General features: G+C 44.8%; 2 protein-coding genes and 1 long non-coding RNA gene across 4 annotated transcripts in view; 2 read left to right on the top strand and 1 right to left on the bottom strand.

Moving 5' to 3' along the window:
* Positions 1 to 3,876, top strand: part of LOC109308915 — an 11,373-nt gene extending 7,497 nt beyond the window's left edge. The window contains exons 2-3 of the long non-coding RNA XR_002100736.1: positions 490 to 492; positions 3,849 to 3,876. This is a non-coding gene — a long non-coding RNA (uncharacterized LOC109308915). The remainder of the gene's footprint in view (positions 1 to 489; positions 493 to 3,848) is intronic.
* Positions 3,877 to 20,239: 16,363 nt separating this feature from the next.
* Positions 20,240 to 26,619, top strand: DNAJA4 (DnaJ heat shock protein family (Hsp40) member A4). 2 transcript variants are annotated; one of them, XM_019533378.1, is made up of 7 exons: positions 20,240 to 20,371; positions 22,337 to 22,517; positions 23,766 to 23,870; positions 24,628 to 24,855; positions 25,024 to 25,254; positions 25,825 to 25,925; positions 26,011 to 26,619. In XM_019533378.1, exons 1-7 carry the CDS (start codon positions 20,240 to 20,242, stop codon positions 26,224 to 26,226), a joined length of 1,194 nt encoding a protein of 397 aa, XP_019388923.1. In that variant the 3' UTR covers positions 26,227 to 26,619. The 2 variants fall into 2 exon arrangements, with proteins under 2 accessions (XP_019388923.1, XP_019388924.1); XM_019533379.1 differs by lacking the exon at positions 22,337 to 22,517 and having other exon boundaries at positions 20,289 to 20,371.
* Positions 26,620 to 35,146: 8,527 nt separating this feature from the next.
* Positions 35,147 to 46,316, bottom strand: WDR61 (WD repeat domain 61). Its single transcript, XM_019533377.1, has 11 exons — positions 46,282 to 46,316; positions 45,914 to 45,959; positions 45,793 to 45,820; positions 44,810 to 44,915; positions 43,955 to 44,127; positions 42,543 to 42,691; positions 41,706 to 41,799; positions 41,284 to 41,377; positions 38,285 to 38,377; positions 37,194 to 37,272; positions 35,147 to 35,644 (listed from the first exon to the last, which is right to left on the bottom strand). The coding sequence occupies exons 2-11, from the start codon at positions 45,923 to 45,925 to the stop codon at positions 35,555 to 35,557; spliced, it is 918 nt and encodes a 305-aa protein (XP_019388922.1). The 5' UTR covers positions 45,926 to 45,959; positions 46,282 to 46,316; the 3' UTR covers positions 35,147 to 35,554.
* Positions 46,317 to 52,662: the final 6,346 nt, after the last annotated feature.

The raw sequence follows: 52,662 nt of genomic DNA, 5'->3' as shown, positions 1-52,662 counted from the left end.
TAGAATTGCAATTTACTCTTATCTGCATGAGAAAAGCTGAGGAGTATATGCTTTACTGTAACAAAGAGATAGTAACTTTGCAAAACAAAGAGAGAGTGATACCTTAATACAAAGAGCTCTCAGTAGTTCTCCCAGTTCTCTCACCAGGGAGGGCTGACAGCTGTGCTGTTTTAACAAGACTTATTGATAATGCATTTTTAATAATATTTCTAACAGTGTCATGCCCAGGGTTACTACAGTTTTCCAGAAACATAACAAAGAAAACCATATCACCTAGGCTGAGATATTTTGTGGCTGGTTTCAGCTCAGAGACAAAACTATCACTGTAAAATATAACAAAATAGGAAGCCATCGCAAAACACATGGGTCCTTCTCCTCTTGTCTTTGGATAGTTAGCTTATTAAGAGACCTAACTGTGAGGAATATACTTCACACTACTTTTTACAGATTCACAGACGTTTAGGGCTAGAAGGAAACTGGTGAGATCAGCAGGTTCAGGCCCCCTGCTCCTGGCAGGGAAGACTGCTGGGGTCAAATAACCCCAGAAAGGCGCGTGTCCAGTCTCCTTTTGAAGATCTCCAGGGTAGGTGCCTGCACCACCCCCACTGGGAATCTATTCCGGAGTCTGGTAACACAAACCATGAAGAAGTTTTTCCTTATATCCAGTCTGAAACCTTCTTCTAGGAGTCTATGACTGTTGCTCCTGGTTTTCCCCTGGGGTGCTCTGGTGAATAATGGTTCACCTAACCCCTGATGCTCACCCCAATATATTTGTAAGCTGCCACTAAATCCTGAAGTCTTTTCTTTTCTAGGCTGAACAGTCCCTCATATCTGTCATCCTTTCCTCGTACAGTTTGCTCTTCAGGCCTGTAATTATATGAGTGTCTGTTCTCTGGACTCTCTCAAGCTTCTCCACATCCTTCTTGAAGTGTGGCGCCAAGAACTGGATACAGTACTCCAGCTGCGGCCTCACCAATGCCGAGTAGAGCAAGAGAATAACTTCCTTAGTTTTGCTTGAGCTGCACTGGCTGATGCATGTCAGCATATTGTTTGCTCGGCTAACTGTAGCATCACACTGGTGGCTCATTCATTTTATGGTCAATTATGAGTCCCCCCAGGATCCTTTTGGTTGTGGTCCTAACATTGACTGTTGGTATGTGATCATCCCTGCTGTGACTATTCTGTGTCATATTTGCATTCAGCAGGCTATCACTCTTAGATTGGTGGAATACAGATGTGAAGTATTTGTTCAGGAGTTCAGTTTTCTCTCTGGTGTCAGTGATCAGATGTCCAGATGCACTGAGCAGTGCTCTCACACTTCCACTGATTTTCCTCCTGTTACCTATATACTAGGCCTGTGCAAAGCAGTAAGTATTTGATTCGGGTTCGGCCCATTCAGTGGGACAGTGATTCGATTCGGTGATTCAAGTCACTGTCCTGATTCAATTCAGCTGAATCAGATTTGGAGATCCAGCCACAGAATATAATGGGGAATCACTAAAATAACTTTGTCCTTTTTTTGCCAATTTGGATAAAAACAGCAGGGATAGTAGCCCCTTCTGAGGCATGAAGCCTGCCAAGGTTCGAGGAGAGGGGTGCAGGGGTTTCTGTGGAAGTGGCCCTCAAATGGTTGAAAGCAAAACTTGTATCACTTGTGTGTGTTAAGGGGTGTAATAGGGCTGTGCGAAGCTTTGGTCACTGATTCAATTTGGCGGAGATTCAGCCCAATTCGGTGGCTGAATCTCTGAATCCAAATCGAATCAGGAGACTCCTTAATCTCTCCAAATTGAATCGGAACCCTCCAAATTGATTCAGAGAGATTCAGTGATTCAGAACACAGACACAGCTGTGACCGTCAGGTCTCGAACACCCGGTCATATGCAGCCTTGGTTTGAGCAATGGGTGGTGTAAATTGCCGAGTAGATGTTCACTCCTCAAGTAGTCTTCCCTTATCTCTCCTGCCACAACATTGAATGTTTCCCAGTGGGAGGCTGACGACTTGGGGTCCTTCTACAGCATGCGGTCTGCCCAACGGTCACTTGTGGGGCTCCGCCACCCCTACATCCCGACCTTACGCCACCTCAAGGGGCTGCTCAGTCTTCTTGGCCATGCCCCCCTTATCACATAGCTGCAGAGCGTCTCGAGTTCCTTCCTGTCTTGGATAGCCGCTCCTGCAGATGATTCACTGACTCTGTCCTGGGTTATCTACGTTTGGAGGTCCCAATTGTGGAGCCTGTATTTGCCTAGGGTGGACTCCTGGCCTAAAGTCTGAATCCAATGCGAAGCCCTGCACCAATTATTCTATTTATGTAGGCCCCTCCTATCTCTCAACCCCTTCACATGGGGAAACACAAAAGAAACCACAAAACAACATGGTTACCCCATCGCTAGGAATCTGGGTAGTCTGCTTCCTTGATCCCTTATGTTAGGGTACCGGGTACCTAGTTCCCTATGGTCTAGCCAGGGGATGACCCCTGTTTGGGGCCATGTACCCGTGGCTTCCTGCTCGGGTCATCCTTTCCCTTTTTTCCACTCTTTCTGTGAGCCCAGTGCTACCCTGCTTCTCTCCCTTCCAAAGCGTCCCACTCTGGGTGCCTCATAGTTCCTCAGCGTATGGCTGGCTACTTTCTGCGTTCAGGGTAAGCACCCTGCTTCTCCGTAGCCCTTCCTGCTGCTCCTGCTGGGACTCTCCCAGTGGTGAGAATTCCTCCTCCTCCCAGCTGTTCCCAGTACTCCCACCTGTTATGGTGTGGGTCTCTGTGTACCCTTCTCGGCTTCCTCTGTTGCCGCTGCCTTCGCGGATTGCAGGAGCTGCTCCTGGCTTGTCTCCAGCACTGACAATCTGCTCCCTGCTGCCGCTGCCAAGACCAGCATCAGGAGCCTCCTCTGGCTCCTCCTCCGGTGCTCCTTCCTCCCTGAGGGATACCCAGAGTGGGTCCTGCGGCCATGCATTCCTTGGGTCTGTTCCCGCTCCTTCCCTTCCTCTGCCATTGGCCATTTGTATCCCTGCTGGATGGCAATTGCTGGTGACATCATCGGCCGGCCTCAGCTGGAAAAAGACGCAGCTAACTAGCTGCGCAGGCTTCTCTCCCTGTTCCTGCTGCGCCGCAGGTCCTGCTGTGGGTGAATAGCTTTTTTTCATTTTAACTTTTATGTTTGTTTCCTCCCCATCCTGTCCATTCTGTTCCCCATAACTTTCCTTTCTTATTCGGGGTCCTTCCCCCCGTTCTCTCCCGGGACAACAGCTTTATATGTTTTTTCTAAATACTTCAAGGTACCAAGTGTGGTTTGTGAATGGTGAGATGGTGGCGCAGATGGAGCATCCCACAGATGCATGGGTGGGTCCCCAGCACACTCAGCGACAGACCCAGAAGTGGACCAGAAGCAGTTCTGGTCCGCTTCTGGGTCTGCTGTGGAGCGCGGGGGACCCCCCCCCCCGGCTCAGTAACTGGTTCCTCCTGGGTCTGGGGGGGGGGGCGCACCTGGGGTCTCCCCATGGCCAATCGCTGAGCTGGGAGGGCACAGGGGTAGTCTGCCGCCTAACGCATGGAGGGGGCCCCCATGATCCTGTGGGATGCTCCATCTGCCCCATCATCTCAGCGTTCACAAACCTGGTACCTTGAGGTATGTAGAAAAAACATTTAAAGCTGTATCTATTGCCAAATCGCTGATTCTCTGAATCAGCCTCGAATCTTCAGATTTGGATTTGGCTGAATCCAAATTGGGACAGTGATCTGAATCCACAAACAGAATCACTGTCCCCTGAAGCAGGCTGAATCCAAATCTGAATCGAATACGGCTCGCTTTGTGCACCCCTAGGTTGTAGCTATGTTGGTCTAAGGACATAGGCAGACAAGTTCTTTGGATCAACCTGATATCTTTTATTAGATCAACTGAACAGTTGAATAAATATATTTTAGCAAGTTTTGGGGTTTAAAAAACCGTTGTCAGGCTGAGGGAGCATCTGCCGTTGGTGTGTGCTCTTTCTGGATGGAATGAATAGTAAAGAAGTCAGAGGCTGGGCTGCAGGTAAGAAAGCCAGTCAGTGGAAATGTCAATTGAGGCATCAGGGGATGAGAGACAAGCGGGGGGAGAAGGGGGATGAAGCAGCCAGGTAAAAGTGGAGTGGTGCCTGGGGAGTCAGATTTCAGGCAGGTTACAGTGTGTCATAAATCCAATGTCTATATAAAGTCCATGAGTTTTTATATCCAGTAGATTTATGAAGTGAAGTTTGTAGGCTTGTCTGCAAAAGGTGTTTTGTAAATTCAGACAAGCACTGAACCTCACTAACCTCATCACCAGAAGCAAACTTCCTACAGCCCAAAACATCCCAAATGGATCCAGACCATGCCATGACAGGAAACGCGAAATCTGCCAACATATCTTCAGTAGCCCCACAATTACTACACCCCTCAAGAACCATCACCATTCCTGGATCTTACAGATGCACCTCCAGAAACGTTATAGATCTCATCCAGTGCACCAAATGCCCTAATGGAAAATACGTATAAGAGACCAAACAACTGTGCACCAAAATGAATGCCCACTGGACATTTATTAAAGACAAGAACACCCAGTTACCAGTGGGGGCACATTTCTCACAAGAAAACCACTCTCTCCAATTTCTCAGTCCTGATCCTCCAAGGGAATTTACAAACACCTTTTGTACACAAGCCTACAAACTTCACTTCATAAATCTATTGGATATAAAAACTCATGGACTCAATATAGACATTAGATTTATGACACACTATAACCTGCCTGACATCTGACTCCCCAGGTACCTCTCCACTTTTACCTAGCTGCTACATCCCCATTCCCCTCACCCCCTGATGCCTTAATTTACATTTTCACTGACTGGCTTTTTCTTACCTGAAGCCTAGCCTCTGGCTTCTTTACTATTCATTCTATCCAGAAAGCGCGCACATATCAACTGCAGATGTTTCCTCAGCCTGATAAAGGGTTTTTAAACCTGAAAGCTTGCTAACATATATTTCTCCAACTGTTCAGTTGACCCAAAGAACCTTGTCTGCCTTGCGTGTGTTAAGGCAGAGTGGGATGAATGCCGCAGGGACAGTAGCTTGTAACAGGGGACCTTCCCGGTGCCAGTTAGATCTCAGCCTGCCAACTTGTTTCTTGGCCAACCGCCTGCTCCTCTTTCTCCTGCCACACCTTGATGGAAAACTGATTCAGATGTTAGCCAGGTGGGAGGCTGCCAATTTAGGCCCTTGATATCTAGGGGTGACATCCATTCTGCAGCTCCATACCTCCCCTACACTGAGGCCCATGCCTCATAGATGGCTTTCCCCACCCAGGACTGTGCATGCGTGTGGTGGCTGGAGGTATCAGGCACCCCCTACCTGCCTTTCACCAGGAAGGTTAGTGGTCCTGGCATTTCCTGGGGCTGCTGCACCGCCAGCAGTCCCACCAGGCCTCCCCACCCTGGCAGGGTGCAGTTTAGGTCATCCCCAGGACCTGGGGCCTCCTACTTCCCCATAGACCCAGGTAATACCTCCAAATTTGTCCTGGCATGGGAGCTCATCAGGGAGATCTTCTTCCTCTGCTGGCTGGTGAAAAGCTAAACTGCCCCCTCCAGCTCTGAGAGTGGGGCATTAAATGGTTGTGAAAGCAACTAAAGAAAGGAAATCAGTCCGGAGTGAGGAGGGTGGCACTCACTTTGTCTGTATGTGGAGCTTGGGGAACCCCAGCAGCAGGAGGTTCACCTTCAGGAACACCAGCTGTTCCACCAAACCAGGATCCAAGGAGGTGTGGTAGGGTGTCACAACATCCCCAGCAATGCTGAATACCATCTCACTTGGAACACTGGACAATGCACAGGACAGGTGTTTCTAGGCAACCATGGCCAGATCCTGCTACAGCTGGCTATGGGTTGCCCAGTAGGCCAAGGAATCACACTGCAGTGACTCCATGTCCTCAGCAAGATAGGTAGCCACCAAGGCCTCTGTGCTACCTGCTGGATGGTGCCAGATGGGGTCTGGTGGCTCTGGACCGCAACACTGAAGCCATGCCCTTGGCCCACACTGGCAGCAGCTGTGGTGGAAGAGACTGGCTGGTGCTTGGAGTGCTGGCACAGGACAGTGGATCCCCCTCTTCCATGTCCCCCACCTCTGCCCTTCTGCCCTCCTGACTGTTCACCAGCACCTCCGTCCAGTGATTGAGGGTTTTGGTGTTGCACATGCTCCTCTTCACCTTGGGTTGCACATGCCCGCCAGCACATGGATCATATTGGACCGCAACAAATCGAGCCATTTTTTGATGCCCTCCTTCAGCCAGTTCACCAGTGCCTGCAGCTCTGATGAAAGCGGCTTGCCCCAGCCAGGAACACTGATCCCCTGGAACTTCTCCATTTGGTTCTCAAGCTCTTTCACTATGGGGAACACCTGGCTAAGGAGGGCATCACCAGCACTGAGGCTCTTGGTGGCCTCAAGGAACGGCTAGAGGACCACCAAGATCTGGGAGATGGTATCCCACTCTGTTTTGTTAAGGGAGCTGCTAATCCCAATCTCCCCAACCAAGGCCATCTCACAGATGGCCTTCTGCTGTTCCACCAGCCTTTCCAGCATCAGGAATGTGGAGTTCTACCGAGTCTCCACATCCTACATTATTTTGTGCTGTAGCATGCTCAGCTTTGCCTGTTTGTTCCACAGCATCTTGCCCTAGTTGATGCTCCTGTGGAAGTAGCCCACCACCTTCCTGCATCTTGAAATGAGATGGCCGGTAATGGTAGTGACAACACAGTCACCATCAGCTCTGTCCCTCTCCAAAGCATCCCTGACTATGAGGTGGAACTTGTGTGCCACACAGCGGATGTCAACAAAGTTTGGTTATGGTCCAGAAGGATGCTGTCCTTTGCTAGAAAAGTGGTGATGGTTACGGCTGTGCTACTGCTTATTATTCTATATACGGGAACTGTATTCCCACTGACATAGTGACAGATAGTAGAAGTACATAGGGAAATGTATGTGTTCTTCTAGAATGCCAAAAGAGGAAGGTTGGCTAGAGCTGAACTGTACAAAGCAAGAGAGATGGGGGGGGAGCCGCCAGATTTGGAATTGTTCATCTATGTGAAATGTATAAATGTGGTATGCAAGGCGGCAATGGAGGGAGAGGGGATGTAGGTTGTACATAGGCTTGTGCAACATGAGCCATGGGTATGTTGCTGCCAAGTTTGGCCATTTTTAAAAGGTCTATGGCTAAGGGACAACGGTAGGCCTAAAGCCTGTCCTTAAGTGACATACCATAATGTGAGTGTTTACAGCTGTTTTAGCTGGCTTGGGCAGCAGAACGAAGAAAACTGTCCATCTGTCTAATTTAGGGATGGGCAAAGTCCAGTGTGTGGGCTGGACTGGGTTCACGGTGGACTCCATTTCCCAGCAGCCCTTACATGCATTTCTGCCACCAGTTTCTGTGGAGACCCCAGAAGTGGTGGAGCCATGACAGCATGGGGCCAGGGTTTCCATGGAGACCAGCTCCAGCAGAGCTGACAGGGCGCCTGGTAGGGTGAGGGGCTGCTCCAGGGCTGGAATCTTGCAGCAGTGACAGCATGGTTCAGAGCCAGGGCAGAGCTGTGATCCACTGCCTGCACACCCCTGCCCAGGGGTGGCCTGGGGGCAGAGACAAACTGAGCAGGGTTCGGAGCCCAGGGCAAAACAACCTGTGCGGGGCCCTGCCCCTGGACACGAGGAAGCTGGCGGCAGATTCGGCGGTAGGGGCCAAGATCTATATATAGAGAGAGATGTAGATAGCTATATATATATTATCAGTTGAACACATATATATCTATATCTACCTATATGTATAGCTAAATATATAGATGGACAGATATAGTAGAGGTATACCGATACATCGGTCTGATATCGGATCAGTACCATTTGCCTGTCTCCTTGCGATGGTTCGCTCTTGTGCCGTCTTTGCCCGAGCTGCTGACCTTGCTCACCAGGGACTTCATGTAGACCCTAGAGGGTTCCTTGGCTATCCTCAGGGTGACCCCCAAACTCGCCTGCCACAACTTTGAATGATCCTTCAGTGGAGGGGTTCCCCTGTGAGGATGTCTGCAGAGCTGTCATGAGTCACGGTGGATGTTCATGGGGTTCCAACCTCCCCTACACCCCGGCCATACGCCAACCTCTGAGACAGGCCTCCAGATCTTTTGCGGCAATCTCCTGCTGATATCCTCCCCGATCCCTATGTCTCCTCTTGTAGACAAATGCTCTGGACCTTCTACGTCTGATACTGTTGGCCTTCGCTGCATTTTCCCGTGGTTCCTTCTCCCCCTTGGGCGATGTACCGGTTACCCTAGCTTGGCGCTAAGAGCACTGCCACTCTACCCTTGCCAAGGAACTAAAATAGATAAACCCTAAAGGCCTATATGTCACTTAAGAGAAAAGAGAGAAACCCCGAACAGGAAGAATTTTTTAAGTAGTGGGGAATATAAAGAAAATTCTGGTTGTTTCAGGGCCTGAGTGAGAGGGCGTGTCATGACTTTGTTAACCATAAAAGATACAGTACATTGGAACCTGAAAACAGAGTCCCTGAAAATAAACTTAGTAGCTACTAGTTATTTCCTATTCCCGGTTCTCTTTATTTGTATTGTGGAAGTAGTAGTTTAAGAGTGATGTAACTGTGATGGTCCAGAAATTAAGTGAGACGCAAGGATGTTAGGATGATATGATGTATTACATAGTTTCTCAACCTGTGGTACACATACCCCCGGGGGTACATGAGATACAGGCAGGGGGTACACAGTTACCCCAACACTCTCTCTTTCCCTTGCTTTCTTGCCCCTTCCTCCTCTCAAAACTATGGCATAAAATTTGGTGTGCAGCGCATTGCACGGCACTGGGTTCAGCCCTCCTAGCTTTGGCCAACATCACCTCAAGGCCAGGTACATACTTGAGTCGTGTACTCCTAGTGTAAAAGGTGGCAACCCTACCCACACTAGATCAGGCATCTGTCATATCACAGCCTTACATACACAGCCCTTCTTCCAACATATGACACACATTAGTCTGTAAATATAAAATCCCCTGGAAAATTGAGTGTTGGGGTACTAATTAAAATTTCATAAGTTAGGGGGTACTTGCTACTTAAAAGATGGAGAAACACTGGTGTATTGAACCAACTGCTTAGTTTGAATAGAGTTAGACAAGTTTTCAAATGCAAGATATTCTTCATCAGACTGAGGGTCTAATAATATTGCAGGAAGCAAGAAGGGAAAGAAGTATGATAGGTGGATAGTTGCAATGAAGATAAGCAGTCACTAAGATATTAGAAGACTTGTGGAGTAAAGGTGCTTTAAGAGAGAAACATTTAATCAGTAGTTAGATCTAAAATGGTAGTTAGAAACCTAGTAGTTATAATAGTATTGTACCATCAGGTTAGTCTGTGGAACAAAAGAAAATGTTACTAGAAGTTTAGAGAAAGCTACGGCTGTTGAGATTTACATCGGAGGGTTTCCTCTCTGCTGTTGCCTGATCAGAGGAAGTTAAAAATTAAAAGCTGCTATGATTAAAGTATTGTGTTTGTCTTGGTAGGCAAGAAATTACAGATTCTAAGCAGATGGATACATGAGATGCAGCTAATTAAAAAGGAGCTATATGGAACTTGGAACTGTTGCAGCAGCGTAGATTCAGGAAACTGGCCCTACATAGTCTTCCTCAAAATTTGGAAGATGGGTTCTGCGCTGCGTGTAAAACTAAGACATAAGCACCTGAGTCTGAAAACAAGCTAGTTTACATATATAACTTGATAGCCACAAGCAAAAAATGACTTTTCCATTATTTAAGTAGAAGTACAGGAGAAAACAAAACAAAACAAAACTTCTCTGCCTCAAGCTAAATACTGATGGCGTTTTCTGCCAGACCATCCTGCTGACAGATAACTGTGATTGGTGAATATTGCTTAAATTATTATCGTTGAGTTCATGTTTATCCAAAATCTAAAGTGAAATGATGGTTGTCTCCACTTACCACATTGTATCTTTCCTATTCCTTTATAGGAAAGAAAGACAGAAACCATATTGTGCTTTGAAATGAAATTCTTACCAATCTTCACAATGTGATTTGAAACCTGGCTATTTGCCAGAACAGCCAGCAAGTATATAGTCAGTAATAAACTTATAAGAAAAGAAAAAAAAGAAATCATCATCATCTCAATCCTAGTATAATATCTACCTTTCTTTAAAAAGTAAAATGTTCCCACTTTCATCAAGATACATTTTTCATAACACCACCGCTGCACCCACCCAACCTGGCCACAGGCTGCTGCAGGAGTGGGGAGCGGCAGGCACACTGAGATACCTGTGCACTCCCAGTCAGGATCACCGGCTTGAAGGTGCCTGATCTTTCTCAGGGTGGGGAGGATGGTTATGCATTTCTGGCAGTCCCAGCAGGGAGCTGTGACCCCTCTTGACAGGGTTTGGCTTGGGGACTGCTGTCATCTCGCACGCAGATTCAGACCGGAAGGAGTCTGGCACAGCCCCACAGCCTTCCCGAGGGCTGCAGGCCCTCAGATCTGCATGTGAGATGACAGCAAGCTGCCACTGCTGGCTGGGGCCAGCACCAACACTGGGTTCTAGTTTTTATGAATTACCCTCACCTTTTCAATTGTGATTTTTGTATGCTTTGTCAGTGAAAAGGTTTCTTAGCTACACTCTACATTTATATGGTAAATTATTCACAGCTGTCTGGTTGTCTGAGCAAAGGTGAAAATCAATCCCGGTGTAACCTGGGTGGTACTCCAAGAGGTACCCCCTCTCCAATTGAAGGGATCAAAGCAGGTGCACAAGCGCTGTGGGAGGTGTAGAGACTCTCCTCCCCATTAGAGCAGAGCCAGACCACCAATGGGGACTTAAACATATACCTTTTAATACTGGGAACATAACAGGCATAAATCAGAGGGTATAGGACACAACAATGCCCCAAGGGGGCAGGATTCAACAAAGGTTAGACACTTACAATCATTGACAAAAACAGGTTAACAAAATATAAAACACAAACAGCAGAACAAACAGTATGGGTTGGTGAAATATACAAAGGGCACGAGAAGCAAAATGTCAAATGACGAGGAAACATAGGGCCTTGGTACCTGGAGGGGGAGAAAACATAATGGCCCCTTTCCACTGCAAGAAGATTTGCTTCTTGTTATCTCACTCACCCCAAGTCACCTCAGCTGGGACTTAAACTCAGATCTGCCACATGGTAGGCAGGAACGCTGCCATACAACCATCACTAGTGGCACTGCTCTAGCCTGCTGGGGGTCTTGACCTTCCCAGAGCCCAACCTCACGTCAAGCTGCTTACCCTCTGATTGGAGGAGCTGGAAGCAGAGCTGGAAAGCTCTCAGTTGCTGCTCAGAGCCTTCCTGGAGCTGGGGAGCCTCTCCTGCTGGCTGCAGCCTCTCCTGGGGATCCTAGAGCCCAGTGAGGGCGTCTCCTGCCAGCCGCACGCTGCGCTGCTGAGGGTCCCACTGCTGCCTGCAGGTTCTGCTCTTTCAGGGCACTGCTCCTGCCCCTCTGGCTCAGCTCTGTGAAACCCCTTCCTTGTTGCCCCTTGCTGGTCTCTCCCCTGAGTCAGCCCACGCTGCCCCTTTTATCCTCCTCCAGATGACCCAAGGGGCCAATCTGGACACAGGGGGGTGAGTCCCTGGGGCCTGATTGGTGCAGAAAGGGAATCCCAAGTCCTCCAATCATCGTTTACCCCTTCAAAGCCCCTGGGCCAAATTATTACCAGATTGGTACAGAAAGGGACTCCCAAGTCCTCCAATCATCTTTTCCCCTTTCAAAACCCCTGGGCCAGGTCACTGCCAGCCAGCCTGTCACTCAGGCATCTCAGCTATTGTAGGCAGAATGAAAAAACACACCAATGAAAAACATGCATCTAGTATAGGCACCATTGGAAGTCTGGTTATAGGAAAGTGTCTAGATTATAATTTTTATACTAATGCACTAGATTTGTGTTAATTTCCATTACCACATGGCATAACTGTTGCTTCCTAATAAATAAGGGAAAGTTTGAATATATTAGCAAACAGTCAAACACAAGCTCCCAAAATAATTTTTCAGAGGTGCTAGTAATTCTTCAATAGCAATATCAAGAGGCCTTATGTTAGACTTGAATGACACTGACATACATACACCCCTCGTAGCTGACAGAGGAGAACAGATCTCATAGAATATTTTCACTCAAAAGGGAAAACGAAGTTTCTTTTGTGTTCACTAAGTCAGTTAACTTCCCACATTAGCTTTTAAATGGACTTGAGGCCCTCTACAGGTACAAAGAAGGTACTTTTTAGTCTAGTTAAAACATTTGCAGTCTCAAATTCAAAGAAGTTGAAATCTTAACTGCTACTACAGGAAAAAAAGGCAACTGCCTGCAGGCAGTGGTGGTGGCCAGCAGCAATTGCAGACCGCCTGCAGACGCTGCTGGCAGTGTCATCAGTGGGGGGGCGGGGACAGGGGGTGATAAGTGGCCATCATTCACAGGTGACACTTTTTATAGCGGGTGCACCACCAATCTCAGAGGGGGCATGTGTACCCCTTACACATCGCCAATGCTGAGGATCTATAACAAACTTCAGTGTCTTGCCCAGTAATACCCCTTCCTACCTTCCTTTTCCCCATTGTGATATTGGTGCACATAGGTCCTATTTTCTCTATGCAGTATTTTCTTATTTCTGTAGTCTATCAGGTTATAACAATAAAATGACATTCTCAAACCTTTAGCTTTTATCTCTGTCTTTCCTGACCAGTTCATATCTTTCAATATCTATGTTCAGCTCAGGACTGCTGTTTTTTTTCATGCTTCTATAATAATCCAATAGTATTTGTTTTGTTACCTAGACTGTATTGCATTGCATGTACCAGTATGACAATATTTAAGGCACAGTAATTTTAGGCTGCTCCTGGAGCTGTTAACCCCTGGAGTGTCCAAGCATTAACACCTAAAACTAGGTTTAAGCACTTGTTTATGTGCCTCAAAATTATACCACTCCAGGATTGGATTTTCTCGGATCAGTGCTATGCAGCTCATGTTACAGGTATAGCAACTGTAGGCCGCACCTTAGTGTAAACTTCCCACGCACCACCCCCAGCTCTGTTGACCCCAATCAGGCCTCCGCTTGCCCTCCCAGTAACCAAGATCCCATCCCTCCTCCCCCACTTAATGTAGCTGCTTGTGCTGTTTCTGTCCCAGGGGAGCAGGTAGCTGGGCAGGCAGTTTAACCCTTCTGTGCCTGCTCCCCTGGAACAAACAGCCTAGCCAGGCCCTCACAAGTAAGTAATGCCCTGGAGCACGTGGACGCAAGAGGGAACCCCAAGGTGCAGGAGCGGAGCATGGAACTTGGGGAACCCAGGGCAAGGGGGCGCGGTGGGGAGAAGTGATGTTACTTTTCAGTCCTCCAGACCTCTGCTGGCCTGAAGTGCAACTGCTCCAAACTTGAGCTACCGCTAACACGGATGAACATGTGTGCAGCTCACAGCACAAGGTGTAACAAGGCTTTGAAATAGCTCACTAGTGGGCTCTGCTTCCAAAACAGCTGCACTCCCTTGGGGCCACACTATGCCCATTCCCCAACCTGGCCTCACTCTCATCTGACACACCTTGATGTCAAAGTTAAAATATTTGGGAAGCTGCCTTCAGAGAATCAAGAGTCCAGCTTTCAGTGCCTTGACCAGTTGGCTCATTATTAGGCTGCCTAATCTGAGGGAAAATCCCACACTCTTGCCCTTCCATCCTCATGTCCCAGCCAGAGGGGGCCCTTCTTCACTCTCACATGTCCAGCCACCTTTGGGGCCCCAACCCTCCCAGGCCCTTCCTCTCATCCATCTAGCTGCTCTTTGGAGTTTCAACTCCTCCAGGCTCTTTTCTGGGTATTAGTCCCCATTTCAAAGCTCCAGGCCACAGTCTGGGATGGCTCTACCCCTCTGCTCTATAGCCAGAGCAGTGAGGGCTGGCTGACAAGGGGGTAGGGGTGGGAAACCCAGCTGGGGACCACAGCTGGCTTTGCCGGGAGGTCAGGAGGGGAGCCCCTGCCAGACTTGTCCCCACTGGACTGGAGAGGGTAGGGGTGTGGGCTGGTAGGCTCAGATGGAGGGGAGGGAGTAGGGTTTAAACCCCTCTCCCACAGGCATGGGATCTCAACTAGGGTCTGCTTGGCAGGGACATGGCAGCCCTCTGCCAGGCTATTTCTTGCTTGCTGCTGTGGGGGGTGCAAAAAGACTGAGATGGACTCCCGCACCCAGGCAAACCCTGGCTGGGGTCTTGGGGGTAGGGAGGGAGTTTAAAACCCTTTCCCTGGCTCAGTGTGCTGGCCCCAGGCTGAGGCGTGTCCCTGGCCCATGCTCTCCTCTCCCGTGTGGGGGGGGTGGAAGGCGGCAGTAGCTTGAAAGGGACTGCCAAGCAAGGTAAATAGATAATATTATTCACAATTTTACAAGTCAAAAACTGAGGTATGGAGAGCAGAAGTCACTGGCTCAAAGTAAATTCTGTGACAAAATCGGAAACAGAACCCAGGGGTCACGTCTACATGAGTGGAGGACCGCACAGTTGTTACTGTGCAGTCATTTAGTACTTGCTTGGCCAAGTACTAAGTGACTTCACCATAACCAGCATTACTGCACAGTACTGTCCCCACACAGGTGTTTTTTAAGCTATTGCCCAGTAGCTCATTACTACTGCGCAGTACTATCGCTGTCACAACTCGTTCCCGCCAGTGCTACGGTGCAGAAGCTCATAGCATCTCATGCAGACACGCCTAGTTTTCCTGATTCTCAGTCTTGTGCTTTAACCATAATCTTCCTCAAATAGGCTTGCTAACTAACAACTGCTTCAAGCAAACAGCCATCACCTACAAGGAAGTGTCCAAGGACTGGAAAGAACATCATTACAACACTGTCCAGATCAAACTAGAGAATCATTAGGAAATAAAGTAAAACACAGAAGACCATTGGTGTGACCAAGTTTTAACATCTTATGTAGCAGCCTACAAACATGAGAGGGCATAAAAAATAGGGATACAAGAGTTACCATGGAAACCATAAGCGGTCCTCAATCGGACTTGAACGCCCAACAAGGAAGTACCACAGACAAGGCAGTGCACACCACTGCCATTATCAAAGCACAGTATCAGATTTTTCTTCCACTGCTATTGATAGTCTCTGCTTTTATTTAATGTGTGTTACTGTGGACTTCCTGTAACCTTCACTAGCCTGTGGTGAGTGGACTGCTTTTCTATCAGGCTTTTATTTGCTAGTTGCACAGTGCCCTGATTTACACATTTGCCCCTTCAGGATCTCTCCAGCATGCATATTCCAAGGAAGTCTGTTTTTCACAATATATCTTTAGCTCTTACAACTTTTACAGGCAACTTTCAAAATGCTCACCATATTCTTAGGCCATAAACTGCGGTCACTTATGATCCTACTGTATTCAGTGATATTGCATGCCTGCCTTTAGATTCAGGGTTGTACCTTACACTTGAGAAACAATGGTTTACAAGATGTATTATATATCTATTATACAATTAGTGCTGTGGCCTATTTGTAGTGAATAATTTTATAAAGGTTGGTTTTTCCTCTTTACGAATTGTTTGTGAGTAGGTTTTGGTTTTCTACAGATCTTACCTAGAATTATCTACTGCTGAAGTCTATGAATAATTAGCCTGTACCAAATTGGTGGCTTGTTGCCAGGTCTTTATTAAAAATTCAAGCTCCACTGGTTAATTTTTCCTGGGCATGTAAATTACCCGTATATGCTTTAATATGCCTGGACTGGTTAAGTATACGTCCCAGAAGTAGTTTTCTAGTTTGAGTACGTTAACAATTTTTCGCGGATTTTTTTTTTATCTATGGTGTTTCCACTCATATCCCTGCTAAAAAATCTACAATCCTGTATTAATGAGTATTAATCGATGGAATAACTGTGATTTTTTTTATATGCTTTATACACACAAGGGCAAAACTCTTCTCTGTTCCACTGACTTCAATGGAATCTTTTTGGATGTATAGTGGTCTAATTTGAGAGCAGAATGGGTTGTTCGGGACTTGATTTGCTGTTGTTGTCCAACTGCATAGCCTCACTAGGGAACAAACTGGCACAAGATAATCCAGGGGTGGGCAAAATATGGCCCACAGGCCAGCTCCAGCCCACCAACAGATTTGATCCAGCTTGAGGGTGAACAGCCACCAACTCACTGAACCTGGCCCAAGGGTGGCTGGTGGCTCTGGCCATTGTGTGGTGCCAGGTCAGTGGGAGGGTAGGACCGCTTCCATCCAGCAGCATCAGCCTTTGACACAACAGCATTAGCGAAGGACCCAGATGGGGACTTCCGTTGCAGCAGGTGGGTGGTGGTGTCAGCTGTGGGTGCAGCCAGCAGGTTCCAGAGCCCTGACGTAGACACTACCAATGGGTTCCACAGCTGACACCACTGTCCACTGAAGCTCCCACCCAGGGCCCTGAATCAGAACCTGCCAGCAATATCAGCTGTGGACCCAGGAAGGAGTGGGCATGTGTCAGCTGTGACAACGCTGGCAGGTTCCACATTGGGCTTCCAGAACCTGCTGGCTGTGCCCACAGCTGACACCACCACCCACTTGCCAAGGCAGAAGTCCCCACCTGGGTCCACAGCTGAGTTTCAGAGCTCAGGGCAAACTATACCTCTGGCTAGGGAGAAGAGAAGAAAAGAGAAGAGGGAGAGGGAGAAGGAGAAGGGGAGAGATGGATATGGCCCTCGACAGGTCCTCAAAACTCATTAAGTGGCCCTCTAGCTAAAATAATTTCCCATCCCTGAGATAATCCCAACCGGATCTGTGCCATTACCACATAAGCCTGTGGTACACGGAATATCCGGGTTCAAATATGTGGGAGCCCCCCTGTAAGATTTGATAATCATAACCTGAGGGGGGTCAGAATTCCAGGGGATTTTATTAGGGCATCATGATGGTCAGCCCAATTTTGGTTTACAGACCCCCCAACAGTCAAAGTGTAATTCAAACCCTGGGTAACATTTTACAGCAGATCAGAAGTGGTTAAAGATTAGGCTGACAAGAGGGAAGCAGAAGTGGGCACAACTCAGGCTGCCCCACACCCTGGCTGTTACCCAGCTATCAGAACCCAGGGCTCATTTTAGCCTGTACCAGCCACTTAACTGGCCTCCAACAAACCTACAATAAGTCCACTTCTATTCCCTTTCCATAATAGCCCTAGGATGTCTTGTCTTGTATTATTAGTCCATGCTGGAAATATTAGCAGGTGAATGAAATTTTTAGTGTGTGTTGCATGTTTTAGTAAACCATCAATTTAATCTTTTTTTTGGCCATTTGATTCCTCATTCAAAATAACCTTTGTGCACAATGTTAAAAATATGTTAAAGAAGTAACTTCCTTCCACTCTCCTAATTTCTTTTTTGCGTGCTCACTTCTTTTATTTATACCCCTTGCTAGCTAAGGAACAAGTGAAGGAACACTGCTAAATGGTAAAACACTGAATTGGAAATAGCTCCCTCTTCAGCACTATTTCCATCTCTCCAGATAATATTAGTAGAGCTTGTTACGATTCACATGTGAAAAGTGCATGGCCCATTATGTAGGCATTGGCTGTAAAGAGGAAGTTAGTTGCACAACAGTTGAGGAAACTGAGGTACAGAAGCGTGGTGGAACTGGGAGTAATGCATGCTAAAGGAATAAAAGATGTGGTAGCTTAGTTAAAATGGTGAGACAAATGGACAGACAAGGAATAGTATAACATAAGGGGTACCGTTTTGGAGGTTGTGGTTGTCAGTAGTCCCTTGATTTGAGGATGATCTCCACTATGGCTTGTTGATGGGCCTTAAGGTAACTTAAGAGTCTGATTCCCTGAGCCACGGACCGGTCTGCAGAAGTTGCAGGTCTTTCCGCAGAGGAGAGTTTATGCTGTAGGCTATTTCTTTCCTTTTCCTTCCTCTGTTCTCACTTTTCTGCTTTGAGGGCAAGATGCTTTACCTGGAAACACACTGCTGCTTGCCTGAGGTTGTGATAAGATTGGAGTTGGTTGGCAGCCAGCTCCTTCCAACTCTGTTTCTTTTTCTTGAGGTATTCCTTCAGTGTGTCCTTGTCGTGTGGGAAGTAGCTTCACAGTGGTGTACAAGGTGTGTCATGACAGCAGTTAATTTGCTGTTCGGGTAGGATGGGTGGCACAGAAGGCCAACGAAGCTTCAAAAAGCACCAAAAATCTGCCAGTGTAGCAAGAGTTTTGCTTCAGTACTTAAAAGTTAAAGTTGACATTATAGACCCCATGCAGTAAATGTTGCCACCTGAAGTTGTTGACCTTTTGAACTGCTGCCCCAGTTATTGGAGTTGGGCGTGCGCAGTTGAGAGAGTGCTTGGCAGGAATGTGAAGTGTATGTTCTGGGGTATAGATGGGAGATTGCTGTGACTGACAGGTGAATGTATATAGTGTAAAAGTGAATCGAGTGAAATGGCTGGATCCTGCTTGGTTGGCATTGATTGACAGATCCTTTACCTCAGATGACTGGTTAATGCAGTGTGGAGCTGTTGTGTGTGGAGAGTGTGGTCCTGGCAGTGCATGTTTGTATGTGGAAGTTGGTTTATAAAGATGTGTTCAAACTGCATGCGTTTGTTAGCGTGTGAGGTTTGGCAGGGCTGCTGTCTTAGTGAGACTGTGGCTCAGAAGCCCAGTCCTTTGAGAGACTTCCCTGCCACCTATATTAGATTTTGACCTTTGGAGTGAGTGCCTATTGGATTTGTCATTGGGTTGCCACCGCTGCTGTTTGCCAATTGCATTTGCTGATACTGGGTTGTTCTTTTACCAAACTAAGAACAGATGACAGTGGAAAGTATATTGGCCACCTGTTGTTAGTGTTCGTTCTCCCCTTGGCTTCATTAATATTCCCCTCTTCCCTTTGTTACCTCTTCTCCCTAATACATCCTCTCTATGTTTGCACCTTTCAGCACTGCTTCCTTGTTATTATTCCATTATCAAGTCAGGCTGGAAATCCCACTTGACAGCATAGGTCTGCACTGTTGAACAGCCTGATTCAACCTCCTGGGAAAACTACCCAAGCACCTACCTTAGCGAGGTCATGTTTTGAGGTTCACCCACCTTAAAATTTGTCCTCGCAACAGGGGCACCAAGACAGAATCTGTGAACCCTGAGGATGGGGAGCCAGGGGAGAAAGGTACCTCGGGTACTTGCTGGGGGTAGCTGAGCAGGGAGTGTCTTAATAGGATGTTTTGTTTGGCTGGAGGGGAGCCAAGGGGTCAGAGGGACTCTTTAGGTCCCAGTTTCCCCGAGGATGTCTGGGGGTGCAGGGGGGAGTATAGGGAGCAGCAGTGAGTGTGTAAGGATGCGGTAGGGCTCTGCTGGATGCTTCAGGAAGAATGTTCTCCCTAGTAGAGTAGTGAAGCGCTGGGACAGGTTACCCAGAGAGGTTGTGGACTTTCCCATCATTAGATGTTTGTAAGCCTGGGCTAGACAAAGCTTTGGCTGGGATGATTAGTTGGGGACAGTCCTTCTCGAGCAGGAGGTTGGACTAGCTCAGGTTCTCAACCTTCTGCACCTTACCTCCCACCAACCATTTCACCAAAAAACCGTGATACAAGCAAAACTGCACTTTTCCCAAGTGCATTTGTACATTTACATGAATTTTAGTATTATTTGAAAATTTCCCTTAATAATTAATATGAGTTGAAGTCCCACCTACGTGACTTTCATGCCCCACTGGTTGAGAAACACTCGTCTAGATGACCTCCTGAGGTCCCTTCCAACCCTGACCTTCTACAATTCAAGGAGGAGGAGACGGGGGTGGGAAGCGCGGAGGGGGGCCGGGCACAGGCTTGCCCGAGCGAGGAGCACGGGAGGTTGTGTCGCTGCAAGGAGAGAAGCTCCGAGGCAGGATGAAGACACCTGCGGAAAGCAGCCGGACGCTCCAAACGCGTCAGAACGAGCCCTCAGGAGCGAGGCACACCCCACCCTGAGAACTCAAGCAAGGCCCCGCCCCGGCTCCTCTTCTGGGGTTGCGGGGGGGCGGCCGTGACGTCACGCGCGGGAATTCTAGACCGTTCCACAGCCTGTCGCGTAGGGCGGCGTCATTCCAGAAGTTTCGGCGCTGCCGCTATAAAAGCGGCGGGACAAGCGGGGCGCTCATGAGGAGATAAGTGGAGCGGTGCTTGTGGGCTGGGGTTAGTACTGGGGGCGCGCCAACGGCCGCGCTGTGTTGCGGGCGCCATGGTGAAGGAGACTGGCTACTACGACATCCTGCAGGTGAAGCCCAGCGCCAGCTCGGACGAGATCAAGCGCGCCTATCGCAAGCTGGCACTCAAGTACCACCCCGACAAGAACCCGAGCGAGGGCGAGCGGGTAGGTGCGGGGCGGTGCGGGATCCTCCGGAGCGGTGCGCTGCGCTGCGCTTCGCGGGCAGCTCCTTACACCCGCTCCGCGGGAGGGGCCGGGCGGGCCCGGGCCAGGCAGCCGCCGGCGGTGCAGCAGTCTTGGGAGATATGAGAGCCCTAGTAACTGGGGCCGGCTCCGTGGGAGATGAGAGCCCTGGTAACCGGGGCCGGCTCCGTGCTGGGCGGAGCCGACGCGTTGGCCGCAGCGGCACGGCCTCCGGGAGCCGTACAGCCTCTTCCTGTCCGTGCGCGGAGACCTTATCTGCCCTCCAGACCCGCGGGGGGGGGGGGGGCGCAGCTGTGCCAGGGCCTGCGGAGCTGTGACTCTGTGCCTATGGAAACGGCATTGTTATCAAAATAAGATCCCAGGAACCCCGGGTGTTAAGTTTGGTGGTGAGAAGCTAGGGACTTTATTTAGCTGCTTGTGCATGGGTGATTACAGCCTGCACAAGCATTAGATGCTTTATACAAGTGTAAAGTATGGTGTTATATAGTCCTTGGTGTTCCCTTCTTAATTCTGCCCTAGATTAAGTAGATGAAAATAGTGGCCTCCAAGAACACTGTGGTACTTTCATCACTAAGTATAATGAATCTTCTAGGCCTTTTGGAGAGGAAAGAATTATTTTAGTCGAACTTTCCTTTTGCAGCTTGTTCTGCTTTGCTGGACTTAAAGGGGAGAGTGGCTAATTCAGCTGTCAAACTTAAAGTTACCTAACTTAGGGGAGCTAACTTGTGGAAGAAACAGGCTGTCAGAGCTGGCTATTATGATCTGGCCTGACTTAATGGTATTTCTTATTCCCTCTTCCGCCTTCTTCCCCCCCCCCTTAAAAGTTTTGTTTCTGTTTCTAAAGTTTCCAAGCCTTACCAAAGAGAAGGCCTAAGTGATTGGATGGTATAAATTCAGTAAAAATTCATAATGTATAAAAGTGCTGGCAGCTGCCCCTAGTATTTATTTATATCCTGTTGCTTTGAAGTGGTGGAGCTGTTCTTCAGAACATGATATTTGCATGGAAAAGGCTAGTGTTGATGGGCAAGGTAACCCCAGAGGGAGCCATTTTAGGTGTCTTTGGATTTATAAAAGGTTTTGCTAACCTCTAGTAGATGGTAAAAAAGAGAACCTTTTTTTTTATGCATCACCTGAGAAATAATCATAGTTTGAGTGATGGGCTCACAAACTTGGTGAAGCTGAAAACTACTTCCAAGTAATTCTAAAGCAGCTTTATCAGTCAGTGTGCAGGATGCATAGTAGATGAATTGTGCTATTTGTAGGCTAGACCCATTGAAGCTTTCACTAGGATGAAACTAGAGGATTCCAATTGTATACACCAATGTTTGCTCCATATGTTTGGCTCCACAGTTGTGGGAAAAATGCTTTTTGGAGACTATGTAGGAAATTCTTTTCTGATGTGCAGATAACTTAAAGGGAGGAAATTGAGCTGTTGATTTTAGAAATGTAATTGCTTCACAGTGGAGTCTGGGTCAGAAGAAAAATTGATGAGTAGATCTAGGATTGATAGGCTTTCTGTGGAATACAGTGAAAGTATAATCTGGTTCATGCTTGTCAGTCTTGTAGCTCATCTAATGTTCAAGGCAAAATTATAAAAGATGCATTCAAAATTATACTCATTTCATGATAACAAGAAATGTAAAAGTCTGGATTCATAAAATTACTTTTAAGATGGGCTCTATGTATTCTTTTTTGCAGGGGGGGCAAGACATGATACAGATTGCTTAATGTAATAGCACCTTGCTAGTCTGTCTTGCATATGTTTACAAACTGTTTAAAAAGCTTTCTATAAATGAATTGCAAGTGCTGCAAGAATTTTTTTTGATTGCAGTTCAAATCCTGGGGCAGTTAACCAGTCAGTCCAATTATGCAGGTTATTTGTGCTATTGCTCATAGTTGCTCAGAGCTTCTCTTTCTCTTTTTTAGTTTAAGCTTATATCCCAGGCATATGAAGTTCTGTCGGACCCAAAGAAAAGGGACCTTTATGACCAGGGTGGGGAACAGGCTATTAAAGAAGGAGGCTTGAGTGGCGGCAACTTCTCTTCACCCATGGACATCTTTGACATGTTCTTTGGTGGTGGAGGCCGAATGAATAGAGAGAGAAGAGGTACATAGTTCTAAATAAGTTCTAGAACTTAACCACCCACTAGTGCATAAGAAACAAGTGTGTTTTTTGGTTTTGTTTTTGGGTTGGTTTTTTTTTTAGTATAATTACTAAATGAACATAGTGTAGATGTTATCTGTTGTAACAGCAACTTTTGCAAGGTATGAACTGATCCATTTTCTGTAGAAACTAGAGTCTAACAATATAGATAATATGATTAAGACATATTGCTAACTTTACTTATTAAGTGGGACATGGAAATTGTGAGAAGAAAGGAATGGTGAGAAGAAAGAGGATGTCAGAACAGAGGAATGGGAGTTAAGACTTGTGGGTAAGACTTACAAGTCAAATCCCTGACTTACTGATGTACTTCAGGCAGATAGCCTCAAAGGGCACGATCAACTTGAAAAACCACTCACTGTATGTGTCTACTGTCATAAGATGGTAATATTTGGGGTTACTACAAGTGACTTCATTCAAATTTTACTTGAGCTCATGTCTTGCTTTTGGTAGCACTCTCACTGTTTCACCACTGTTTGCCAGCTTAGTACATGGTTTCAGAACATTCTTTTTCCTGTTACTAATGCTGTGGCAGTGGCATGAAAACCATAGTGTTTGGTATAGCTTAAAAGATGCCAAAATTACCCCTCATCCCCAGTCTGCACCCCAGCAATAAGAGCTGCCCCATAGTGATGTTCTTGTAGCTGCAGCAGCTGGTGCACAGGTACCATGCTGCTGCTGTTTTTAAGAGCATGGGCTGGGTGGTAAGTGGAACACATGTGGATGAAGCAGCAGCTGGAGAGGGAAGTGGGGGGAGGATGCCTGCTCTTGGAACCTAAGCCCCCTGCCTTACACTCCAGAAAGATTTACCCAGGAGAATCCTACTTATGCCACTGCTTGAAAATCTGAAGATGGGTCTAATTAAAGAACTTTTTAAGATCAAGGATCAAGTATCAAGTTGATAGTGCCCTTATTCTTGCTGATTTAACCAAGTCGGCAAATGAGATTAATGACAATTGCTTGATGTAAAGTCAAACTATATTCCTGTGCGAGTGAAATGGTGAAAACTGTTAAGTCGTGCATATTTGAGAGGGTTGAATGTAGCCCTCTAATATTTGTTGTGTCTGTAATATACCCAGTCTTATGCTACTGTCTTGCACTAACAAGCAATCTGTTTGGAAACCTTATAAGAAGTCATGGATAATTATAATTGTCCCAGTGTTGACCTTTTTAAAATCCTTTTCCTTAAAGGGAAGAATGTTGTGCATCAGTTAAGCGTATCTCTTGAAGACTTGTATAATGGAGTCACAAGGAAGCTGGCACTACAGAAGAATGTGATTTGTGCAAAGTGTGAAGGTAAGCATTTTAACACCAAAGAGAAAATCCTCACTTTTTTGCAATTAGTTTGTACTTCAAAATGTGGTTTTATATGAACCTCTACTGAGTAACTGCTGTGGTACCCAGTCACTAATTTAAAAAGCTCTAATACCAAAGCAGTTATCTTACTTGCATATTAATAGAGACCAGAGTTCAAGATCCTTATAGACAAGAATCAAATTAAGAGCTATAGAATATTTAACAGCTAGGAGTGTTCTTTAAGCTGCCTTTTATTGACTTGCATCAGGTAAAAGTTTGAGATTTGTTGTCTTGTCATATGGATAATGTCACATGACCACTTTAATGGGGCTTTCTCTCTCTCTTTACCTCTGGAAGAACAAGTTGGGTTATATGCAAATACTAACAACCTAGGCTTAAAGAAATCTAGCAAATGACATGGTTTAAAAAAGCTGTAATCACATTAAAGATTTTATGACCCCTTGCTGAAAACAGCTTGGATATGAAAGGAGGGATAAAGCTGACGGCGTGAGCAATCTGGTAGTACATCTAAAATCTGGTTTGATGGCAGTTTTAATAACTGTGAGAGACAGATGCATGATGCAAAAACTAAACTTTCACAAGTTTTTACAGAATTTCCTGGGGATCTAAATATACTCCCTCCCTTAGAAGCAAAAAATTAGAGACTTTGTAGGGAATTTCAGTCTGGTGTTGCTGAGTGACTAGCTTTCCTTATAAGCTTTGCTTCAGGTTAATTCTTTTTTATTTCTCTATCAAGGATATGGTGGAAAGAGAGGAGCCATAGAAAAGTGTCCCATGTGTAAAGGAAGAGGAATGCAAGTTATTGTTCAACAGATTGGACCTGGCATGGTACAGCAAATTCAAACTGTGTGTTCAGAATGCAAAGGCCAAGGTGAAAGAATAAATCCAAAAGATAGGTGTGAAAACTGCAATGGATGTAAAGTTGTTAGAGAGAAAAAGATCATAGAAGTTCATATTGATAAAGGTAAGAATTAAGCAAGTCTACCCTGAAAATCTTGCAACTAATTTGTTTCTTAACTCAAAGGAACTGAGTTGTAAAATTTTTCGGGACTCTAAATAGACTGAAGTATTGTGGGGAGGGGGTTTTGTTTGTTTTTAACAAAACCAATTTGTAACTTTTTTTTCTTTTTAGGTATGAAAGATGGGCAGAAAATAGTATTTCATGGAGAAGGTGATCAAGAACCTGACCTGGAACCTGGTGATGTTGTTATTGTGCTTGATCAAAGGGAACACAGTGTCTTTCACAGACGGGGACATGATTTAATTATGAAAATGAGAATCCAACTCTGTGAGGCTTTATGTGGCTTCAGAAAGACTATTGAAACACTGGATAATAGGATCCTTATTGTATCCACTAGACCAGGTAGATTTTAAATATTGATGCGGTTGCTTCTATTGAAGGTGCTGCTGTGATTCTGAATTTGTTACAAGCAGTTACATTTTTGGCAACTGTTAAAGCCATACACATAGCTAATCAAAAACCCTCTTTCCATTTTTTTGGCTTTCAAAATGCAATTTGTTGGTGTCCAGAAGTTGTCAGTCCTCAGTTTGTGAGGTCGCCTAGCACAGTGGTGTTGTCTGTGGGTACATATGCTCTATAAGATGTCAGGCTTCTGAGAAGCTAGATACTGGGACCAAATAACTAGGAATTTAGTGAATCCATATGTAGCAGATAACTTGAAAGAATATTCTCAAAGGGGTATTGATAATATTCTTTTGAGTTTAGGTGTTTTCATCTACTGTTAGAAACAGCTGTCCCCACCATGTTGATGTCTGCCTGGGTTTTCACAAAATGGAGAGATGCTTTTCAAATAGGAATGTAAACAGGAATGCTTCCTTTATAGCCCAACAGTTTAAAACAAAAAACAAAAAAAAAGTGAATGTAAAGGTACTAGTTTTCAGGCTTAATAAACTAATACCTCTCTTTGGACAGGAGAAGTGATAAAGCATGGTGACTTAAAATGTATCAACAATGAAGGGATGCCCATTTACAAGTCTCCATTGGACAGAGGTTGTCTAATTGTACAGTTCTTGGTAAGCTTATTGTCTTATTCTCCTTCATGCCTTATGTAGCACTTCAGCTAAGGAATAATTACTTACAGAATAACGTTTATTGTAGGTCCAATTTCCAGAGCACCATTGGCTTCCAAGGGAGAAGTTGCGTATGCTGGAAGGTCTGCTTCCTCCACGAGAAGTAGTCATGATTACAGATGACATGGATCAGGTAGATCTTGTAGACTTTGACCCGAGAGAGCAAACCTACCGTAATAGTGGAGAAGCATATGAAGATGATGAGGAAGGACCTAGAACCGGAGTGCAATGCCAGACATCTTGAAGTGATGTAAAATGGATATACATTTTTCATAATGGAAAACTACATGGCTTAAACAGCCATTAGTCTCGTTTCTTTTTCCTTGTGTTCAGCAAATTGAGTTGCTGCGCCATCACTTTTATAATCCAGTTTTTTATTTAAGTGTGTTCACGTAGTTTTCACATGCAGCTTAAACACTTCCAGGTTATGCAGCTGAGAACAAAGGGACTTATTAGATATTTGTGAACCTTTGTAAGCAACTGCAATAAATTGAATTGCCACTCAAAGCAAAGTGATTTAATCTATTGTATTTATGTCAGACTCCTGCAATACCAGTTTAGGCTAACTTACCATCTTGTGTAAATATTTTTCATATTGTAAAGTTAATTTCTTAGAATAAAAAATTAATTCCAAGCATGTTTTCTGACTCTGAGAAGTTCAGCTAATTATTTGTCATCCATACTTGGCATATACAGTGGAGGTCCATAAATACCTGCTTTATTCTGTGCTAGCCCAGAACCAAGAGATGTACTGAAGTCAGTTGGTCTATCCATCAGTCACTCAAATAATTCCAGCCCTTCTAGAATTAATCAGATGTTCAGTTTTAACTATCTGCTTTCTTTACTTAGCAGTTTTGCATAAGACTGCATGGTAAAATGAAGAATGGATTGAACAGATACTGTTGCTTTAGTAAATAATTCATGCAGGTTTCCATGTGCAACAGCATGATTTATATGTCTTGCCATATAAAATAGGAGTTTGTCATTTTAATTCTATAGTACTTGTATTTAAGTTCTTCAGTACCATGCTTTATCTACCTGAGATGCTTGTTATCTGACTTCTCTCTCAGTATGGACCTGTTTCTGATAAATGGCCTAGTTTAGCTTACTCCTTTCCAAAATCAGAAGCCAAATCAAAAAATGGTGTGTGTGTGTGTGTGTGTGTTTGTGTTTTTTGTTTTTGTTTTGTTTTTTTAATTGGAGCAAGCAGCAGAGTTCAAGCTCTTAAGCGAAATTCATACCTTATCCAAAATTTACATTGGTACAGGCTAAGTTCTCACCTGCTGTCAAATAATGTGTCCTCTGAATACATATCTAATCTTTGACGATCAAACTAGCGTGGAATGCCCTTATCTCCATCCATTTGTTTTAGAATTTGAAATGTGCTGTTTTTGTTTATGCCAATTTTATAGTAAGATGAATATTCTTCTCCTACACTCCAATTCTCTCATGTTCTGTAACAGACTTCTACTTGAACTAGAAATTGGACACCTTTCCAAAGGACAGTTGGGCTCTGTACCTCATTTTTGTTTTTTAAAGTGATGCTTCCGCACTACCATTTAAATAGCACAATGCAGTTTTACATTTGGAGGTAATAGCTGTGTCATGTTCTGCACTGGGGTGGCAGACTTCCTAACCCATCTAGCTGCAAGATGCATACTACTTTTAAAAGCTGTTCAATTCTCAAGCAGCAATAATGACTCTAAGGATAACAGCTGAAGGAAACTAAATAAGGAAGAGAGAGCAAAAGAATGTATTCAGTTCTTCAGAAGCTGCATTAGCCACCCCTATTCTGTGCAGAGGGCAAAAGCAACCTCTTAATTTCTGGATCAGTAAGTAAATTGGGAAACTTCTAGATGGGAAGAGCTGTAGAAAGCTCCTGGGTGCAGCAGTCTTAAGGTTCAGATGCATCAAACTTCACACAGCAATGTGTTTGTTTACCTACTTAATGTAATACTTGGAGCAGTTGTGAAATGCTTTACAGGAAACACAAACATGCATGAAGAGATTCCACCTTTTTGGGGAACTTTTTTTTGCTTTTGGTTCTATTAAGTTCTTAATAGGCAAAAGTGAGATGTTGCTTATGCATTACAGCTGTAATTTTATTGATCTTATGCAGTAATGAGCTACCCATGGCAATACTTCCTGACCCTTGAAATATAATAGCTGGTCTCTTTGTTAGTTAAAGGTTTTTACAATGGGAATTCAACAAATTCTATCACTTTCTCAGCAGTCCAAACTAACTAACTGCTGCTGCACTTTTTTTTACCTTTTTTAAATTGGTGGAAGGGGGGGAAAAATGTTCAAACCTGTTTTTTGCAACTCCAGTGCTTCTGGTACTTGCCATAGAGTTGGAAATACCAGATCTACCAGCTCCTTTAAACTACTTCTACAAGGGAGTTTAGATACCTAGTTGGGAAACTTTGCTCTTGATCCCCTGTGAGCTTACACTCAAACTTATTTTGCCACTTGTGCTTAAAGGGGGAAAGTACTCTAGTTGCAGTAATACACTCCTAGGTTTCTTTCTTCAGTATGAAGCTTTAACAAGCTCTTCCACAACCTGTAAATCTTACTCTGTTTCTCTTAGATCTTCTAGTCTCTGTTTATTGGAGGTTGCCTATTATAAATTCTGTGTCCTTTCTCACTTCAAACTTCAAGAAGTTTGAAAGGTAGGCTTCAAAGTTTACTGTGAGACACTAAATCAAAATTGGGATTGTCATGTCTTAAGAAGAAATCTTGCCTCAAAGCAACTGTAATTCAGAACAAGGTTCTATACATTTCAGACTGTTTGGCTATGCTAGGATACAAGAGTTTCTATTTGTAGTTGTAGGCATCTAAGAAAAACCTACCTGAACATGTAGTACTTTAAGTGTACCATAGTGTTACACTAACACTTGGTTGAATTGGTGAGGGACGGGGGATTCACAGTAAAGAAATAGTGGATATGCCTCCCTGCATTGAGCTGGGCCCTAAGTGAATCATGATGGATTGTGTAACACAGGAGCTAGCTATGATAATGAGTTGATGCACAAGGATTAACACCTAGGACATCACAAACTAAGGTGAGAAAAGAATAGAGCCAGGAACTCCTTGAAACTTCACTCTTAAAGCTACAGAAGCCCCTGTATGAACTAATGAATGCTGGAGACTGACTCTTGAGTACCTGCTGATCAACTGCTCCCGGAGCCCTATTACAGCAGTGAATTAATCAATATTTATCAACAGACTTGTGAGACTCCATGTACTTATGGATGCGACTCCTGGGGCTGATGGCTCCCATCCAGCAGCCACCAAGGGGGATGTCCCAGGAAGTTAATGATCCCTGCATTGGGTAGGCCTGAGAATTGGGGAGTCACCGAAGTCTGCCAGAGAGGGATAAAAGGCAGTGAAGAATGACCCCCAATGGCACCCTCCTTGACCTGACCAGCACACTGCTTGTCCAGCTAGGACCAGCCAGCAACCCCCTTCTAAAGCAACATTGCACTGAAAGAAGCTTTGACTGGCCATTGACAGCAGACTGCAGTGATTGGGGATGGGTATATCTCAACACTGGTGCTTAGTATTCATAGCTAGCTAGTGTGTGCGCATGCGTGCATGTGTATTTGAGCAAATCAGCCCCAAGGTTTATGATCTGACTTTATTAGATGGATGCAAAACTAGAATTTTGATCCTGTAAGTTGGTCCTTTGTAGCCAACATTGTGGCTGCAGCAAGACCTAACAGACCTGTAGTTCTCAACCCCCTCTGCCCCAAGCCAGACACACTCAGTTGTACAAGCATCCATGTTGCAAGTTTTACCTGTCCACAGCTTGAGGTGCAGTTTCCCCTGAACCTGCCCTATCTATCTCCTTGAAACTTGGCAGGCTTTGTGGCCTCAGCAGGGGCTAGCGTGCCTGCAGTTTTGACCCTGCTGTGGCTTAACACACACATGACATGAGTTTTGCTTTCAAGATTTTGGGGTGCAGTTTCCCCAAGCCCCCTGTACTTATCTCCTCCAAACCTGGCAGGCTTCATGCTGTCAGAAGGGGCTACCATCCCTGCAAGTTTCATCCAAACCAAGCCAGAAATGACAGTTATAGGCTATTTTGACCTTCCCCAGTGTATCCTATGGGCAAAAGATTGAAATGGTAAAACTGTTTTGAGTTTAAACAAAATTGGAAATGGAACACTTCCACCAAAATGGAATGCTGCCATTTTACACAGCCCTAGTGGTTGTTTCCTGCAAATAAACTTTTTCCAATTCTAATAGTTTGCTACATACATTGTATTTTTCAGACAGGTACATAGTTTGAAAATGCATAAACTGGGAGGGGCTAGAACTAAATTTAAACATTATTTTCACTAGTGCCACTTCTTAATGTGCAGCCATATATAATGGAATTTATATAGCAAATTGTAGTAATTCTGGCAAGACCCTGAGAAGGAACAAGAAGCACTAAAATCTAGACTGTGTTGTATAAAAGCCTGGGCCATATCCAAGCCGGGTCTGAAAAGGCAACTCCTTTTACAAAGTGTAATCTGTCTAGTATAGCCTCCCTACTTCCGTTCTATTTCCTATGGAAATACGACAATGATTCAGCATAGGAAAAGGGACCTTTTTCCAGTTTCAACTCAGAAAGACTTGATATTCTATTAAGAACTGACCTTTAGTGTCTTGGAATGTTACAATTATTCAGTGAGTGTTACTACTTTTGCAAGTTCTTGATCTTTGCTAGTCTGAAGCAAGATTTTTGTTGTTAATCAAAATACTTTTCATTCCTGTACTTGCTGGGGCATCCTGGTATGTTAGTTTAAAAAGGTACACAAGGGCTAGTGGGCAAGCTACTCTGAATACAGTGTGCTTTAAAAATCTATACCTTGTTATTCACTAAGGCTAGAAGTAGGGGCTTAAGTGGTAGAGGGTGGTGGTAAGCCAGTTGAAAGAAGAAAAATGATGGAAGGATTTTCTCCCACCTTACCAAATTGCAGTATTAAATTTTGGCAAAACCATCATTCTGGAACTGAAATCCAATTACATGCAAGACAGCAGCAGCGTACTGTGAAATTTAGTTGATACTGGTACAGGTAGTATCAGCCTGGTATGGAGGCTGTACTCTATTTCAATGTAAAAGATGTAAGAAAATTTCTCTTAAGTTTCAAAATTATTTAAGTAGAGGCTTAAACATAAGGTTTGGTGACCCTTTTCTTGCCTGCCAGGGGCAGGGGGTCAAACTAGATGGCCCGCTGTGGTCCCTTCTGACGCTAGAATCTATGAATCTATGATAAGATTTAAAATGCCTTAAGGGGCATTTTACACATGCTCTGAGGTGGGGTGGGGAGCTTTTTAATTAGAATCAGGAAGTTGTGGTTGGAAGGGACCTCAGAAGATCATCTAATCCAAACCCCTGCCCAAAGCAGGATCATCCCCACCAGGGTTTTGTCCAGCTTGGCCTTAAAATTACCTTCAAGGATGGAGATTCCAACATCTCTCTAGATAACCCATTCCAGTTCTTCACCACCCTCCTAGTGAGGAAGTTTTTCCTAGTATCCAACCTAAGCTGCTCTTGTTGCAATTTAAGACCATTGCTCCTTGTTCTGTCATCTGCAGTCACTGAGAACAGGAACTCGGTGGGCACTAAGTAGTCCATTGTGATCAGCTGGTAAATCCCAGAGCCTCTTGAGGCCCATCCTGGGTTGGGGTTGAGCACATGCATGCATGAATGCACACGCCTTCCCCAGCCCAGCAAGTCAGGGAGGGAAGGGGCAGAGGCTGGGGTGCCACATGCAGCAGGGCTTAGGGCACAAAGCCCAGCTTGCAGCAGGAGCCATCTCTGCCACACATGTGCCCTCCCACCCAAACCCAGGGCAGCACTGACAGCTGCAGCTTTTGAGGTAGGTAGCAGGGCTGGAGCAGGGGCAGGCCCTGCATAGCCAGCAGGGGGAAGAGCCACAAGGAGTTCATCCAGGGGGTAGAGGGAGGGGGATCACACAGCCTGGGAGGGCATGGGGGGCACGTGCCCCCAGATCTGCCAACAGGATGGGCTGTAGGCTGTTCCCACCAGGCTGCTCCTGGCCAGGCTGTGCTTAAGCCAGACAGCACCACTGCATGAAGCCACGGAGAGGGGCTGTAGCACCCCCAGCCCCCGCTCCCCCTGAAGCACAGCATAGGCCAGGCCCAGTAGAACAGCCTAGTGCAGCACCCGACCTCCCCACAGACAACAAAGGTTGGAGACCACTGGTCCTTACTCCATCCTCTTTGTAACCACCCTTCTGGTATTTGAAGGCTGCTACCAAATCCCCCCTCAGCCTTCTGCTTCTGCAGACTAAATAAGCCCAGTTCCCGCTCCGAAGTTGCACCTGCAGCATCTCACATATTCAGGGTCCTATTTCAAGATGGCAGTGGGGGTGCTTTAACTAAAACTTGCTTGATGAGCTTTAGTTAAAGCATCCCCACTGCCATTTTAAAACGTGGGAATGCTGAATACACGAGATGCTGCAGCATGTGGGAGCATTCTGACTAAAATGCTCCAGCTGACTTGATTAATAGCATCTGCTCTGATGTGTTCTAATCAAAACGCATCAGAGCATGTGTATAGGTGCCTAGTATGGAACAAGGTTATGACATGACTCTTATCCGAACTAATGGCAGTTCTGTCCTCTAGTGCTACCCCTAGGTTGTGGAGGCAGCGGCACTCTGGGGCTGTATCACATACAGCACATGCTCCAGCACATATCCTGGAACAATGGAGTGGCTGCCACATGCTGCATGATAACCCTGGAGTGGCCACTGCAGCTCTGGAGCTGTGCTGCACATGACAGCCGTGTACACTGCACCCCCAGAGTAGTGGGACCAGGGCAATATTGCACAGTGCCCACCCTGGCTGCTCCAGGACACATGGTGGATCTGGCTTACAAGGCAATGGAACTCATCCAGCCCCTGGGGCTGAATGAATGTGACCCTGTTTTAGCTTACGGAGAAAACCACATCTAGGAGATCCCTTCAATTCCATGTGGAAATGGTCAGTTTATTTTTGAGAAACTTGAAAAGTTACCATGGCCCTAAAGATAAATGAAACAGGTTTGATTTTTTTAATTCAGTTTTGCGCAATTTCTCCTCCTAAAAGCCAGCTCTAAACACCACCATTGTAGCCTTCTGCTTGATGGAGACAGTGTTTTTCATGCTGCAGCACACGTGAATTACCCAAAAGCAAGGATCTGGCTTCTGGCAACATGTAGACTGACTGCACAGAATTTGACCTTACGGGAGGTGGAACTGTTCAGCACTAAGAGAGAAACTGCTCTTTGCACCTGCACATTCCAGTGTGAAATGCCTTCTTTTGTATTTGTTCATCTAAAAGGGAAACACTGAAAGAACAATTGCTCTGCAAGTTGGATCACATGGTGGGGGGGGGTGTTTCTTCTACCACTAATAATGTGAGCTGCTTTTGAGAAGACTGTGTTGCCACAGGCAAATGTAATTCACTAGAACCAACTTGTGAAGTCCCAGAATTGATTACTTCCCTTCAGGAATTACCAGGCTGACTTCAGGCCTGGATGCTCTTGTGTTACCACAGACTATTACATTTCATTTCCAGCTGTGAAATCCCTTAGGCTGTTTCAGCCAGGGCTTGTTCCCAGCCATTTTCCCCATTCCCATCCCTCTTCAGGGTTCTCTCATGAACTATTACTTAAGTCCTAGTGATCCTGTCATCGCTAACATAGAAGACGTTCCCCATTGGTACCAGAGAAGATGTTTCTAGAGTAGCTACCATACAATCCCTAGTAGAGAAAAAAAAAAAAAAGCAGCAGTAACTCATTTTCCATCTGGAAGCTTGCCTGCAAGTAGACTGGAATTCAGGATGGTGATACTAGCCGCTATTACCCCACTCATGGCATTAAGGGACTAGTTCAGGTCTCTCAGCCTTCAAGCTGCCTTATTTCAACATACCCATCATACACCACACAGGAATTACCCATTAGTAATGGGTCAAATCACTACCTGAGGATACTAACCCACCAATGCATTTGCAATTAGAGCGCCACGCATCAGAGAAAACTGCTTTGGCTTACCTTTATTTAAGTGACAGACTACTGAAAAAGTAATAGTCTGCAAGTTTTCCGTGGCTTTTCAATATATATGATTTAGAATCCAGAACTTTGGTCCAAGAGTGAACACCCAGAAAACAATCCTGCAGACATATTTGAGGTCACTAGAGCCACATCTCTGGCTCCTTGCCTCAAGACAGGTTGCTGACTATCCACCCTGGTCCTGCAGTTAGTACCTAGGTTTTGCCATCCTAACAACTCTCCATCTTGGGCATGCAGCCCTGCATGATGCCACCTGTCACATTAACACAGGCAGCATCAGCAGTGTTTATCCATCTCAGATTTTTTAAAAGCAGCCACCTGGAGCTCTATTCTCATAATGGTAAAAGTACAATGAAGTTTCTAAAGCCTGCAGACTGAAGCCTCCATTCAAAGTGATGTGTGAACTGCTGTTCTCCTGTAACTGGTTACTGCTTTGCAGTCACCCACAGATCATGAACTGAAACATGCAGACCATCAGGGTGTAGCTTATTTACCTTTCAGTAATTTGAGATCTTCACACCCTGTTGTCCATATGCACATTTCTCAGTCCAGTCTTCAGTACTCTTCCTCAAGGTCCTGCACATCTACAAGTCCACGCCAAAGGTGCAGTACTTTCTTTTATGGCCTCTGTGAAGCACAAGGAGTGGCAGGGGATACTAATGTCACATGGGTACAGCTGGTAAGGTGCATGCAGCACATATACAACACTGTAGAACATTCATAATGAAAAGACATCTCAGACATTAAGCAGCTCCCGCCCTGCATTCAGCAGGATTTTTCCACAGTAACCTCTCTGTTGCATGGTAACACGTTACAAAACCATACTAAGAAACAGTATTTTTTTTTTAAAAATGCAGTTTATATATTTCTTCACTAGAAGTAAGTATATTAACTTTATTGGGGGGGGGGGGGGACAAAAATCAAATGAAAAATTTAGACTAGGCCCTGACTAGTGAACCACATGCCTTAGCACAATTGCTAAAACAGCTGTTAACTGTTCACATAAAGACAAATATTTAACAGTAGCAGGGGGAGTGGCTGACATGTGTACATGGTCTAAGATTCAGAAACGTTTCCTAAATTAGCTTTAGCTAGAGCTAGTCAACAATTTCAGACTCAAATCTATTTATATAGTTCAGAGGAAAAAAAAAAAAAAGATATGCAGGTAGCTTAAGTGAGCAGATACTACACGCAAGTATATATTTCCAAATACATACTGTTCCAGTGTCTGCATTTGAGACAAAGTATTTTGTAGCTACAACAGTTATTTCATTTAAAAATTTAAATTCTTTCATGCCAAACCTAAGACAAAAATACATATAAGTGGTATGAGTATTTTGATTTTTCTGTTGATGTCAGAGTCCAAGATTCAGAAAAGCGTTATGAAAATGTTGTTATCACATTAACAAAATAAGAAGCATTTTTTAAGTGGCAACACAAGAAGTGCAATCAGTATTTCTGAAAACCTGTAGATTACAGTTGGCCAGCGGGATTGCTTCAGGGTATTTAAATTGGACAGTCATATATATGGATTTCTTGATCATCTCCAACAGATACGATTTTGGAACCATTTCCATTGTATTTCACGCCCCAGACCTGCCAATACAAATATATAAACAATAGCTCATGACAGCAGATAACAAGATCAGACATTATTTCTTCATATTCTTTGTGGTCCATAAGTTTGCTGAACACAAGAAATGTGGATGGTATTTACTAAAGGTCATTCTTTCCACTGTTCTTAATGCAAAGTTAATCCCCTCTTACGTCACTCATTTACCCTTTAGCTGTTGAAATAGGACACTGCTATCTACTTGTCTGATAAGGTCCTTATGCATTAGTCATCTTTACATTTTCACTGGTATTCTCGTCAGTGACTACCATTCAAATCCTGTCAAACCAATAATCATCCTTGTACACCATCCAATGCAACTGGACTTGATTTAATTGAATAGATGGAGTAAAAAGCTACATGAGCAAGTCTAAGCAAGAGGAATTTCCTTTAAAAGGAAAGCCATTTGCATTTCAGAAAGGGAAAAGCCTAAAAAATGCAAGGCTGGAAGGTATGCAGGAGTGCACCAGACAAGAATGGCTGCCTGTACCACCATGTAACCTAGAGGTCTATCTTACAGGACTTCAGAACCATTTTGAACCTGGGAGACTTAACAGGGTCAAACGTCTGAACAAACTACTGAGAACATCTTGTAAAAGAAATACAAAAACAGCTCATTAGCTTGTTGTTGCCAAAAAGGGCAATAGACAGTCTACAACTGTTTGTTTGCGGAAGTTTTCTTCATGTGCACTGTTACTCCTCACCACCCACTTCCTAGGTGTCATTAGTGTGCATGTCAGCTGCCAAAGACAAGAGATCTACAGGCTCTCAAAGACAGAACAATTTACTTCATCTTCAAAATCCAAATCTCATTTTTACTGTAAGTCATCAAAAACATTATGGTTAACTGGAGAACAAGAAGAATGAACAGCTCAGGAGTATCAAGAGAATAAAATATAGCTAGCATGCAGGAGAAAAAACAAAAACAAAAAACAAATGAAAACTCCACACTTCTGGCTCTGTTTGTCAACATCTATGTTCAAAAAAATTTGACAGGAAAAAACTAGCTTGGTAAAGACTCAACTACTTCTTCCTCTCCCCTGCTGAAAGCTAGCTACCCACTACAGAGTACTCAGATTCAAGTCTTTTAAAGAACCAATAATCTTGATATTTAATAGGGAAAAGCCACTAAACCAGCTTTCAGGCCTGTTCTTAACACATATATTTGGAAAAAATATATAAAGGACATGTGCTCTGTGCACTACAAAGTGTGTGTACAAAGATCTTTTGATATAATAGACTGATGAGAATCCATTTTGCTTTTTGTAACTGTCTTTTGCTTGTGGCTGTACAAAGGATTATACAGAAAGAGATCAGCCAAAGTTTTAAAAAGTTAATATTTTTAGGATATTAATTTTTCAAATATTGTAAATACATTTTCAGCTGTAAAATACCATGGCACCACCTTTAAAGATAAACCAATAACCTATCCCCACTAAAATCAAAACCTAAAAGTATAAGTTCTTCTATTAGTACAACTTAAGGCATGAGGCAAGAATGCACACAATTCACAATTATTCATTCTTAATATACCTGATCCTGATGGTCAAAGAAAGTGTGAACACAGGTCCTTGTTCCAGCATCCCAAACTTTTACACTTTTGTCAGATGAACTGGAAAATATTGTTAATCAAACGTAAATTAGTAACAATATAAAAATCAACAGCCCAAAGAGCTCATACCACTGTATAAAGAACTACTGAATTTGGGGAAAAGCAACATAACATGTAGATCTTTACCAAACTCTAGAAATTGCATTTCTTAAACCAATGTTCAGTTATTTTTATATGAACATAGTAAATGAAGGAGAATTTGAAGCATAGCGAGCACAGTCTGAAGTTTTCTTAGTCAACTTGCATCAATCAGATTCAACAAATTCTTGTTCTGAAGAATGTTTTTAAGTCTTCATTAGATTTATGATTTACTATAGTACAATGACATAAAGCATCAGATTATAAACTAGGCTACAACTGTCAAATTAAGTTGTCAATACACTTCGAGCATTCATGCCTTTATGTCCCTGGCTAAGGTTTTATATCAGGGTTTAGTCAGCAACTGAATGCACTACCACTTTCCTGCCACTGATTAAATAATGCAATCCTGGAATAACCAGACACATTTTGCAATGCCCCTGGATAAACTGTTAGTACTTCTTATCCCATGAATCGTTTTAGGATTTATCCTGGAACAGATACGAATATTGGTTTGAACAACTGCACTTTGTCCTGGGATAAAATGGTTTATCCTGAAACAAATGCAGTATGTTTACAGTCTACTAGATTTTGCTATTTACTTGCTAGTTTAATGTAGTAAGAGTGCAGTATCTTTCCTTACTTTCAGAAGTATTTCAAACAAAAAAAACCCACACCACCCAAAAAACCCAGCTCTTGCTGACTTCAGTGGGATGATATAAGGTACTTGTCAAAGTAATATCAGTCTCCCCTCTAATCATTTAAAATGGCTTTTCCAGTCAGCGTACATGCAATTCCAATGTTTTGGGGTTTGTTTGTTTTGGGGGGGGGGGTTGTTTTGTTTTGTTTTTCTAAACACATTTATTCTGTGATCTGTTTACATTATAAATGAAAGATTACCTTTCTTTCCAAAAAGTCTAAAAACAAGAAATACCTGGAAACGAAATGGGTATCATCAGGACAAAATGCCACATTTAATACCCAGGATCCATGACCACTTAGAGTCCCTGCCAAGTTTGCATGTTGCCTGTGGGAGAACGAGTTTAGATTTAGCAGTCACTTAATGAAAGTATATTAAACTTCAGTTTGCAAGTCCCAGAGAAGAGTGAGTAACTACTAGGTTGCATTTAGTGCAGCCTATAACAGCTGTTATTTTTTTTCCAACAAGAGTTCATAACTGTGCAATTGTTCATCTCAATTGAATAACAGGTTGTATACAATGGATCCCATCTAAAACTATGAATTAGGTTGCTGGAGAAGATCTGTGAAGCACTTTGGTCTTCAACCGCCATCTTATTTTCATCATCCCTACAGGGGTATCCGCATTTTCTTAAAGTCTAGTAGAGATTGCAACTCAGACAAAAGACTGATCTGGGAAAAAATGTTTAGTTAGAACAGGTAAACACTTTTAAACACTTACTTTTGCTATTTTTCTGTAAAATTATTCAAAAGCTATTCAAAAGTTGATTCAATATGCAGCCCATCTGTTAAGGTACAGTACCTTGTTGGGCCTGGTGCTGGCTGCGGGTGCTCGACCACCTGGGCAACAGCGATCATCGCCTGCTGGAATTCACCATCCAGCGCAAGGTGGCAAAGGCCTGCAGCAAGGCAGCAGCCCTAGATTTCAGGAGGGCAGACTTGAATGAGCTAAGGAGAATAGTCAGGGAAGCACTGAGGTCCCAGAGGGGAGGGGAGCTAGGTGTCCAAGAAGAGTGGTCCCTCCTTAAGGAGATGATCCTCCAAGCCCAAAGGGAGGTAATCCCAACACGGATCAAATGGAGCAGGAGGGCGCAAAAGCCCCCATGGCTCACCAAAAGCATCCGGGAATGTCTTCTAGCTAAAAGGGAGGCATACACCCAATGGAAGGGAGGGGCCATCACCAGGGAGGACTATACTGCGGTTGCTCGGGGATGCAGGGGGGCAGTCAGGAAGGCCAAGAAGATGAAACTGGGACTAGCTATCTGGATCAAGGACAACAAGAAGTTCTTTTTTAAATACACAGGGGGCAAAAAGAAGGTTCCGGGTAACATGCGGCCCCTGCAGAACACGCTAGGAAATTTGGTCATCACACCAGACGACAAAGCTAACCTATTTAACGACTTCTTTGCCTCCATTTTCCTGAGCAGGGACCGGATCAGCCCCCTCTCTGGGCACCCCTCAGGTCCCAGGGGAGGTGCACCCAGGCCTAGTGTCAGTGAGGATCTAGTCAGGAACTTCTGGAGGGACTGGACGTATTTAAAACCAGCTGGTCCGGATGATCTCCACCCCAGAGTGCTGAGGGAATTGGCAGAGGTCATTGCAGAACCCCAGCACAGCTTTACGAGCACTCGTGGTACTCTGGTGTGGTGCCAGAGGACTGGAAGAGGGCCAACATGGTTCTCATCTTCAAAAAGGGGAGGAAGGAGGACCCAGGAAACTATAGGCCAGTTAGTCTTACCTCAATCCTTGGCAAGGTTTTTGAGAGAATTATTCTGGCACATGTCCACGAGGCGCCAGCAGGCGAGATTATGCTTAGGGGCAACCAACACGGGTTCATTACAGTCAGGTCCTGTCAAACCAACCTGGTGGCCTTCTACGACCAGGTCACCAAATCCTTAGATGCAGGGGTAGCAGTGGACACAGTCTTCCTGGACTTTCGGAAGGCCTTAACACTGTCTCTCAAAAGGATCTTGGAGTCATCATGGATGCCAACGTGAACATGGGCCGGCAATGTGGGGAGGCAGTCAGGAAGGCCAACCACACCTTGTCATGCATCCACAGATGCATCTCAAGCAGGTCCAAGGTGATCCTCCCCCTCTATGCAGCACTGGTCAGGCCGCAGCTGGCATACTGTGCCCAGTTCTAGGCACCACACTTCAAGAGGGATGTGGACAACATGGAGAGGATCCAGAGGAGGGCCACTCGCATGATCAGGGGGCAGCAGAGCAGGCCCTACAAGGACAAGCTATGGGACCTGAACCTGTTCAGCCTCCACAAGAGAAGGCTGAGGGGGGATCTAGTGGCCTGTTACAAACTAGTCAGGGGGGACCAGCAGGCATTGGGGGAGTCCCTGTTCCCCCATGCACTACCAGGAGTGACTAGAAATAACAGTCACAAGCTGCCAGAGGGTAAATTCAAGCTAGACATCAGGAGGCGCTACTTCACTGTCAGGGAGGCTAGGATCTGGAACCAACTTCCAAGAGAAGTGGTGCTGGCTCTTACTCTGGGGGTCTTTAAGAGGAGGCTAGACAAACACCTTGCTGGGGTCATTTGACCCCAGTACTCTTTCCTGCCGTGGCAGGGGGTCAGACTTTATGATCTGCTCAGGTCCCTTCCAACTATGAAACTAAGGAATGTACCTTATTGTCTACAGATTTCTGTGACCGAGGTCACTGTAATTCAAGACCGAGCCTCTCCTTCTGCAGGTGGCAGAATCATGATGTCTAGGCAAAAGGCAGTGAGGATTAAAGCATAAATCTCGACTTAGCTATAAGATCAGAGCATAGTGATTTGGAAAGGAATTTCACTAGGAGGAAAGATGAGAAGAGAGAGCCCAGATAAGATGAGTCAGGAGAGCAACAGATCACTGAACGGGAGGGCAGCATAAAAGAGACCAAGTGTCACTGGAGCATAAAGGGCAAACATTGCGAATGAAACAGAACATCTTAAACATGCAGTGGAAACCTCAAGAGTCAAGACAAGAGCAAGCTGAAGGCTGGTGCACACACACATCTAAATATATATAGAAGCCGTCAGTTTTCAAGCCACGTCTGCCATGTACCATTGCACCTTTTTAAAGAATCTAACTCAGTTGATGCTTTATTAAGTATAAAACAATGCATCTGTAACTACTAAGCTAAAAAGAAGAGACCCTCCAAAATGTTAAAAGTTCAAAAAAAAAGTCTTAGAATATTAATTTTTCCATCAGGCGCATCTTGTGAAATGATAACTTACACATCATAAATTTTGATATATCCATCATCTGAAGCTGTGACAAGTAGCTGGGAATCTGGAGAAAATGTCAGTGAGCGAATGGGCATTGCATGGCCTGAAATTGAGAATCGGCATAGTCAGTTGGTAACTACTCTGTCACCTATACACATGCTGAGATTAACAACTGGATTTATGCACACTTTAACTATTAGACAGTGACATTTACAAATAAAGGGACAGTGCTTCAATCAGAATAGATCTATAAAAGGACACTGGTTTGGAAACAGAGCTATTGGGGTAACCTTGTACATGAATAACCAAGACGGGAATAAAATTAGCTTGACATTTCAGTTCATTACACAGTGATCAAGCATTTCATAACTAACGCTTTAATCAAGATTGGATCTATAACTTGCAGCTTACAAACATTCCAAAGTATTTACCTTCTAGCGTGTGCAGAAGTTTTCCAGTCGCAATATCAAAAATATTGATAATGCCATCTATTGCTCCACTCGCTAAATATTTTCCATCTGGGCTCTGTAACAATATACACATTATACATTTAACAAATAATCATATTAACATTTTATATTGGAAGAGTGGAGAAGAGAAACAGATCAAAGACAGCCTGCAAGGCAAGATATTTAACAGTATGGACTCTAGTTTTCAAATGGATCTTACTTTTGTGCATAACAGGAATTTTATTCTTCAGGCATTTCATTCTCCTGATGTTAAAGATCATCATACAGCTTGAAATTAAAGCACTTAAAAGTATGATTATTCCTACCCTAGGTGCATCATTCATTCCAGTTTACTTTAGTAATGAGGGGCTTTCTATTGCAAACATTTATTTTAAAAAGGGACTGTGGGGTTGTGTTTTATTTGAATTTCAAATTTCTCTGTCCCTTTGGAGAACTCATTTATCTTATGAAATTTATGGAGACTCAGATTTAAGGTGTAATCTAATCATTTTGGTGTCTTTGCTTGAAGTGCAAATATACTGAAGTGTATGTTTCCATAAAGCGTTGCCACAACATTGGATAAATTTCAGCAGAGGATCTGCTATAGCAAATATCAGCATGCATAGAGGAAAGGTCAATGAAGGTTACAAATATAGGTGCAATGTTCAGTATAGGAAATTAGTGATTAAATGTTTAGAAGGAAGTCTTTATTTTTTTTAAGTTCTTGTTAAAATGGCTAATGCAGAATCTGAAAGTCTGATTTACACTAGAATGCACTGATGATATTATAGTACGAGAATATTAATTAAAGTCTCTTACATATGCAATGCTAAGGATGAATTTTCCTCTAGTGTCCAGGGAGTATTCTTTTTTTCCAGTCTCAACACCAAAAATATTTACTTTTCCCACATGACTTCCTGTTGCAAGATATTGGGAGTCTGGTGAAAAAGCCAAGGACCAGGCATCAACTGTATTGAGAGAGAAAGAGAATACTTAATACAGTATATAATATATTTCTTAGCCAATAATATTTATTTGTAGGATTATTCACATATTGGGCCAAATATAATTTGTTTGAAAAGAGTTATATTGCAATTTTCCAGTAAGATCAAGTGTGTAGAAGGAGGATGCACTACACTAGCAGCACATCAATAGTCTTAATGTGCATCACTGGGTTTAAATGGTCATTCTTCTATTGCCACATTCTGATTAACACTTGGATTCATACATATATGAAACAGCAAACTGACTTTTACTTCACTTTATGCATCCTCAACTAAGGGCACAGACAGAAGTGACAATTTTCACCCAATCTGGCCACAGAAAGCAGTCTGTAGCTGTGACCAAACAAGTGCATGGCTACAGACAGCTTAAAAGAAATGGCCAATTGGGTGAAAACGTGACCCCTCAGCATGAGGGGTCAGATGAAGACATTTCAAAACAGTCTTCTGTAACTTCTGTCTGTGCTGCCTGCCAGCCTCAAGCTGTTTTCAGAATGGGAAGCAGGGGAGAAAAGAGGCAGAGGGAATTCACACTGGGGGGTATTCAGCCCCTGCTGGAGGTACACTGGAGTCCCCTTGCCTCCCCACCTCAGGTGTGGGGCTCCAATTCCCCTACCCTACCTCTAGTGCTGGCTGGGGAACCCCTAGAATAAGCTCCTTCCACTCCCATTCCCATTGAAAACTTTGCAGCCTAGCAAGGCACAGGGGCTGTTCCTAGAGGAAAACTGGCTGCATGTTGCAACCAGCGGCTAGATTTCCCTCCCCTTCGCGAGCCAACAGTGAACTTCTGTTTGTTCCAAGAAATTGTTGCAACTCAGAACGCTTCCTGCAAAGCATTCTCAGTTACAGTGGAGAACTGCACTTCTCTCTACACCCTAAATGAGTCACTTTACCACTAACTGACCTTTCAATGACGTAGCATGCAAGTAACACAAACAAGATTAGATAGAAACCTTGCCTGCCTCTGTAAATTATGCTAATTTAACTACAATCAACTTTTAAAAAGACTGACATATCAGTGCAATCTCTCATGAATGGACTTAGTTTAAAATAGTTCTGTATCAGTTTACCTTAAATCAACAGAGTAGCTGCCATCAAATAATGTACATGGTGCTGCAGTTTCACAAAGAGAACTACTATATCATGTGTAGTGTTCACTAATTGTATACTATATGTAAAGTACATGCATTGCAGAAATTACAGGTTACCAAATAAACACAGGGATCTTACCAGGACCAGCATCTATTGACTTGATTTGTTTGCCAGTTTCTAAATCCCAAAGACGAATATGAGCATCGAGAGAACTGGATGCTGCAATGGAACCAGTGTGGCTGATATCCACGGACACCACACCCAGTTGATGACCCTCTAAAGTCCACTGTAGGTCTAATTTTTCATCGTTCCTTTTGTTAAAAGGAAATAAAACACTAGTTAAGAGGAGTTTCAGGTACCAAACACACCTTCAACTTAAAATCTATACCTCCCTGCAAGTGACAAAGGCAGGCAGCTAAGCACAACCTGCTTTCAGAATCTATAACAGAGTACGGGGGAGTAGAGGGGGCATATCCCCCTCCAAGCACTATTTTAGTAAAAAGATTGTTCTCTTTTTAAAAAAGTAGCTGCAATGAAGCGTTAACTCATGCAGCGAAAACTTCTCTAAATAATAAATGACTTGTAAGAAGCTCTTTAAAATGGAAGCGTTATTCTTATTTTTGCAGTCCTTTGCATTAGGTCTTCCTTCTATTTAACTTCCGAAGACAAGGGTATTTTGTCAATGATTTTTTAAAACAACATGATTTGTCATTCATCCTGTTAATGAGGGACAATATCCCAGTATATTTTGATTCTTAAGCATTTTAGAAAAAAAATCAAATTCTCAACATACATCAGGATACTGTCAGTTATTGACTAAGAATGCACCACTGAAAACAGGCTCAAACAACAGAATGGCACTAAGCTCCATCATAGAGGTGCCCTGCAGTACACCAATACTGGTGTTCTTGAGAATAAGGGAGGGGGAAAAATACTGTTTGGCAAGGTAGTCTACACTGGGGTTTTTTTTATTTTATGGAACACCTCACTTACCATTTCCAGACTTTCACTAAATCATCTAAGGAGCCTGAGATTACTGTTTCAGAACCATCTTTCTTATTCTTTCCCCATGCAACTGACCAGATGGCATCATCATGAGCTGAAAGAAAACATTAACGTTAGGGAAAAAGACCTACTACCTTTTCAAATCTAGCAGATATATTTATCCACAATAGTTGCTTGTTTTTATTTCCTGCCTCAGGCAGTAGAAACCTATATCAGTGTCCTGAATCAGACAATAGATGTTGTAGTTTCACGGTTAAGCCTAAAATTATGGCATGCCAAGAATATACATATTTTATGGCCACAAAAGAGTGGGAAAATTGCTAACACAATATTAGACAATATCTAGAAGCAGTTTATAAAGCAACAAAACCCACAGAAAGGAGATTAAAAATAATTAGATTCAAGATGAAATAAAGAAGAGAGAAAGTAATTCACTGCATTTATTTACTGGCTCTAAATTTCTTGCGAGATGAACCGTCAGTATAAATAGCTCCATAAGAGCACTGAAAAGCTGTCAGGAATGAAGTAGGACATTTTCTGCAGTTAGAACTTACTCAGGAAAGTAAAGGATTGTGAAGAAAGATGCTATGGCACCACAGAACAGAGCACTACAATTACAGTAATCAGCCAAGTGGGTAACGGGATGGGCTTTACTTTTCTTGGGAATACATGGATTTGTAAGTGTACCTGAACCAGGCAAGAAGAGAGTAAGGCAGCTTGAAAAATGTTTTCATGAGGCTAAATATAAACTCACTGACGTTAATGAAGGCTAATGCTCCATCATTACAGCCACATCCCATCACTTCAGTTTAAATACTGCTAAAGAGTTTTTTAAATCCACTGAAAATCCGGACTTGGCAAGAACATCGCCCACAACATTACATGAGTTTCTTTGGTTACATCAATTCTCAGGGAAATCAGAATTTTATGTAAGAAAAGCGGACAGCCTAAAGCCCATGGGTCTCTCTTACCTTGCTCTTGCTTGAAGAGAATGCTGTACTGAAACGGGAAAGAAGAGCATCTGTTATACAAGAGGTCAACACTGCCCCCCTACCCCCAGCCAGAGGCGAGTCGGGTTAGTTACATCTTTACCTGGGTAGTCATTTCTTCGGGCAGGTCCACCAGGACGAGAAACGCTCTGGAAGCAAAACACGCGACGTTTGCAAAGGAGAGTCAAGGGGGCGGCCACAACACTGGGCCCCGCCAGGTAGCGAGCGCGGTGTCCCAGCTGCGGGTGTCCGAGCGGCAGCCCGAGACCCGAACACACCGACGCGCACTCCAGGCTCCGCAGCACTGAGGGCAGAGGCAGCTCCGCCGCCGTCTCCTCTTCTATGACGCTCAGCACCAACCCCCGCCCCGCTCGGGCAGGTGTTAGGAGTGCGCAGCGGACCGCGGCAGAGCCAGCCCGGCGCGGGCACCCTGGCACCGCGAGGGACCGCCGCAGGTCCCGTAGCACCCACCTGAGCAGCCCGCGCGCCCCGCTCCCGCCCACCGCCGTCGCTCGTCCCTGTACCCCCGCGCCGCTCCGCGCGCGTCGCAGCAACCGGGTCGCCTGCTGATGACGTATATTACAACGGAGACACCGGCTAGAGCGGCCGGCTGCTCATCGAGGGAGAGGCCGGCTGCCCCCTGGCGGCGCCTTGCGCCCTTCCCGCCCGCCGCACAGAGCGGAGCCCAGCAGGGCTACGAGACCCGTGGTCCGCCCGCACCTTCGCCGGGCCCTAGGCCGCGGGCTGCGGGCGCTCAGCCGCGTCCCCCGGGCGGGGCTCTCCCCAGCCAGGCAGGTGGGGCCGGGGGCATGGGCGAGCTTCTCTGCCTCCCTGGGCACCGTGCCGGGACGGCCCTGCTAGTGACTGAGACGCCCCGCGCGGCTGCGGGCGAGACAGGTTGTACCTCGGAGACTGACCAGACTGAGCTGACGTTGTTTCCAGGTCTCCGCTTCAGCCAATCAGGGGCTCGTTGTCATGGGCCAGGCAGCGCTCTCTCCCGTTATTGGCTAGCTCGCGGCTGGGGCGGGACCGCTCGGTGCCTTCCAGGCTGGCGCTGAGGTCCGGGGCAGGCCGGTGATGCGTCCGCCGAGCAAGGGCTGTGCCCAGAGGTGTTCTCTTGCCCCCTCCTGCCTTGTGATGCTTTGCTTTTGCTTCCTCCTCCTTCTTCCTTACCTCAGCGTGTGTGCAGAGCGTGAAAGCCCTCCTTGTAGTGGCTGGCTGTGCCTGGCTAGCAGACAGCTGCATGGGAGAAGCCCTACCGAGCCCCGCTTGGTTCAGGCAGGCTTCCTAAACATGCCTCAACAGTGCTGAAGCCAAAGAATGATAATCTAGACAGTAATGACAGCACCTGCTGCTCCCCGAGTCTCTGGAACAGCTGTTGTGCATCAAAAAGGGCCTGGTTATCTGGAGATGACTTGCAGTTATCTCCTCCCTGCACTAAGTTTCAAAGAGAAGCAGTTGTCCCCCTGAATTAAGGCCTGTTTTCTCTGTAGCTGCCCCCTAGGCAATGGAAACCTTAACAGGAGCCAGCATTTCTAGAACAACAGTGTTTCTACATGTCATGATGTCACGATCTACAAATGACAAAAATAATAGGGTGTGCACTGTGCTTAGAAACACAAGAGTAGCAATCACAGCCTAACCTTTATCAGTCGACAAAAATACAAGAATACCTTGATTTAACAATGTCTTTAGGGCATCTGAAACCTTCATGGAATCAGGAATTTGGATGACTGGGAGTTTTGGCTGTGTAAGATGTTTGAGCTCTGCAGAATTCAAATACAGCACCTGCAGAACCAGTTGGCTGCTGACCAGTCAACAACAACTTTTTCTTCTCTGTAGCAAAATATGAATTTATTAGCAAGGTGTAATGAGTGAGGTACACAAAGCTTGAAGTACCATATGGATTGGGTGAGAGTAGGTGTGTAGCCTTGTGTTTCTGGCTTATCAGGATGGTAAATATGGATGATTAACTGAACACCTACATTTTTAGGAGTTCAGCCTCAATGCATTCACATTTAAGGAAACAAGGACCATGTTTTCCAAAGAACTTAGCACTCAATACATGGCTGGTGGTCTGAGCTGTGTATGTTGGCGCATAAATTGGGGCAGAGCGGTTTAGAGGATTCTGGATTTAGGATCTATTTCTATGGAATGCTTTGGGGCTTGGACTACATATGCCAAAAGCGTTGTGTGAATTGAAATATCTTTAGTCTTCCTGGGGGAGAAACTACAGTGTCCTGGTTTGCATGTGCATATGCACAGAACCAGAACAAACTGGTGACAAACGTAGGTAAGAGCACCTTGTAATTTGTTATATAGAGATATGCCACTAGGAGGTGTCCTTTCTCATTCAAAGGAATAAATGTAGTGAAAAGCTGCTGTGATATGAAGAGGAGGGGATCAGATATTAGCATCATAGGCAGGTGGCCACAAAATGGTTCTTAGGCTAAAAAGGATGATTGGTGGTTTCCATGAATGTGCAGCCCACATTACAGGTACAATAGAGGGTAAATGGGCATCAGTAGACTTTTGTAAAACTCCCCCGTGGTCTCTAGGCTGAGAGAGTGCATGCCTAGGGGCAACATTAAGAATATTGGATTTTGGTGAATGTTCATTGTGACATTTTACATTCGGACATTTATAACCTGTGGGGCATTTGAACAACACCTACTTTCCTTTAGCTCTTAACCTCAATGTTTTTAAATCCATATGTTTGTTTTAATTATAATTTGCCTTTTTATAAATATTTTAACTTTGAGATTAAAATACCAGCCTTCAAAGGCACCAATCTGAAAATGCTATGTTGTAAAAACACCAGCTTTAACTTGTTTGAGTATCAGTGTATTACATTAATTAAAAATGAGAGAACCTTTTAAAAGCCAGTTTCATTTTCATTTCCACACTCTGCATTTATCTTAATATGGCATTACCCTGATTAGCTTTAAGACTGAGTTCGATCATTTAATGAATGACATGATAGCACATGGTTGGCTGTGGTACCTGGAGACTGGGCTTGATGATTCTGGAGGTCCCCTCAGTAATGTGTTCCTGTGTTGTATGTTCTTATTCCCTTTGTTTCATCAGTTTCATCAGTTTCAGATTTGGTTTCCCAGCTTAGACAAGTCCATGATTACTGAAAAGGCCAGTTACAGAAACTATAACCTAATATTGTCTGGAGTCAGAATGAAGATTTTACATCATCTGTCCATTGCGGGGCAGCACCATCAAGTTAATCTCTAAGCAGCTAACGTGTAGCCCTCACAATAAAACATTAATTACTATGAGACTTCCCTGTTATGAGCATGGAGATGCAGACTCTGTACAGCTGTGGTGGAGAGGAAGAATCCTCTGCTTGAATTGCCTGATGTGCCCCCAGGAAACCTGCCTGATGTGTTAGGAGCTGACACCTTTGGAATTAATTCAAGTGTCATCTAGCATTGCTTTCTCATTCATTTTAGTAGTCTCTGTCTCCTTCACCCAAGTCCTAGCTAGGGAGTCACGTATGGAACATGCATGTGTCTTTGAAAGATACTGTATAAGCACATGTAGTGCTGCCAGCAGCATTGCAATATGCTTGGGCAGCCAGGAAAATGAGGATTAAAGGAAAATGCTCATGCTCCTCAAAAATGGATCCAAGTACAATCTCTGGCTCCACATCCTCTTTTTTGAAACATGCCCACTGACTGGCACAAATGGAGATTGCAAATCCTTTCCAGTTTCCCTTTGCTCATGTTTCTTTGCTTGCTTATTGCTTCTTTCTTCCTTTACTTATTTTTCTGATCCTCCTCCTACCTCCTCTTTGCTCAGTCTACAATTTCAGAGCATCTCACTGATAGGATTTTAATCAGAGATGGTCCCAAGCTGCAGAATTTAGATCTAGGGAGGTCTAGTCTAGGCTTTTTTTTTGAGCCTATCTCTCTCATTTTTAAAAACAACCTTAAAACTGGCTAACTGCCCATCATCTGGATTGTGGCACCTGGCCCAATCACAACAGACTTTATGGGATACAAGTGGGATTCTAGTTCAAATCAGAACTGTCCTTGAACCCCAATTTCGTGCCCAGACACAACCAAAATAGGAAAACAATAGAATAGAAAAGCTTGCCTCCAAAAACGTGAAATCATATTTAGGATTCATTTTCCCCTGAGAACTAGGGCAGACTCATCACTGCCATTTCAAAGATGGAGAAAACTGAGGGCTGTTTTTACCCAAGCTCCCATAGTGAGTCAGGCAGGAGTAGAGCCAGGAAGAGAACTTTTTTCTTCATTTCTTGCAGTAGGCCCTGATTCGGCAAACCATTTAAGCATGTATATAATTTGAAGCATATGCTTAAGTCTTCAAGTGCTGAATGAATTGGGACTCCAGCCAATAGACAAATCTTTCTTCCCATTCAGGCAATAAGCAGCAGCAACTCCATGGGGCAGACATAAATGGAAAAGAAAATTAAGCTGTCTAGAAACTGAGACCAGCAGAAAGAAAGATGAGGAATAACAGTATTTGGTGCTTGAAGGGACAAATCCTACCCTGGCTGGTGCTGTATGTAGTCTGGTCAAATATGTCTGTCTAAGGTGCAAGCATGCGAAGGGCTTGGCCTGGAAAGCACGTTCCACCCAATGGTCTGTGGTGGGTACTGGAATCCAAGTGAATGAAGAGCTTGTTCCAGAAAGAAAAGAGTAAGATAAAGTAGTTAATTAAACAAAATAAATCCTAGAAACTGAACTCCATCATTCAATGGAAGCAACTTCAATCCTGGCATTTCCTGCAGGGAAACCAAAATGGTCAAACAGAACGGCAAACCTTTTAATCTCCTGTTTAATAGCATTTGTAGGCCAGGGGGAACCTCAGGGACTGAATTGCTTTGGAAGAAAATCAAAAAGTCCCAGAAAGCAGTTTTCCCATTAGTCTGTGCTAGATGATAACTAACTGCAGCTCCTGTTCTTTCCTCCGTTTGCCTTTTTCCTTTTGGAAGCAGGACTTTACTGTTTTTATCTCCCCCCACACTTATCCGTTAGGAGTGATTGTTTACATGGGGAGAGTTCTTTGTTTTGTTTCCAAGTGGTGCTACTCTGTGTAAGGGAGTGTGGGTTTTTTCTTCTTGCTCTAAAATGCTGAATTAGTGCAAAATGTAATGACAACCAAAGAAATTGCTATTGCTGTTTTATAAGGACCAAAATATGCCACTTGAAAAATGCCGCATGTTTGTGACTTGTTTACCTGTACACCAAAAATAACAGAGACACAATCCTTGCTTTTGATGAGTCTTACATACTTATTGTGGCAGAGCACCTTTGGGTACCTGCCACTTTAAGGGTGAGAGCAGACAGCAGGAAAACTGGCAGGTGTGGACCAGTCTTGATGAGAAAGTCACATGGCCACAGGCCGGGCCATATGATTGGAGGCAAGGGCTGAGCAACCTCCAATTTAGCTCAGGCCTCAGAGCTGACCTAGCAGTCTGCTGCTGGCAGCCAGGGAGCAACTACACTTGGATGAGCTGCTGCTTGGAGCACCTTGGAGATAATGGAGGCACCGTGGGGATGAAAAAAGGTTCCTAGGGGGCCCAGTGGGGTCCTAAGCCCCTAAAAGAGGCTAGGACATAGTAAAAGCAAGGTGTAGCCTAGGCATGGGGATAACAGCTTGTATGCCTACAAAGGGGCAGGCAAGCCCCTGAGTAGATCTGGCAGGGGTGAAGCCAGGGGCTCAGGTGAGCCCAGTTGAGCTATGCCTCAACCAGCATTGTAGGCTAATCTGGATTAGGGTGAGGGCTCTACGGTCGTACCCAGGAGGGACCCCTCTGGAGTATGGGGGTCAGCAGCTGCTAGGTTGACTTTCTGATCCCTTGCACTGGTCAATGCAAGAGGGCCAGGGCCAGAAGGCCAAAGGGCAATTAAGCCCAATGTGAGGGGCAGCCCAGGCCCATGGTGAACTATATGGCACCCTGAATGGCCCAGAGGCAGAGCCAGAGCCCATAAGAGATGAAGATCTCTTCAATGGGGAGGGCATCAAAGCCGAAGAGGGTAGGGGTCAGCCAGCAAGCAGGCTGTTATGAAATCCGAATGGGGTCAGACCGAGAGCTGGGCTTAAGGAGAGAGAAAGCCCAGTACATCATCCAGGAGCCCTAATGAGGGAACTAGATCAGTGGGTGGTATGAATGAGACCCAATGGGATTGAGAGAAAGGATGGATGCATGAGGTGTAGCAAGAGGCTGAGTTTGGCTTTGCCACAAGCTGAAGCAAAGAGCAACTGAAGGATGTCATCTGTGAGGCATGGGACACAATAAGGGAAGATCAAGGTCATGTGTACACCCCTAGGCATTGAGGTCTTAAATGGGAAGCCTCCTGAATTTTACAACCAGTATCTTAACAACAAGGTGTGGCAGACGAGACTGGGCAGACTGCCCTAGACAGGTGGGTGGCCAGGCCTGGGGAGTTGCCCCCGTCACACTTATATATTACAGAAAATGTTTATATCCTGGCATTGCATCAATTCATAGACATTAGGGCTGGAATGGACCCCACGAGATCATCAGGTCCAGCCCCCTGCCCAAGGGGCAGGAAGTCAGCTGGGGTCAGATCACCCCAGCAAGATAAGCAACCAAGCTTTTCTTAAAGTTACCCAGAGTAGGTGCTTGCACCACTTCTGGGGGGAGTCTATTCCAGACTCTGGAGACTCGGACAGTAAAGAAGTTTTTCCTTATGTCCAATCTAAAACAGTTGTCACGGAGTCACGTAAGTGCCCCGTGACTGTGAGGGTGATTGGCAGAGCTGCCAATCACCCGGGCAGCTCAGGTGCTGGTTACCAGGGCGACCAGGCGGGTCACATGGCCAGAAGGGGGCAGGGCCAGGCCTTTAT

The sequence above is a fragment of the Crocodylus porosus genome, unplaced genomic scaffold, assembly GCF_001723895.1.
Source record: "Crocodylus porosus isolate Cpor-Errol unplaced genomic scaffold, CroPor_comp1, whole genome shotgun sequence".
NCBI classification, from domain to species: domain Eukaryota; kingdom Metazoa; phylum Chordata; order Crocodylia; family Crocodylidae; genus Crocodylus; species Crocodylus porosus.
Note: the sequence above shows the minus strand (reverse complement) of the source record. Positions and strands in the feature narration are given on the sequence as shown.

Excerpts from the sequence above, each read along its gene's own strand:
- DNAJA4 (XM_019533378.1), top strand. The coding sequence starts at position 20,240 with ATGGTGAAGGAGACTGGCTACTACGACATCCTGCAGGTGAAGCCCAGC. Across the intron at positions 24,856-25,023 it reads AGAAGTTCATATTGATAAAG|GTATGAAAGATGGGCAGAAA; the intron begins GTAAGAATTAAG and ends TTTTCTTTTTAG. Across the intron at positions 25,255-25,824 it reads TATTGTATCCACTAGACCAG|GAGAAGTGATAAAGCATGGT; the intron begins GTAGATTTTAAA and ends CTCTTTGGACAG.
- WDR61 (XM_019533377.1), bottom strand. Across the intron at positions 44,128-44,809 it reads TTAGTGAAAGTCTGGAAATG|GAACGATGAAAAATTAGACC; the intron begins GTAAGTGAGGTG and ends TTTTAACAAAAG. Across the intron at positions 42,692-43,954 it reads GTCAATAGATGCTGGTCCTG|TTGATGCCTGGTCCTTGGCT; the intron begins GTAAGATCCCTG and ends CTCTCAATACAG.